Raw genomic sequence first — 72,089 nt, forward strand, 5'->3', positions numbered from 1 at the left:
AATTCGAGGGCGCAGTCATGCACGTGAAGACTGTGTCGGAACATCATTATTAACTGCAAACATACCTGAAATTTGCAAGTTTCACGAATCTTCGAAAATTAACTTGGTGGATTGCTGGGTTGTCAATGTTTTCGTGAAGCGTTTCTATGTTCCGCTTCGCTAGTTACCGCATCTTGCCTTATCGACCTTCAAATGCTAACGACGCAATGCCCTTTCGAAGTATTCAACTTCACTTGAAGCAGCTGAGTGCAACATCGGCAACGGGGATCTCTGCGAGTTCGCACTGACCTATGTATATTTTTCGTCACGCCAAGCAAGCACGATTGCAAAGCATTTTCGTTCCTAATGGTTGTTTTAAGGGCAAACACTGATATCTAACAACGTGGAGTGGAGGTAAGTGTTATAGTCGCCAGAAATACCGCACTGTCTTGCCTAGAGTTCTCGCATACCCATCCCAACAAGGTGTTTGCTTCGCAAGTCTCATACTTATGCATATACGACACGCAGTGCAACTTATGAGATTGTATCGACAGTTGTATCCCTGGTGACGAGGGGAACACGAAATATTTCTTTTGAAATGACACCAAGGGGATGCGTCTCTTCTCCAGCTCTGACAAAGTTCCTTAGCTTTTCGATGTCTTGGCAGTCTTATACGATACAATCTTTTCACAAACGTTGCTATGCGGCAAGATGAACTTCTTAGGTTGAATATCTGCGCAAACAGCGGGTAAAAATATTGGGATTGGGTAAGAAACGCTCTGTAAGCGTGGTTAAAAAGCTTTAGCTCGGCCTAGACGTGTTCTGTATCTGTCTTGCAGCGCATAAGCAGACAGAAAGAAGCCCGGCACGGCATTTTTCTTCCTTTAGGACTACCTTGGCGGCATACCACCAGCTCATACCGAACCACGATGACTGAGGGTGGCTTGGGAAACCTTGTCCTCAGAGTTGTCAAGGGCCCAGTAAGTATCTTGAAAAGTAATCGGGGCTGTGAATTTTACGTTTAAAAATTAGGAAATGGTTGGGGTAAATGCCGTAGTGGTGGGCTCTGGAAATTTAGGCCACCTGGGGATCCTCGACGCGCACCGAAAACTTGGCACACGGACCGTTCGCATTTTCCTTCGATGTCAGTTCGCACACTACAGCCGGAACAAGAATTTCGCGACCTTTGGGTCAACGATTGAGCACTAAGTATCCTAGGTGGCCAGCACCTGTAGCTACAAAACAAGCTTCCAAGCTCACCAGTGTCTGGTCGATATCAAATTGTATTTAGGTTACTTCAGCATTTTGGTTGTTTGGCCTCGAATATAAATAATTATCTTTAGGAAAGTCGGGCTTTGGAAAAATACCAATAGTAATCGAGCTAGTTCTCATGTATTATTAAAACACTACGCGTTTACGCACTAGCGTAAACTGGCTCATATGGAAAATTAGTGCCTCTACGAAGCATTCACCGACGCCTCTACGAGCAGCATAAACGGGGGCTATTGAGCCAGCTCACGCTCATACGTCTTGCGTAGGTTACGTTCTAGCTGCATTCTCAGTGATGTTTGGCACTTGAGAATAGTAGTGAGTTGGCGGCGATTATTCAGCACTTTACCAAAAACTTTTCATCATAAGTTACGTTCCAGTGTTTTTCTGCACTTTTTCTAAGTGCTGTTTTACTCAACCTTTTCTAAGTGCTGTTTTACTGCACTCAGAACAAAAATGACTCGTGTAAATCACGGCCCAGTACTGCCGCAGACATGAATGAATGCCTTGCCCACATGCCGCACCGTTTGGCTGCGTTTGTGTGAACTGTCAAACCTCTATTTCGACGCACGAAAAATAAGGTAGAACAGGCTACCCTAAAAGAAACCGCAAGAAAAACTGAAAATGGCTCACTATAGTGCTTGCAACAAGAAATGGCTCAATGCATTGCCTAGAAAAATATTGCATACATTGTGTCCAGATATTCAGAAAGTCAATATGCCTTCATCTTTCATAAATTTGCACCTGGAACGACTTGCCATCTTGCCCGTTGGTGTAGCCTGCTAAATGAAAAAAAAATGATCATGTGTTCAACTCAAATTCAAGGGCATATTTAAAAGTTTCCAAGCAAGTATGCTAGAAAACTATTTGCCATATTATTTATGTTTGTATGCAAGAAGTTTAGTTATTCAATATCAAACCATAAGACCCAAGCAACGTAGAATAAGATTCCTTTATCTTGTGTATTAAGCTCACTTAACAAGTAGTTTCAGGGACAGATAAGTGCGTTTTCATTATCCTAAAGACATTTCTCTTCACATATTCTTCAACACTGCCAAATACCACTCCGTTTATCCAGCGTGAAAAAAAAATTTAAAACCACGTATATTACGCAACGCGCAATCGTACGTGTGTGTCATGGTCCTGCGTTATACACCTTGAAAATATTACGTAAGGACTTCAGCTTTACTCTTTCAGTTTGACTATTTCCCCTACACGATGACAACAGTACGAGATGGAAGGAGACAAGTATATGGGCTTACGGGCTCACTCTTCGGGAATATCACGGCATCCCTGAACATCAGGTAAGTTTTCCATTCTGAAGTGAGCTGTCTCAGTTAATCTTTTGGGATATATGACCACTGAACAACATTCTTTTTTTCTCTCCCAAGCACTCCTGATTATGTGCTCGCTTCTGACTTTTCAACTATCCAGAAAACTTCTCTTTAAATAAAAATTTACTAGAATACCAAAACTTCCTCCTGACAATTACATGAAGGACTCACTATTGATTTATTGTTCTTTTATGGAAATCAGGTACAACACGCAAGTGAGCGTGTCTTCTCAAAATTAGGTACTTGTGTATTTTAGTTTATATGCCATTCTAGTTAAGAACAAATTTTGACCTAATTTTTGCTGTCCTCCACTATAGTGAAACATATATAAAGACATTACTTTGATGAACTAGTGCATCTCAGAGTAAGTGTACCATGATTGAGATATTTAGGCAATGCTTTCACATTTTTGTGTTCATTATACTGCAGCTATGATCTTTTAGACAGCGTGGACGAGTACTGGGGAAACCTTCTTGACGATGGTAATTTCACCGGCCCACTCGGAATGCTGCAAAGAAACGTACGTACCCATTGTGTTTGTAAACAAAATTCACATCAAGCAGCTTTCTTCTTGTCCTTTCTAACAGTTTTTTTTATGTGGTGATGATAGCCCTGCACCGATACTGAAAGCGGAGAAACACAGGGGCTGCGCAGGATTGATGTTCACAGAAGCTACAAACCGATGATCACCACCACGACCAGCCATGGTCGTTCGCATACAAGTGCAGAATCCAAGAATCTACAAAAACCATCAAAAAATCAGGTGTACACAAAGCTGTACAGTGCCTGAATTCCTAGCTCATGTTAACGAATGGGGCTTAATCAAAAGAATAAACGCACACTCAGCCAAAATGTAGTCATACAGGCCAAAGTCAGAGTATTGCTACTACGTTTCCAGCCATATATACTACTATAGATTTTGTCGGGCCTTAGAAAACAATGAAACCGATATCTAGACGCATTGCATTGTCATCGTTATGCAAGATTTTATTGAAAGGGTTACGAATTCACGCTGTGGTACATAAGTTAGTAAGTCAACACGCGTGAATATTTCAACTACTAAAATTCGGCAAAAAACTGCCGGGCCAAACGCCCCACTATTTATTGCCTTCTTTTATGAGAGGCTCAGCCGTAGAAAACATCTCTAATACTGTGAATTCGACCACCGCCGTCACCTCCATCAATGCCTTATAACGTGTTTGAATATTGCAAACATCGGGAATAGTTTCCCCCGCCATATCCGCCAGGGAGCAGGTGGCAGCATAGGGAGCAAATATTGCGACCGTGCCTGTTATTAATGAATTGATTAAGAGACTGCCCACGGTGCATTGCTCGTGTGTGTGTTGGCCGCTATGAAGAATTGTATTCAGCCGTCACCCGACCTTCAATATAGACATGTTACTGCTTTCGTTGCGTCTGTGTTCATTGTAAGGAATCCAACAGACAGCTGGTCCTAATCCTGCAATCTCAACAACGTATCAATGTACGTAAGACATCCCACTTTTTTTTTTCTTCCTCTCTGAGAAGAATTGAACCTTCATTGATCTTGTGAGTAAATGGAGATTCATTGCGAGGCATTGCACCTACTGTTGCGTCTGGCAACAATTAGGAAAATTCGTTCACCCCGGCAACCATGACATGTGAAAACGTGAAAATGACAAGTTACTTCAATAAAGTATCAAATTGCTGTATACGAAAACGCTGATGACCGATATGCCCACTATTTAGAGAGCATAATTATTAACGAATACCGCACATGCGACACTTGGGGCAGGCTCAACTTCGTGGGCTCCACATTTGTTGACTAGCTGGCCCCTGTTTTTCGCAAGTGGTGCCGCTGTCATTGCCACGTCAACTACAACTCGTTACAGGCGTCGCTTGTAAAAAACAGTGATGTCCTACAGAATTCATCGCCTCTCGCAGGAAGCGGACGTAGCTGTGGGACCATTCTCCCTTAAAGTGGACTACCTGCGCTACGTGCATGTGGCCGAGGCGCACATCTACGAAGACGTGCCAATGCTGAGTGGAGTGAAGAGACCCTACTTGCCTGGCGCATTTTCTTCCACCGACTCCTTCCCGCCAAAGGTCACATTTCTACCACGTGTGCCTCGAGAAGCTTGTGTTCAGCAGTGCAATATTTAGCAATCGCACTGCAAATCCACACAGGGTTACAATGCTACGTTATGCTAATGCAATTCCTATAGATGTGTGTCCAGTCACGGCATCAGGTGGGAGGCACACTCCTTAGAAAGAAGGAATATGTCCGTGCATGCTGAAACAATGAAGAGCTTAATGCTGAATTCATCAGGCAAGTCAGTTTAACAAGTGTATTCACATCTATAAAAAGTGTAATACAACTTCAACATTTTCTTCACTTGTAAAGCAGTATAACTAGCCGCATGTTTTTATCCAGGAAAAATGATTTTGAAGGTAATGTATTCCACTGTGTGAACACGTCACAATGTTGTAGAACAAGTCACGTACAATGTGGAAGTGCATATTATTTTGCATACTTTCCCTGCAACAAGGTCCAAATCCACTGTAGTGAATTTTCGGATACCTACACTTGAACTAAACGTTCATGGTCAAGGCGAAATGCAAGTATATCAAGCAGCGTAAAAGACTGTGCCGGTTAGTTTAGCTTCACTGGGTAAAATTCAGTGCTTAAGGACGACAAAAAAGAGAAGGGGGTGACAGGACAAGCGGTGAACTAGAAGCTGGCGTCTTTATTCCAATGAGCAGAATAAATACAGTCATCTGTGTTCGCTGTATTTTACACCACGAAACTCACCAAGTATGATATGAAGTATAATTATTATAATTTAAAAAGCTGTCAAATTAAAGCTTGACACACATAAACACATACATGAAAAGGGCACCCAGAAGCACAAATCATATCAGTATCTAATTAGTCAATTTATTCCTAGATACTCGCACTAATTGACACCAGTTCCGAGATTGTCAACGTGCGCATCAGCGTCTGTTGACCACCTGTATTTGTGATTATGAGCGGAAAGCTAACATGTTAGAGATGTCACTATAACTAATCATGTTCATTGTAATCTAGCAAAAGGGCTGTAGGAGCTAGAAACAGAACACCGCCAGATATACAAAGCGAGGGATGTTAGAGGAGCTTACACAAAGGTGCACGAGGCATTTCTTGGCGAGACCGTTGCTGTAGAAAGGCTTATTAACGAGCTGGCGCATGATGTGTACGTAGAAAGCAGCGTTGTCGAGCACGTTCCCCAACCGCCACTGCACAGTGTTGTTGGCCACGTTGATCAGCACATTAACCACCTGCCCCTTTACGACATACTGGCCGCTGCCATGAGTCAAATGCCAAACACTCATAAATGGCACACGTGGAGCCATCAGGCGTTCTTGAACGTGATTGAGAGTAGTAGGTGAGGGGGCATTGGAGGATATTGGTACCCGTGCCTAACCCACATCGTAGGAACTTGTCACTTGATGCCGTGCTTACTAAGCGACGCCCAAGAACGAAGTGGACGTAGTGGCAAGGAGTCGAGCGCGGGGGTAATCAAAAACCGACGAATGGCTGGATGCAAGGATGTATCCGGCTGTACCCTTTAGATCGGGTGGTAGCTTGTCCCACCTAGCCACAAAGTTATGTATTATCACTATGTATTCAAGGAGATGGCACGCCACTATGGAAGGCGTGCCATCTCCTTAAACACATAGTGATAGCACTTAGCTAGTGAGCATGGTTGGAATCACCAGAGAGGCAACCGGTGCGGCGACCGGAAAAGTGTACATGGCAACACCGGCGTGCACGCCGACGGTTACCGAACAGGGTGCATGCTTAAGGAGCAAACTCCTGAAATTGATCAACAGGTAGGCTATTTATAGCGAACTTTGAGCTTCCTTTCATCAGGGTCGGCTTATAGGTATTCTTTCTTCCGATATATCGAACGTTCAAAACAGAGGCATCTTGGCCAAGTCACGTGGTATTCACCATTAGGCTCACCAAAGATAACCTAACATCTTAATTATACTGCATGACGAATTGAAGTGATGACAACTGAGATGCTATGGTGGCATTACGAATTATGTAAGAAAAATTCATATGAATGTATACAATATATCATCCCATTTTGTGGGATGGCTCACGTTAAAAAACCAAGTGAATCAACATGATGAAACCAATCTCAGTGCTCACTTTCCTGACTTTGTGTCGACTTCACATTACTATGAGTGCTAATCTCTAAACTAATACGCACCAGTCTGTACACAGATTTCATCGCATTTTTTTAGCCCGAAACATTCCTACCCTTGTAGTTGATGTCAGGAAGGTACAGGTCACTTTAGCAGCTATAATAAATCAGTTAAGAAATTACCGATAATCGTATTTTGTGCCTCTAGAATTCTATTTTCCTTATAATAAGTTCCTTGGTGCAACGCAATCGTCACAAATTTTTTGCTTGGGCTTTGACAATCTGCACAGACTCTGCTGCTACTGTTCGCCACTATGGCCGTTCTTGTGGTCATCTCCGCCGTGTCACTGCATACTGCCAGAAGGAACTGGATGACCACACTTCAGTGGGTGTTCTGGGTCTACGCCGAATCACTGCTGCTCAAGTGTTAGTGGTGTTTAAATATGACATTGCAATTATTCGCTACAAAAATAATCACTGTGGGCAAAAATAATCAAATACCCGGAAAAATATTCACTGTGGGCAAGTGCGGCTTTATCAGTGGCGAAGTAGCCATTTTTATTAGTATAAATGAATGAGCAATATTCCATTCTTGAAAACAAAGACGGAGACCTTTCTGTAACAAACATATCTATGCTCATACAACTTTTCAGAAAATTAGATTGTCCATTTATGATTTTTTTTTCTTTTTGCCCAAAGCACGCGGCTGACAATTCGCTATAATGTGCCACTGTATCAATAAGTGTCACGAAGGTTGTCTTGAGAATAGATGCAAGCTAACCCTATTTTCAGTGATTATAAGAGTAAACACAAATAAGTGGCAAACATATAAGACAGTGTCAAGTATCTTGAATGCTGGCACTCTAGAGTCATTGAGAGTTCGTCATCTTCATAAGCGATCTGCAACAATGATTGCCTTTCATAAATTGCAGCAGTGTTGTTGTGGATTATACTGTGCTGTTAGTGAGACATGTGTACTAAGACTTCGCTCTAAAAAATATTTCTGTGATTTCCTAGGAGGGTGGATGTGAAGCCCTTGATTTCAAAATAATTTGGTCACGTATAGGGCTTCCACAACATGTTGTCGCTCCGAAACAGTGGATCATGTTGATGCTGTTGCGATTTTCAACAAGGGTGCTGGTTAAGGCCGCCTTTGGTGAGGGACAGACAATGACGATCTTCGCGAACCAGCAATCGCTCTTTTCATCTTTTACTTCGTTGTCGCTGCCTTCTTCATCTTCAGCTGCGCTCGCAATACGCGAGCACAGACCAAACCGGCAAAAGATGCATTAACTCTGCGGAGTGAGGTAACGACTACAGAGAGGGAAAAGTAGAGCAAAAAAAGTGCTTGTATATTTTTTACAGTAGGCTATTACTGAGACAGCTTCGTATATAGAGCTGGCATTCAAACGGTGGTTTTGTTTTTATACCCTGGTTTTTTAGCAAAAGCATGTAACAAACGTTACGAAGATCACAATCGGTCTGAATGGATGAGCTAAAATAATGCTCCATTAAGTACATTTACATCCTCTTATTGTTTATAGCAGTGTTTCAGTTTTTTATTTTCCTGGTTGCGCTATTGAAACACTCGTTCATTCCTCCATACTACATGTACGTGTCTCATAGTAATTCCAAATTGTAATCGTAGTCAATTTCTAATACGGATTGCGATGTTTTTCTTTCAACTTGAACGAATAAAAACGCACTCAGCGACAAGCACAAATCGCCTGCGTTCGACGGCTTCTCGGATTCTCCTAGGATCGTGGATGATCGGCACGTTCGTCATCGGCCAGTATATAATGGGTCAGGTAAGAGCGCAACACTGATTACCAAAGGCGCGCTTCGTGCTGTGTATTTCTACCGCAAATCATCATATGTAAATATTTTATCGCAGCTTAAAAATCCCTAGAAACATTCCCGTTTCCTTTCGCTCAATTAACACCACACATCATTTACGGTGTGTGTGTTTCTTGAGTGGGGGTAAGTCTGAGTGGGTGCGTGTTTCTGCGGATTTCTAAGGTGCGGCTATGTACTCACAATATGACGAGCTACCAGCTAACCGAACAACAAGTTCTAAAGTCGCGGATCACTTCGGAGAAATACAGTGTGTGTCCTTGTGGGTCGAGTTGTTGACTAATTCACTCCCACGACGTGAATGGCTAACTACTCCATTAGCTCAGTGAGTATACAGTGAGCGACCACCCCAAAAAATCGCTACTGCCGGTTGATGTCACCGGAGCAGGAATTCTAAGTGCAGAGCACTTCAGAGTCCTAGGCTGTCGTGCGGTGTCGTATTCTTCTTACGTTATCGTATGCTGTCGTACGCATCGTATTCATCAGAGGCTATACAGTAGACAGGCTTAGGCTGTCGTAGGCTGTCGTATATTGTCCTCGTTTCTTTGCGTAACGCTGGAAAAATGAAGTATATATGGCATAGCCATTTGTAGCATCACGCGCTTGTCTCAAGGACCGAGAAGTCTTCTTCCTGTTTTCCTTCAAGCGTCTTGATCAGGTTAGGTGCGCAGCACCTTAGGCTACCAAAAAAAGGTGACCAAAGTGATAGAGTAGTCGAAATTCGATTGGTTAACTGGTTAATTATTGTTTCAGGCAACCAGGTGTCACTAAGTTTTTTCATCGCCTGTTTTCATGATATTATCTTTCTGTTGCTTTGATGTGTGCCATATATGAGGTGTAGCGTTCGATGCAATAAATATGCTGCTAGTTGAGTGCTGTAAGTTTACGTTTCTTCTTAAGTGTTTGGTGTTTTTTTTTTTTGCGCTGGTAACTCATACATCAACCAACATATCCAAGTACCAGTTTCAGTGCAAGTTGAGGTTGTTTTTTGACCGTGGTAAGGCTACCCAGCTAAGTCAGTCGCAAACGCCAGTGCTGCGAACATTCTTAGGAAGCCCGCGACGCAGCTGTTGTACTTAACATCAATCCACCTCGTAACACTTGCCTCAAAGCCAAGAAAAGTTGAACGCAGACAATTACTCGCCGGCTGCATACCATGACACCGATTTCCGCGAGGAATAAGATTCAGATATTTTTTTTACAATATCCTCCTCTTCTCCACGAGTAATGTTACAAAAACAGCGTGTACTCAGGTGATTTTCTCTAGAAACCCTGTCGCTAAACGAATTTAACATCACCATCTTTTTATATATTGAAAACAGGTCAAGGCGGCGATGCTGATCCGCTCTCCAGTTCCCCATATTGACACACTCGAAGAAATGCTATCACGGCGACCACCCATACGTCCAGTGACGCTGAAAGCAACTCCACTCATGAACATGCTTCAGGTGAGACAGAATTGTTTAATAGAATCGCTTCCAACGAACAATGTTTGCCATGCTCAGCATATTGACTACAACACGTTTTGACGAATGGGTCTTAACGCTATAACAGTTCATAGGAGAAAAAAATTCTAACCAATCGTGATGCTGATCCTCTCATTAGCAATGATGTCCAAAAGTGAAAAACGCTGTTTGCAAAACGAGAACTTTGTCTAATCTGTCGACCCCAAAAAATAACGTGGTTAACAAGGCTTGTTTGCTGAGGCTCTTGACTATTCACGAAGCGTGCCACAGAGACAAGCTCATGCATAAAAATGTACTACAAAGACTTGCACAATGCGAAACAGAGACAGAGAACAGATAGGCAAGTCGGCTGACACGGAAAGGCAAGTGTTCTTTCTTTATGTCACGTGAACAATCATTTTTCGTGAAAAAATGGCTGCGAATTCTAAACAGAGTACTGGCGCATAACTACAAACAATGAAACAAACATAGCTATAAGTAGGCAAGACATTACAACTAAAATTTCTTTTTTCTGTGGTCAAGATACTATTCGCAAGTTTCAGGAAGTTTAGTACACACTGGCTATCTACGATTGTGGTTGCTTAGGAACGGTCAACGTCTCAAATTGATTAAGCTATAAGGGACACCAAATCAAATGGCCCCTGATACTTTTGACTAACTAAACGTTCTTCAAGACAGAATAAAATCGTACAGTACACGTGCATCTAGCATTTCGCCTGCCCAACACGTTTAAGGATGGGGATGGACTAACAGGTTTATCATGCACAGCTTTATTTTTGTCTAGAGCACATTTTGCACAAACAAGGGCCAGTGCCATCGCCTCTCTCAAGAAAAGCGTGAGATAAACATGCAAATGGCGGGATCTGTGGTTTAAACCAAGCCCTTGAAGTTTTTTACACTGCCCAACATAGAGTAAGAGGCTAGCTTCTCTTGTTTTTGTTACCACTGGATCAGAGGCAGCACGTTGATCCAACAATCCGCTTCTCTCCTCGTAGTCCGCACTTCGCCCTTCGCTGTTTTTTTTCTTTTTTCCATTAATTTAAATGTGGTCTCTTCTGAGACCACTTTCAGGTACTTACCCACCGACGATACATCTTCAATGATGTACCGTGTTCTATACTCGCCGATAACGTACTCTACTCCGAACCCTTTCAACCTCAGTGGTGCTCTTACCATGCAGCATGCTGGATATAAGATAAATATCCATTATATGCACACCGTCATGGTACAACTCGAAGAGGCTGAAGCGACACCAACATGTTCATTTTCTACACCCAGTCACCTATCTCGCGTCTCGCCTGAGACAAGATGCCTCTGCCTCTCTAAACTCATGTTAAAGCACGTTGCAGCGAACTTCCTCATTACATGGGTGCGCTAAACTCAGTGACGACGAACCTCAGTTACAGTTTTTATTATTGTGAAATTGAATATCACGAGACTTGCTTCATGCGAAAAGTTACCCTTAGTTTGGGTCGTAAAGCAAGTCACATGACACTCAGTTTCGCAATGAAAATATAAAAGCTGAGGTTTGTCGTAACCGAGGTTAGCGTGCCCGTGCACCAAGTGTATAACTCTGCCAGGAGCGCCGTGTCGAACGCGATGAATAACAGCGTTACCAACGCGACGCTATTAGTCTGTTTCCCGGGAGACTGCTTACACCACGCATGTGATTCGTCAGCCAAACGAGCAGGAGATGAAAAGTCATGGGTGAATGTGGCAGCAAATGCTTAATGGCTTGTCTGAGCTGCCACAATCTATATATTTGTCTCCTTTCTGTCGGCCGCCATTTGGTGAGCAGCCACCGTTGACTTGTACCGACCAATTCGCGTGAGCAGACAACTGCTACTGAGTATACCACAACGACTACGCTGCTGCGGCGATGATTGCGGCTCTCTAATGCGCAATGAAGCACTTTGAAGATGTGGCGCAAAGTTGGAAATTGTTTTGTTTTTCTTGCTTCCATTCTTTCTTTCTTTTTCAAGATATTAGATTATAACTTTCTCAGATACTGCGGCATGCTGACATACCTTGTCTCTTCTTTCCTGCATGTGCAGTAAGTGAAGCAGTTTTGCACATGTACTGCAATCGACTGTATATTGCGAACGCTTCACTAAAGTGCTTAGTTGTCAGTTGGTGTTCTTTCTCTCCCATCTTCGTTATTCCTGTTTCTAACGTTTTCTTCTATTTCAAATAACAATGCAGCAACTGCCCTAACATAGTCGACTGTTATTTGATAAAGGAAATTTCTTTTCAGAGTCATAATGCGGCCACAAGTATTTGCGACCGTGCATAGCATTTTCCCCCCAAATACGCCCACTGTGAGGCCATTTGTAAGCTTCTGTGAACTGTATAAGTGTCGTCCATTGTTTGACGACGCCGACAGGAAAACCACGATTTAGAATCGTGAGGCATATGCCTTCCAACACAATTTTATTTCACGCGATAATTATTTCGCATTCTAAATCTTGATTTTAAAAAATTGCTATTTGCAATCATCCATATTGGCTCACCTTCATCTGGACGTAGCCCATTCTTGTTACACGGGCACGCTAGGCTAAGTTACGACAAACCTTAAGTAACGTTTATCTTTTTAAGCACGAAGCTGAGTATCACGTGACTTGTTTCACGCGAAACGTTATCCTTATTTTTGGCTGTGAAGCAAGTTACATTACACTGAGTGTCGCGATTAAAAATACAACGTTATCTAAGGTTCGACGCAACTTAGGTTAGCGTGCCAGTGTAAAAATCGCAATAGCCGACATCAGAAATAACCGTCCCACTTACATTGTTTTTTTCTCCTATATACACCTGGATATACGCCTTAGTATAGAGGCGTCGATTCTCGGCTGCGGCGGCTGCATTTTCGATGGAGGCGGAAAAGTTGTAGGCCCGTGTGCTTAGATTTGGGCGCACGTTAAAGAACCCCAGGTGGTCGAAATTTCCGGAGCCCTCCGCTCCGGCGTCTCTCATAATCATATGGTGGTTTTGGGACGTTAAACCCCACAAATCAATCAATTAGTATAGAGGCGTCAAGTGACGTCACTGTATTGCGAACATGAATCAAAGGTAACGAGCAAATCACGACATGCATGCCATGTACAGCATGATTTACATTTCACACTTATGGTGCGCTTGCGGCCAGTTTGCAAGCTCGATATGCAACATATCCTCCGTATCCCCCATACGCGACATTGTTGACGCAGCTATCAGGCCTTGACAGCTACCGGGCACTGCACGGACGCATCAAGCGCATGAACGGCGAGCTGCAGCAGAGCGAGGTGTACTCAATGCGGACACTGCGCCAGGTAGTAGCGGGCGAGACGGTCATCATCATGGACGCAACGGGCAACCGTGTATTCATCGCACCCCACTGCGATAAGTTGCAACCGGCTTTCTTCCACGTGTCGCAGCAGCGCATCGAGACAGCAGACTTCCGGTGGTACATGAACAAGCGCTTGGATGCACGACTGGTCGCTGCAATGGACCGCAGGTAGGAGAGGCTATATGCTGCATTGCACGTGCACCGAATATCTCACCAAATTGATCTTTTTTTTTAATTTCGATGTTATTTACTTATTTATTTTTGAAAAAGCTGGCTTTACGTTTCAGAACCACTATCGGAGATTATACCAAGCACTGTAATGAAGGGCTTCGAAAACATTGACCACCTCAGGTTCTCTAGCGTGCACCTAACTATAAACACAAATTTCTCTTGCAATTCGCCACTGCATAAGTCAGGTCACCGCGGCCGTGTATCCATTCAGCAACCTACGGTGTGGTAGTCACGCAACACAACCAACAAACTGTCACGGCTTGTGTCGGTGAAAAGATTGCATGCGTGACTATCGGTGTGAGTGGCGCAGTCGGAAATTTTAACTATACCCGCGGCGGGGAAACATGTGCTCTTCACAACGTTTAGAGATGTAACGTCCGTTTAAACTTAGAATTGATGGCAGATTTAGCAGCAGTATCGGAAATTTATCTCGCCAAAACCAAACATGAGTGAAGCCATTTATTGATTGCTTCAAAATAGTACTTGCACCTGTCAGCGAACGCACATATTAAAGAGACATATATAAAAAGATACAGCGAGTTAATGTGGCTGACATAGAAGCGCGGCTAGAACCACTATGAAGCCGGTTGGTGTACAAAAGTAATAAATAGAGGTGGAATCGGTGATTGAAAACTTCAAGTAATAATGCTATCTCAAGTTCATGAAAACTTCAAGTATTAATAATACCGGGGGTTCATGATTCCAAAACCATGTTACGCTTGTGAGATACGACATAGTGGAGCGTCTCGAAGCTTGTGACAATCTTGTGATCTTTGTGTGCACGTACGTCGCTGAGTACACTGGCCTTTTCCAGCTTACTTCCATTGAAACGTAACTGCCCCGGCTGAAATCGCACCCGTAACCTTTGAGTCAGCAGCCGAGCGTCATAATCACTGCTCAATCATGCCTGACATCTTTGTGAAATTTGAACACACAAGGAAGGCACATGGAACAAGCGCACGTCCTTTCAGACGCACGTTTACAGAAAAGTTACAACATTAAGTTTATGAAATGGAGGTTCCGACGAAAGCCTGGCTCATCAAGTCTTTGTATTCCGCTAAAAGAATAGTGAACTATCACTTAGATGGGTAAACGAAAATCCCACTAAAACCCAATCTTGGTTTCTACAACTAACATAACTTTATCGCTTCCTTCTGGATTTGACTGGTGTCCCTGATTTAACAGCTGTAGCCATGAAGTGAAAATAAACCTGTTCGAAGTAATCGACAATAAATACACACGCACACATGCTAATGTTTGCAGAATCCGTTGGCTGTTGGAAGGAGCCGTGCCTTTCATGCACCACCATGAAATATTCCGCAAACCAGCGACTTGCTTCCTCAACCGTAACGACGGAAGTGGAAGCGACGCTGCTGCTGGACAGTACGAAGTGCTGCACTTGGAGGACGTACAAGCTAGCTTCATTATTCTACTGTGGATGCTCGCCTTCGCCACTTTAGTGCTTCTTCTCGAATGCATTTTCCACAAGAGTTGTGTCATTGGGAGGCAGTGAAGAAGTGTGTCAGTGCACCAACTATTTCACTATCACTGTTTACACAACACGGTTAGATACGTCCTTGTTTATTTGGTCAGCGATAGCGTGCATTAGCTGAAATATTAAAAATATTATACTAATATAAAGCGAGATTTGTATATATTCATTCCTTCGTTTTATGCTGGGTCTTTCACGTTAGCAAAATTTCAACACAAAAGTGTCTTATGCTTCTCTACACCGATAATAGAGCCGCGTCCTCTACGTCATGCCGTAAACGAGAATGATGCTTGTTCATGAATCAGGGGAAAGCTCTTATTCACATATGATTTCTAATCATGTAGAATTCAGACAAACGCATCTTGGAGCGATTTTCACTCATGCAGGGACACTAAGCTTTTCCCGGCGTTATCGACAAGCTGGAAGCACCAGCACCAGGGACATATGTAAAAGGACCACAGGACTTTTATTTGTTGCCGTTGTATCATAATTATGAATACCTTGAAACATAATAGGGGTAATAATTTCGTTTCCTGAAGGGCATAAAAAGCAACCCACTCATGTCATCTTTAGACACTCTTAAATGCCTCGTAGTTATCATATTTAACATTTAATAATTGAATAGTTATATTACGTACATGATCAATCGTGTGAATCACACTCGTTGTTATTTGCATCGCAACATTGCTTCCACTCCTTTTAGCTTGACAATCTTTCTTTATTAGACATTATTTAGGTCTCAATTTGAGTACCCACTTTCCACCTGAGAACCTAACTTTTGCACGCTCACAAACACTATAATGCCTCTAATATTGTTCAGCTTTTTCTTGTCACTGTTTCTGGGAATATCCGTATCAGTCGACTAAAACTTTTAAACCTCCCTAGCCTTCCTTTTAAACCTCCCTAGCCTTCCCACCCCTGTACCTTTCCCTCTTGGGATAAATAAAGTTTTTCTCCTCCTCCTCCCATCTTGTTAGATGTCATGCCGCATCGAATCACAACTTCATCTATCGTCCATGTACCTTTCTGCCAAACCAACATGCAATTCCTCTTCTATATGGGAGCTAAAAAATCATACAAGGAAAAATATTAGGAACCTTTATTATCAGTGATTCAAGAATGCCACGTTGAATTGTTAGCATCACTGCTCGCCGTAGTGCCACAAGTGGCACTCATGGTGTTTGAATAGATAAATACATTCGTAAACAAACAAATAAATAAATGCAGTAACAGGCTCAGAAACAGAATCATCAGACACTTGAAATAAGACCAATACGTGAGCTAAGTTTGAAGTATTTACGGCTACCAATAAAGTCGCAAGAAATGGTGATATTGATGCTGCTTTGAAATATTAAAAAGAAAGAAATAATGAATCTTCACTTGACGATAGTCTGTATTTTGGATAACCTTGTTTTTTGTTTTGGTAAGCTTAGAGTATGTTCTATGTATTACACGTAAGGCCCTCTGATTTTTGTGTTTCTATTGTTATGTTTTGTTTCGTGTGTTTATAAGAAAGTAAGTTATAATCTGTCAAATTTTTTATCTTATCTCTTTCTCTCTTCTATCCAGCTTTTCTTCACATGCCTAAAGTTCATTTCAAGAACGCATACTGGACCAACAACGAATTTTTTGAACTTCTTATCGAGAATAATAACTGCAATGTCATATTGATTGAATATTTCCAAACGCTATGCGGCACATTTTTCAGTCCCGCAAACGTTTTTTTTTTCAGAGCGTATCTTAAGCATACTTAAGCTATTTTTTAAACGACACACAGAGTGTCGTGGGGTGTTTTGTTTTTTGTCACCTGTGTTCCTCCGGCTAGGAAAATACCAAATGCAGGGCTTGTACTTGGCTGCTTTTTAATTCCATTTTGTGTGTGCCTTGGTCTGTTACAAAATGACGCATTACAGGTCTGTTACGATGGTATTTTACTAACACCATAACCGTCATCCTGTTTGAGACACTGAAACAGGTTTTTTCATGCACCGTGCTCGCGGATTGAAAATCTAGGGCTAAAAAACGCGCGCACTCTGACTGTTCAATGACAAAAAGGGGCAGCGACCCCAAATTTTCGATCATATTCTAGGTTATGTGCATTATTTCCTGAGCATTCAAAAATAAGCTGGTGAAATGTTAGGGCATTCGATCGAGCTGCTAATATGATATTAAACATTTTTTTACAAACACGGGAGCAAACAGAGAGTCAGGTAATGCTGGCGCACACGTGAACCATGACGTAACAAGCACCTGTTTGTGCGCGCGTCAGCATTCCGGCGAACGATATGGCTCCGTCGTCAGCTGCGCGTGAAATGGTCCACTTAGAGCTGAAATCGAACAATTTGCAGGGGCTCGAACCATCGTAGGCGACGATGGCACAACTCCTTCCGTGACGTCACAGCTGACATGGCAAAAGGGCGTTCGCCAGCGGTAGGCGGGATTCAGAGCCGGCAGCATGTGTCTGCCGTAGGCATGGCGAAGCACCGAGACAAAAAAAGATGTATCATGTTATCGTAATCAGCCCGTAGAGGCAAAATATATTAGCACGACAGTCGATCACGTGTTCTACTCGGCGCTGCTGACCTGGGCTGTCGAACACATCATCTGTTCACTCGTCTTTGAAAGCGGTGTCGATTTAGCCGAGCTCCGCTTACTCTAGCTACTGAGGGGAAAACCTTTGTCGTCTTGGAACTTTCGTCGGCCCTTCGATAGATATCGGCTGCCGTCACAGGACTGCAACGTGTGTGTCGTTGCTGTTCTTTGTCTGGTCGGCCTTGTTCGTGCATGAAAGCCGAGGCGTGTCGCCGTATGAGAAGCGTGTGCCTTGCGCCATCGTCGTGATGGAAAGCGGCGCACTCCGTCTTCCCCGCTTGTACGACCTTCGCTGCTAATAAGTGAGTTTCCTCGCAAGTCCACCTTCTCAATAACGCTGCAAGGGGCATCTAACCGTAGAAATGTGCTCAGCTTCATTCGGAAGCAATCATGTCCCTATACTAAAAGTGCCACCATCGCCGAGAGAATAGGTTGCGCCTACCGTTTGGTTATTGCGTTAGGCGTAGCGCTACCCGGTCACGGTGTTTTGATGGGGGCGAAATGCAAAGAGCCCTGCTCGAAACTTCAATGGCAGCGCAGTTGGGTACAAATTTGTACGATATTTCCCAACTCGGCGTGCATCGTGACCTTAACACTGTTATCGCTCGCAAACGCCTATAACCATTCTAACTACCAGACAAAAGAGAAAATGGTGAAATCACACTTAAGCGCAAATAGTGACACCCCCTTAACTGCTGGAATTAAATTACTGTGTTGCGATTTCTGTTTTGTTCACCTCTGGATGTTCATAACATTGGTAAAACAACGCTTGTTCTTCATTTCAAGATGCTCTAAAAGAGCGAGTATAGCAACGAACAAGAAAGCTAAAACGAAGATAGCGAAGAGCTTCATTTCAACTGCATGAACTCGCATTCGATTGGTCAGATGCGGCGTCTTCGTAAACTCATAATTCACGAAGCACAAGTGAACCTCATTGATTGAATGTCTAATCTGCTGACAGTCAGAATTAGTTCTTCAAATTCACCCTATTTATCAATTTTCTCACTTTGAGTGACACCATACACCAATTATAGCAGCTTTAAATATTACATTTCTTTTCAGTGACATCACTTAACGCGAACAATACTTTTTTAACGTGTCATGGCGCTAATGTGACCGTCATCATTATTGAAGTCTTTCGTGCTTTGTGAACTGGACAAAAATATTTCGACGCATTCCAGGCAAGGGTGCGCCGTCTAGGTGGGTTGATTTCCCGTCAGCAAAACGTGAAAAAGGGGTTCCATGACTGGTTCACGCAAAGACAACGCAGGAACAACTGGGCCTTTTTCGAGGTCACTGTGGATCTGGAGAAACCGGAAGCAGCGTGGTGTTTGGGCTGAAAGCTAAAACCCAAACCAGTTAGAGCTGCACCTGGCGAGGAGAAGCAAAGCCCTGAATTTTGCAGGGTTGCTGTAACTTCTAGCAAATGACGAAGGATTGAATGTGTGGGCGAAGGAAAAGAAAAGGCACTTCTGCAGCCCTTGCGGGAGCACGCTTCAGCTTCTCGACGAGGAGGGATTAGTCGACACTCTAGGCGGACATGTTGTAGGCCCGTGTGCTCAGATTTGGGTGCACGGTAAAGAACCCCAGGTGGTCTAAATTTCCGGAGCCTCCACTACGGCGTCTCTCATAATCATATAGTGGTTTTTGGGACGTTAAACCCCACATATCAATCAATCAATTAGTCGACATTCCTTTCTCCTTTCCCCATAGGATCGGCTGAATGGAGCGGCTTGTTTTGACGATAAGCGGGTGGACCACTACATTTGTTTCTACCCGAACGCAGCCAGGCAAGTTTGGAACGTGTACCGGGAGCTGCTTTTTCGAACCTCACCCAACTGCCAGAAGAGTTCTTGGAAACCAAGGTCATCTAAGGTCATCAGACGTGCGCGAAATCTTGGTGACGTGTGCGAAACGTCGGTGCAGTGCGTTTTTGACCATATTTGGGCATCGTGTAGACTGCCCTTTTCACGTGCACTCTGTGATGTCTTTCCCCGCCTTTGTGGGTGGGGCACCTAGAGCATGAAGCGCGCCGTATTGGCTGAAGCCGGGGACAATGCGCTCAGGGTTGGCAACGTGGCGCAATACAAGCGGAAGACCTTTTGCATATTTAGAGTTCTCCTGTACAGTTCCACTTCTTGAGTTCTATTTGATCACCTCCAAATTCTTGGTTACTGTGTGAAGAAACTGTTGTTTTTACGAGCACCTCATCTGACTTGTTTGACGGTGGGTCCGAGGACGGAGGCCTGCAACCGGAATGGAACCCGCGGGACCCGGAGTCGCAACAGCACCCTATTGCCTAGCGGGCAGCGCTGTCCGTGGTCTCACAACCTACTGACAAGTGCGTAGCTCCGTGCTCGAAGGGAACTTATTCGGACTGTGTGATGCCCTGATACCTTTTCATCGATTCGGGGTCAAATATTACGTGCGAAGGGGTGAAAGTGTCCCAAGGGGTCGATATAATATGCCCTCGGCAGGGCCGTAGCCAGGAGGTGCCCTACCAGGTCCGTTCCCCCCCCCCCCCCCCCTCGTTCGGCTCCCCGTAGGCTCGTCAGTGAGGCGGTGTTCTTCGACATCACGACGTTCTTCGAGCTTCTGTTTGGCTGTCTTGGTCGTATGGGTGCATCCTCCCGGGGTATGCGGTCATTGCGGACGGTGCTGACTTCAGCACAGCTGACTGATGTCGGTCGCATCTCCTGGCCAGGCAAACTCTGCCTCGTCGGCATCCCTCACTAATAATAATTTACCCATTGATCATTTCTTGCGCAGCGGTCTCAGCAGCGTTCCGGTGGCTCTGGTCCCAACTAATTGGGCTTCTATTCACATGAAAACCAAACGCTTCCAAATCATCACCGAGGTGTGATAGTTTGGTCATGGAGGTATTCTGTGCTGTTCCCTAGATCAGGCCTGCATCTCAGATCTGCTAAAGTGAGCATCGTTTGCCTCTCTCCCGGTGATCTCTTTTGTTCCTCCTTACTAGGCCTTTATTAAAGGCTTAGTTCGAGGGGTGGACTTGAGCCTATCTCCACCCGAAATTCTACAGATGTTTTCTGTAGTAGGCGCGGTGGCAGTCTTTCACTTTTCACGTAGCGCTCACAGAAAAAAGATCCCGACAGAGTCGGTGATAGTTATTTTTGCTGGTACTATTAGACCAACAGAGATCAAAGCGTGGCCACTGATATGTCGAAGTGCTATCTTCTCGTTCACTGCAGTGCCATAATTGCTAGCATTTATTTGGGAATAGCATAAAAGAATTACCGATCAATAGAGTAGTGTCAAATGTGTGCAGGACAACACAACTCTAAAAACGCACGGCTCTGGAAAGGTCTTGCTGTCTTGGCGGTGTTTACCATCATTCATGTGATGATTGCACGTGCCCTGCGAGAGCTCAAGAGATTCAGCATATGTAAATATTTGACCAAAAACGGCCTTCAAAACGCGAAGCTTGAATTGCCATCACAGAGAACTCTCGTGGGTACGCTCTTGCTGCGATCCGTAATAACCATGCCATGGACGGGTCATACTCACAAGTGATAGCCTGGATCATTGAGAAAACAATGACAAAGCTATTAGAGAACCTTTTTGTGACGCTGACGAAGTCGTTTGCTCAAATAGTAAATGCACAAATCACTCAAATTCTCATGAATGTTAATCATGCCTCAATGCTTTCTTCTGCTAAAGAGGTGAATACGGGATCTCTACAAGCAGGGCCTGCTAAACACAGCCACACAATAACACCTGCTGAAGATTTTCATTCATCAAGACCTGGTCCTTCGGACTGCGGCCGTAAAATAATCCCTATTGAACATTTGGATTGTAGCTTTGATTCAGGTTTGCAGAACTCACAAATGTAAATCGACTAAAAAATTTATATGGTGGGCATCATTACAAAAACATAGATCTCCATTGAGTCCTAAAGGGAAAAGTAAAAAGTAACCGAAAAAAATAGCATCAAAACAGCATTTTTTTTTTTAAGATAGTTCAGTGCAGAAGTCAGTGAATGCTGCCAGTGTATCCACAAATTAGGTGGATTAACATTTTTGCAGTGAAAGTGCTGGTCAATTTTTTTCCGCAACTACTGATTTATTTTGCCTTTGTAATCAGCATTGCGAAGATGCTATAGCGTTGGAAAAAACTTCGCTCTTTGAAGAATAAAATCTTTCATCTTAAAAACTACAGAACATTTTGCTTGGACCACCCCTCTCGAGGTGGTGGTTTAGCAGTGTTTATCTCTTCAAAACAAGCACATCAGGTAAGAGTTACATGTCAAATAATAAATTGAGAAAGTGAAATTTTAACATTACATATCTCTCTTCTGGGAGACCTTCTCTTTTCGTTAGTAAACGCTTATTTTGCGTCGGGTGTTCAAAATTTTGGTGTTTCAGATACCGTAATTTCATGTTGCAGAAAATACATAATAACGATGGGAGACTTCAATTCCCATCACACTTTGTGGTGATTCAGAGCAGATCTTAGTGAAAAGCGTTAGTAGAATTTTGTTGCTAAAATTTTTTTATCGTGCATTAACCAGCGAACCCCCACGTTTGTGTGCATTCAGTATGATTCTGTCGTTGATCTTACTTTCTTTAGTCTTATCCTCTGTATTTCTACACGTTCTACTTTGAACTCGGGTACAAATATCAAACATTTTCCTATACTGTTTGAGCTTGTACGCTCCATGACTTCAGTAACCAGACAGCCCACTTTTCACATCATTTTCAATACGTTTGAACAGACACTACCTGTGGTTTGTCGAAACGAACCACGGAAAATGAAGAACAGAATGTTGTCAACTTCAATGATTTTATAAAACAATCTTTAAACAACGCTGAATTCACAGTTCGGGTCTCTAAACAACGTCCTTTGACTTACAGGCGAAGAAAAAGTGGCATGGCGAAAACTGCTCTATAATCAGTGTCCCAGAAACTAGAGCAATTTTAAATACGCAACTGCAATTTTTAAGCGAACAGTTGCCGCTGCGAAAAATAACTATGATAGCCAACGTGCTGAGTTTCTTTCAAAGCCGCGCCACAAGAAATCACTTTTCAACTTGAAGCCAAAAAAAAAAAAGTAATTCCACCACCAACAAACCTCGAATCGATAGTTTCCTCGTATGTGTTTCCTACTTTTCCAGAATATAATGCTTAAGGATTGGAAAGCCGCTTTACGGCTGTTTACTTTTACCACTGGCCGTGCCTTGTCAAAAGCGATGACTTCGAAGAAGTTGTATACCATAGAAAATGGCACAAGTGGTGAAAATATCGCTCAATTCTGCTCTGGGTTGTTCTGTTACGCACCGCTAATCAGCCAGCAGCGAAGTCTGGCTCATCTGCTCCGGACGATAATCTGTTACCACGCATGTGCCTGGATGTGCATTCTCACTCAATTCGTTCGCGGCGTGCCTTTATAATCGACTACGCACAACGCCGTGCGTCATTCTTTGGTACACCTTCTTACGGCAAGTATGCCGCAATAAAACTTACGCTCTTCCTTTTAACGGCCTCTTCCTCTCCCGGCTTGGGGCCTGTCTCGGCCAAACGTAACAAGGGCCCATTGGAATAAGTGCATCGGTAATAAGAATAATCCATGAAGTATCACCTCAGGATTTACTTCCACTAGTTAACCACTACATTAGACATTCGTGGATTCTGCCGGAGTGGAGAATCGCGAAAATTATTCCTTTATTAAAGAAAAATGGAGCTGGGTTTACTTTGGATAACATTAGGCCTATTGCACTGTTATCTAATCTTTTAAAACTAATCGAAAGAATTCTACACATTAGGATAGACAACTGGTTGGACGAAAACACAATTTTAAGCCCACGCCAGATTGGATTCAGGCGTGGCCGCTCCATTTGGTGTGCCCAAGTTGATTGGGAAAGCAGGATACAACTAGCTCGTTCTAAGAAATAGGTTGCCGCCTTAGTAACTTTAGATATTGCAAATGCTTGTGACAATGTGGAACACAAGAAACTAGTAAATTCGCTAACACACGTCGGTTTACCAAATTACTTTGTTGCGTGTACTTACTGTCTTGAAGATGCGGAATTCTGTTGCTCTCAATCTGGCGTGTCACATTCAAAGTATCTAGAGGTCTCCGCAAAGGTTCGGTACTGTCACCATTGTTATTTAATATTTCATTATGCACAAAACAGTACAAAATGATGTACAGGTGTATGTATACGCTGACGACACAGCATTTTTTGCTACAGCTGCAGATATACATACACAATATGAGATGCTACAGTTTTATATGAGCACTCTGCACACATGGTTAGACGACATTAATCCATCATTAAACATCGGGAAAAGTGCAATCGTAGTTTTTCCCATAAGTGTACCAGTGCAGATTTCCGTAGTTTACAGGCAGGACTTTATCCCGCAGGTGAAATCGATTAAATACTCAGAAGTGACTTATACCGAAAACCTAAATTGGAGTCCGCATATAGCAAATATGACAGCTAAAGGAGCACGGGCGCCTGGGATGCTTCGTAGACTCGGCAATAAATGTTCTGGTTTACGTCTTGATGTGCTGGTTATGATTGTCTGTATAATCGCCGAATATTGTACTTTTGCTGTGTCTTGTTTTCTGGAGCATTCGTCAACAAATTTAGTCCACTGTTACTACCAGAACGCGAAGCATTACGTTTATGTCCTGGGCTCCTTAAATTTGTCGCAAATAATATTTTATATAAGGAAGGCGCCTGTGTTCTCTTCGTGCTAGGTTCTAAATACTAGCAGTTCGTACCATCCTAAAAATCTATGCATCCTGACAGAGGAGGTCGCAAGATTTTTTTCATTTTCGAGCCCACGTACTTTTCTATCCAGCAATGATTGGGATTAAAGTGTCCACAAGTCATCATCGTACACAAGTACACAAGCTCTTGGAAGCACTACAAGTTAACCTTCCTAAGGTACTGGTACTAAGAACACCAATTCAAACAATGAAAACAGAATTTGACAATATATTTCCTATTAATTGCAAAAATCTTCCATGTAAATACCTAAATGCTATTTTAAAAACCGCCTGGCAAGATTAGAAATAAAGACTGTACTAGCAACTGATGATTCAGTTTGCAACTGATGATTCAGTCGGAATTGCATCTTCAGCGTTGGATTTTTTCAATCCGTTTTTTTTGGAACATCGTTTATTTGATTTTCTACCTATTTATCAAGCGGAATTACTTGCGATTCTTTGAGCATTACGAAAATTGCCTCAACCAGTAACAGATGTTATCATTCTCTCAGACTGCCTATATGTGTAGTTCATTACCTGCGCCTCATATGTCCAATGCTTTAAAATTATTTTACGCCCTTGCCCGTGACATTTACGACTCATTCGCTTGGTGTGGTTGCTAGGGCGTAAAGTCTTAACCCTCACTGAATATGCAGACGCACTCGCAGTGGCCGCGCATAATTATCCCATAATTTCTATAATGCCAACACTAGCATTCATCGCTTTCTTATGGAGGCGGAAATGCTTTAGGTACTTGTGCTCAGCTTTAGGTGCGTGTAAAGAACCCTAGGTGGTCAAAATTTCCGGAACCCTCCACTAAGGCATCTCTCATAATCATATGGTGGTTTCGGTACGTTAAACCCTACATACCGATCAAACTAGTAATTATCACCGTGGCACGCTTTGAAAAGTTTGTGATATCAGAAAAGTTAGAAAAATGTAGCTTGGCAACATCTGATTTTTCTCAGCATAAGTACCCCTGAAAAAATCGATGGTGCTCTTCTAGAATGGCGCAGATATCACTTACGAGACTACGATGCCGAGTTCCCCGAGGTCTGGTCTGGCACAGTCTCCCCTATGCCTCCACTGCAACGAGAGTGAATCCCTTCATCATTTCCTCTTAACATGCATCGATATGTGGGGTTTTACGTCCCAAAACCACTATATGATTATGACAGACGCCGTAGTGGAGGGCTCCGGAAATTTAGACCACCGGGGGTTCTTTACCGTGACCCAAATCTGAGCACACGGGCCTACAACATTTCCGCCTCCATCGGAAATGCAGCCGCCGCAGCCGGGATACGAACCCTCTTAACATGCAGGTTATATACAAATCAAAGGAAGAGACTGTTAGAACCTCTCCGTAGGTTGGCTTTAAATTTATCTCTTCCGGTGGTCCTTTCCTTTAAAGTACTGAAAAAAGATTTAGCCACAGGAACGTTTGCGAGGCGGTATGCGATTTTTTAAAGGGAACAAAGCGAATAGAATTATAAACAGAGGCATAAAGTTACTTTTTTTCAAGCCATACTAGCTTGCTCCTTTTTTATTACCTGTATTTATTTTATTTCTAATGCATCGTTTACCAATTCGTTCTTTGTTTAAACACCCCTGTCTAAATAACCCGGCTAGTAAAGCAATTTGATCTCGCAAATGAGGCACCGTCCGTTTCGTGGCCGATCCTCTGTGGTGAGTTACGCCAAGATTCTGAGGAACAACCAACCAACCAACCATTATGAGAGCCAAAATGACCATTCCAAAGGTGTGCACCGTCCGAGATCAACTTGCCCCCCTACCCCGAAAAATATTTCTGGCGACGCCAATGGCTATCCGCACTCTTTCTCTGAGAAAGAAAAAAAAAACTTGTGAATATATAGACTCATTCTAGCAGAGCCAACAAGTGCTGGTCACCTTATAGGCACAGTAAATATTTTACTTAAACGAATGATTCAGTTTTCACTCGCGAGTTTTTATGCTGTCGCAGCGACTACTGTTCATACAGTCGGCCACAATTGTTTGAGCACTACGCGAGCACGTCTGCTGTCGCGTGCAGGGATCCGCAGGGAACTGCTCTTGTCATTCACTCGCCTTTCAATTTTCTACTGCCGCTTAGCGCGTTCCTATGTTTTCACGTGATGCCGTTATCTGCAGTATTACAGTTGAAATTCTACTTGCATGGCAGGATCAAGGCTGTTTTGCGGCGTTCTTCGAACGACTACTCGTTGGCTAGAATTCACTTTGTGATATAGAATGTGACTGATAAGCTGTGCAACTGCCCTTGAGTTAGCAGCGCGCAGACGCAGATGCCAAAAATTGTCGCTGTAAAGAAGGGAAAGGACAAAATCAGTTGTACCAGTCGGCAAAAACACGGGCCTTAAATGAAGGCGGGAGTGGTGCTGTCAATCACCGCTGATGTCGCGGAAGTGTCACGAAGAGGCTCTAGACCACGCGTTCGCGTGGTCCGTTTACTTTTGTGGTCGACTGTACAGCCAACCGCGCCTCTAACTCGAACGCTCCGACGCGTGGCCTCGCCTCGCTTGTACTGAGGTCAGCGCTGCGATTGATATACTTGCTGCAGTTAACAATAGATGGAGCGCGTGTCGGCTTTGCTAGTTAATTTGTTTAGTCTGCCGGACCGGCGGGTTCAATGCATTCTCTTCGCGTCCAGCTTTTGCCATGTTTTGCCCATGGCTATGTTACAACGCGCGCCGATGGCGTTCATCATCGTACAGTTATTTCGGCAACGGACCATAGCGTCTTACATTCCTCTCAACCTAACAACTTGGCCTGTCGGCTCAGGTTCTAACGTAATTTTCTGCACTTTTTTAAGCAATTATTTTGCCTATGACTGATAATGCCACAAAAAGTTCCATTGCCATCGTATGTATCGTAAAAGTTATGTCTGAGAAGAGCAAGTTAATGACAAAATACAGCTTACTTTGCGAATTTTCCGCAAAAGCTTCAACAGCTTTACGGGCACTAGTCACTTCAAGATAGGTAATTAGTTGAAAGGAGGTTGGTTAGGTGAAATGAAGCGGAGACTGCACTTCTCTGCTTTAGTTCTTTTTTTTTCTTTCCAGACGACGATTACAACAAGAACACGTGCCACCACCAGGAAATGACGTCACTGCTAACGCCCTTAATTCCAACACACCAATGATGACAAGCCGCCTTTGACAAAATTAGGCTCTCCTATAGAAACGTCGGCAAGCCTGTCTGAGGCACTTCTACTGCTCACCCTGAATATCCCAATCCATTCAAGTAAGTAGCTTTCTGTTACTTAACCACCATTATAATATCTGACATCTGTGGAACTTTTTTGACACTGCCACATTTTCATTGTGTTTGCAGAAGCGCCTGTCCACCAGATGCTGAAAGCAGTTGTCCCGAATGCTCGCCTTCTGAGGTCCAAACGCCACCTCTAAAGTCTCTTCAGGCACCCCTGATGCGCTTGGAACCAAGTCGTTGGCATACACGTCACGAACCATAATGGCCAAATAAAGTGTGTTTAACTGTTAGGTGTAGTCTTGTCCACAGTATGTTACGTTTTTCCCTCGCTATTGTTCAATTAAAGAAGAGAACTTCGTATATAGCACTACAATGAGATAACAAAGGGAGAGCGAGCAGCTGATGAGAGGAACCCCCTTTTCAAGCGAAAACTTCTTACATAGAAGGGTCTTGAATTGCCCTCACTCTAAATGTAAGGGTACCTGGTGGCTAGTAATAAAGCGTTTCATGGAACTCGCTTTTCGGGCACTGATGCGATTAGAATAATTTCAAATCTCGCACTCATCGTGTCTTAATTTCCTCTCAACATAATAATAAAGCCTTTTGGCTCAGGTTTTAACGTAAGTTTCAACACCTTTGAACCGATACTTTTGCCTACGACTAATTATGCCATAAAAGTTCTATTGCCATCATATGCACCATAACAACTCTTTGCGAGAAAGAAAAGTGGATATCAAAGTCAAACGTCATTTGCAAATTTTCCGCGAAAGCTTTTACAGCTTTACGGTCACTTGTTGTCGCATATAATTGTGTTTTATTTACATAAAGGTAACGTTCGTTGTACATAATTATTGAAAGAATCTAGTGTCTAGTTCCTGAGTCTTCCAGAACTCGCCAGTAAAACTTCTCTAGTGAAGATTAGTGCGTACCATTCAGCAAATGTAGTGTACAACATGTCATGTTTGGTTGGCTCGGCGCACTGATAATGGTGTATTGAGCAGCATTTTATTGTTGCGCGTTATCTAACGACGTGTCTTCTTATCGGAGTAGCTGCACTGTTTCAGCCATATTAGGGAGGCCTCAAACACTGCATCCAAAGATTCTTTTCTCGTTAGTCAAATATTTTCCGCATTTTTCCTCAATAAAGAGAGAAACGTTCGTCACAAATCAATAGCTGCTCCTTTAAAACCATTTCTCACTGTACTCTAAACAGATCAGAGGAGAAAGCATACACGCGAGTTGACCGAAATTTCGGTCTACTGAAGTCATCCTTGGCCTGGCTCTATTAGTTTTCTGTATATTGAAAGCAGAGATAACTGTTTGGCATACAATACATAAGCCTGCTTCGATGTGCGTCTGAACCACCCTAAAATGATTGTTTATTTCAGACTGTGCCCAAGGCTTCTTTGAGGAGGCGCCGGACGGATGTAAGAAACGAAGCAACTTCTAAATGAGAAGCTGCCAGTCCTCACCAAGGTTGCCACCGATATGTCAACATGGTATTTGCACTCCAGCATCAAGCGGTGCAAGGCGATCATGTCCACTAAGCGGAATTCCTTGGGTGCATTGTGTGCTTTGATCATCGGTGTACGAGAGCTCTGGCATGAACTTCCTAGCAGGTAACCACTTCCTCTCTCTTCCAACAGTTGTGTGCCAGAGGTTACCGCTTGTTTTTTTCTGATAATGTGCCAAAATGTATGAGTACTCGCTTAGTGTTCGGTCATCCTCGTTTTCCAGCTGTTCGCAAGAAGATATTTGCCCATCAGCCCCCAGAATCGGGGGTTTTCTCACCCGAGGCAAGTATTGTTTGCAGTCACCGCCTGAGCACTTGTCCTGGCTAAGGGCCTTCTCGGAGGCAAAAAGACGTATGAGTTCGAATCGAAATGAGCGCACGCCTGAAAAACTGCAGAAGCGATAGGCATTTGCACAGTAATGACGGAGAGTAGTACGCGCAGGCACTGCTACCATGGGCCCGTGAAGAGGTCGTCGTGCCAGTAGACGCGCCACCGAGACGAGACCGGCAGGACCCGGACTCAGGAGACCAGATAATGTGGCCGATTTGATTCGCATCTCCAAGAAGGTCGTCTCGCCTGCCACACATCGGTTACGGAAGCGGAGAATCTGTCCTCTTAAGGCTGTCTCGAGAACGTCCTGAACTTGGGCTGAAGACCAGCACTGGTAGGAATGAGGCTTCTTGAGCTTCGGCAACCACGCACAGACGTCACCGATGTTCCTGTGACAAGCCCCCTTCGAAGCAAGCTGCCGAAGACACTCCCCAACCGCCACGTCGGCTCATAGCACTGGGTATCGTCGAACCCGTAAGGCCTAATCTTTAGCAACTCTGCAATGTTGGTGACCACGTAGGGCAAAGACAACGAGAACTGGACTTCCTCAGGGACGGCAACCTTATTGAATCATGTCAAAAAAGGAAAACGTGATGCAGCAAGATTGGTCCTGGAGTTCTCGTTGCTTGAAGTATGGCTAAGTTTTGGGATTGCAAGGTCAGGTTTATTGTACCAAGTTTAGACACTAGTAATGGGCAAGGAATAAATGAGTTGCATTTTAAAATGTTTAAATACGTAGCTTTAGTACATTTCTATTGGTTTTTCAGCCTTATTTTTACGTTCTGTCTGATTCTTGATTGCAGTGCCTTTTTTCGAAATTGTCGTCTTTTTAAGCGTGTCTTGTCTCACTCCTTTACTTTCAACACCCGAGGAAGACAATGGCACAGATTGATTCATGGCAGGCTCGCCTATTCTCGAGGATTCGGATGGCTGCGGCTGAAGGACTTAGACAATACACGTCTAACGGCACAACATATTTCATAAAGAAAAAACACGTGGCACTCAAGAACGGAACGGGAAATATAACTAAGCTTGAGAAGAATAAACAGAAAAGTACTAACCCTATACGTGTCGAAATAAAACGGCCTCATGCAATCCTTGCGTATTACAGATGCGTACGCTCCGTTTATTAAGCCTGCCCATTTAGCCCCCTAAACATCCAGTCTTACCAAAAGAAGCAAGGAAAAGGGCAGGATGCGTCCCGCTGTGTCACTTTGATTGATCTGGACGTGTTCGAAGAACGTCGCCGTTCCCGAGGCAGTCTAATAGTCGCCACTGTTGGTTATCGCCCGACGTGGTCACTGACATTTGAAAGGTCTTGGTCTTGGGTGGATATCCGATAACCTTCACACTTCGTCACACTGTGTTCTCGACCTGCTTGCCCGGCATCGCCCTCTGTGCCGCTGCCGAGTAGGCGTACACTGGTGTCGTCGCGGGGCGTGATCATTGACGAGCCGGAGACCTTAGGCATTGGGCCTGGTGGCGTAAGACTATACCGGTTGTTAAAGGGGATGTGGCTGTTAAAGGCGATGTGGCGACGAGGCTGTCTTCGACAGCTTGCCTCGAAATGGGCTTGCCCCATCGGTGAAAGCTGTGCGTGGTTGCTGCTCCTACTGCAGTCATTGGAAGTGGTCGAGCTCACCGGCTGCTTTTGTGGATGTCCCCGTTGCAGTCGTCAGTCCAAGTTATTGGGTGCCGTCGACAGACGTGTGTGCTGGCGAGACAATGTTCTTAGACAACCCATGTGTAAGGAAAGGACTTGAAGACGCCGAGGAGCATCAAACCAGAACTGAAGAAGACGAGCGGAGAGCAGGTGGCACGAAGGCGACAACAAGAAATGAAGAAGAGAAGAAGAAGGCACGTGCGATTACGAGCCAACTGTGCGCCAATCAGCTCATGACCAGTGGTGGCCCATAGAGGTGGCGTGCCACGATTGGGCCACGGGCGACCATCACGTGGCAGTGGGCTTTGTGGCTGGGGACGAGCCGAAGCAGCGGCAGACGGGAGACAGCGGGCCGAAGCGTCGGACGCAGGTGATCCAGGTTCCGGCCAGGGAACGCGGCCGTCCAACTACCAGCTGGGGCGGCGTTGCCGGCACGAGTACTGCATCTCTGGGCGCGGCCTGGCCTGCTGTTCTCTTCCTTGCCGAGGGCATCGCGGATCTCGGCGAGGCGTCTCCACGGTCAGCCGTTCGACACAGCGATGAACGTGGCCTGGCTAATGGTCACGGATGCGTCGAGCATCGCGTCTCGGCGCACGCTCTTCGCTGGACGGGCTGGCCATGCCCCGCATGGAGCATCGCGTCTCCGATGCGGGTTGACTGCTCCGTGGCCGCACCCATGCCATCAAGCGCCGGTGTCACGAGAGCGTCGCACTTCGGCAAGGGACGAGCGAGATGTTCTGCCGGGCGAGACGCGGGAGTGCGCACAGAGGAGCACGGAGCCGGGTGAGGATTCAGGGTGGCTGAGGATTCAGATGCCAGGGGAGAGACTGGCTGAATCTAGGATCGCCGAGCGGTGCCGAGCGACGGGCCAGACTCGGACGTGGGCCACGAGCTCATGAGCTGCAGGGTGCACCCGAGGGTACCTGGCGGTGCCCTGGCCAAGAAGGAACGTGCGGAAAAGAGAGCTCGAGGGTGGAGGCCACGAAGGCAGACGAAGCAGTGCGCCGCTCGAGAGGCCGAGTTCCTGGGAGCGTTCCTGAGCTGGACGTGGGACCCGTACGTGTCGGCCAGGTTGAGCTCCGGCGTGTTTGTTCGGGGTCGAGTCCGCCGGCCGGTACAAGGTGCAAGGACGGGGCCTGCTGAACGGCTCCTGCCTGGGTGCAGTGGCCGGGAGCAGGTTCGTGGCGAGGCCTACCGGGCGTGGTCCTCGTGAGCCGGGGCCTGACCCTGAACCTCAGGAGTTGCGACCCTGACTGCTGGGTTGGCCGCGACGTCCGACTCAACGGCGCTGCACACGGTAGCGTATCCGTGCGTCGTCAGCCGTTCCACCCATGCCATGAAATAAAAAGTTCATGTTAATGCTTTCTCGTCCGCTATCAACAAACATAGTGACGAACGTCCGTTAACCATCACACCATGCCAATAAGACCTGCACATCAATGTTTTACTTTTGTTCACGGTTCGGTTCACGCGCCTCCCACTTCTGTAATCATCTAAATGTGCGCCCTTGATGATTCACTCTTCTACGTCATTTTCTTGCCGTCAAGAAACGTTACTCATGACAAGTGCTCAGATGATGGCTGTAAGCCGTACTTCTGAAAAAAAATTGTAAAACAAAAAGGTATCTTTTCGTCCCACAACAGTAATTATCCCACTTACTTGCGCTGCGCGGTCTTCTTGAAAACGTGAAGCCGGCCACTTTTCTATCAAGAAAGCTGCGTCACACCAATTACGCGCAAGTCGTTCGCGATGGTGCAAAGAAAGGAATGCGAAATGACTATTATTGTACTGAGACAAAATGACGCCCTTTTTTCTCGATCTTTTTGAGGCATTGCTATATGTACTGAGGAAGCCACTTACGTTACGGCGGAAGTGCAGAAAGCGTCGTTGCAACAACAATACCAGAATGGCCGCATCTTAAACGAGTATGCATACTGTTTGGCACTATATACAAAATAGAGGAAGCGGTAACCCTGGCAACTTCAATTTTAAGTGTGAGAGGGAGTGGTTACTCGCAGGAAAGTTCACGCTGGAGTTCACGTGCACCGGACATTTATGTACGCAATGTATTAAAGAACCTATGCGCAGAGCCACGACAGCACTCTTGTGCTTCTTAAGGGCCACTGGACTTCACGGGCGCTTGTGAAAGAATAGCGTGAGACCATGCTGTGTAGTCTGGAGCTGAATATTCATCTATCTTTCTTTTTGCTCTTCTTTTCTATCTTTCTTTTCTATCATTCACCCTTGCCCTACTCTAAGTGTAGGGTAGCCTACCGAGCCAAGCTTTGTCCACCCCTCTGCCTTTTCTCTCTATTTCTGTCGCTATCTCTCTCTCTCACTCCTCTCTCTGCGCCCCAAAGAAATGAACAGCGCTTTCCACCACATCAGGTAGAGTGCAAGAAGTGTTTCATGGACGTACAAAGCAATAGGACGAGGCAATATCTTCCTGTTGCCGGGCCATATTAGCATATGTTCGATGGACTGTCGTCCCTCGGACTGATGCTTTTCCCGCCACGGTGGTCTAGTGGCTAAGGTACTCGGCTGCTGACCCGCCGGTCGCGGGATCAAATTCCGGCTGTGGCGGCTGCATTTCCGATGGAGGCGGAAATGTAGGCCCGTGTACTCAGATTTGGGTGCACGTTAAAGAACCCCAGGTGGTCAAAATTTCCGGAGCCCTCCACTACGGCGTCTCTCATAATCAAATAGTGGTTTTGGGACGTTAAACCCCAAAAATCAATCATCAATCAATCTGATGCTTTTCGTTAGATTGTTACCAGAGAAGGCTGATCAACGGTGCAGCTGTTCCGATCATCTTGTAGTTCACTAGCTACGATGAAGAAGAACGAAAGAAGGCGGAAAAAAGATGTTGGGGGTTTGGTCATTGGGTGCGCCCAGATAATGCTCAAGTGCAAAAAAAAAATTCTGACGTCTTACCGCTATCGCTCTCCCCCCACACACATACACACTCTAGCCTAGACAAGAGAAGACTTAGAGTTAAAAGACCAGTGGTATGCTCTGGTGATTCCACTAGACCCCGAAAACAGTGCTCAGTCAATCGCCATAACTTGCTGCCGGTGCCTGAGTGTTTTCACGCAAGGTCCAAAGTGCGGAAAGCCTGGTCAAAAACAAAGTTCATTTCTTTTCCATGCTAGATTTTATATGTTTCTGAATAAATTAACGAAAGATGGGCTTGTGGTGTAATTTTTTTTCGTGTGTTGCAAAGTGTGGTTAGGCAAGTGTCCTTACTTATCAACAAACTGAGCGTTGTGGCACGCGAAATCAGTGTTTAAATAAAAATCACACATTCAGCCCACATTGCCGTTCATTGTTCGTTAACTTCGGGTTGTGCGTTGGTGGCGCGGAAGTTTTGTTTTTTTCAATGCGAAGCACTAATAGGCGCACTGAACGCACTTTGCGAGTTTTTTTTTCTACGTATGTATATGGAAAACAGCAGGAGTGGTATGCTGATATGAAGCGCTGGTGCTCGCGAGTATGGTAGCCATGGACATGATGCATAAGCCAACATCAGCAGATGGTGCACACCTACAATTCGTGTAGTTAAGCGCCATATTTTTTTATCGTGGCAGTACATATGTCTAGTTCATAAGATTGGTTAACCGGCCCTGAAACCGCGATTGTCGTTTCTAACATTCGAGTATATTGGAAAAGTAATTCAAAGACCTGGCGGGGCTCGCAGAATGATGGGGTTTGATTTATGTCACGGTAATGACATTGTTTGCATTCCTCGGGTTAACACTGCCGGGGTCGGCTTTCTGAACGCTCTCACACTAAAAGTAAGAATGTCTGTTTTCACCGTGCATGCACCCGCGGGTAGGACACTTGTCTGGTGGAAAGAGTTTTAAAGTGTAATTTATTTATTTAGAATACTGCTACTCTTTTTCGAGAGTGTGGCAGTTAGGAAGTACAATTATTATTCACAACAAATTGACTAAAATAAGCATAGTTAAAAGCAAGCACTTACAAGAACAGCAAGAGAATGTGAATATCGTCAATACAATCAAAGAATGCAGGAGTTAATAATACTTGACATATAAAATGACCACAAATTATACTGCAAGTTCTAAATATTGTGCAATGCTCACATTAAACTGAACGCGAAAAAGAGGAAAAGATATGACGCTAAGTAAAGACTGGATGGATGTAATTACGATAACTTTAGGATCGGGACTTAAAACGTAATAAAACTTTAACTGTAGACGCTGAGAACTTATTTTAATATGTCTAAATTGTCCTTGAGTGCAGATGTGTACAAATAAAAAGAAGCAAACCTGCATCGCTGCCATGGCCCCATCATACCTAGCTCCTGTTACGCGTGCACAGTTTTTTTTCTATTTGTGACTTAAATTCTGATAATGATTCTGTCTTTTATTCACCTCAGTGGAGATTACCTTTTGTTTCAATATTGCCTGATTCATGGCCTCCTCTCCTGTTAGACATGGGTGGAAAGGGGCGCATACTCGTCGGACAAAGCGCTGGTGGGCAAATGGGTACTTCGCAATAGTAGGTTGCAATTGTGTCACTTTAGTTCTTCTGCGCGATAGCCCTATCCCGCCGAGTAAAAACCCAAGAAAAACCCAAGCAAACTTTTAGGCTCATCTATGTAAATGCTGGCGAAAGATCTCCAGTGAAAAATTAGAGCGCATCGTCCAAAAAGATGATGAGTGAGTCAAGGTGAGTTTTTTGTGCAGCCACCTCAACGTTGGCAAGGAAATGCATGAAGACCCTTCAAAGAAACTATACTATTGCCTGCAATGTTTGACATGACCAGACTGCAGTAGCCACTGCTGCAAGGCTATTCTATAGTTTCTGAAAAGTGCTGTACTAGACAGTAAAAATTGAGAAAACATCTGTGTTACGTGCTAATTGTAGATACTCATCACCTCTTCGCGTCCACATCATCACCGTCATAAATCGTTTTCCCCTTTGGGTCTTACCTTAGATGAGTAACAAGCTCTGGTCGACCTATCTGCCTTCTTCAAATAAATTCATTCGCTCTCTTTCTCTCTCTCAACTGATGTGGCGTCTGTATTGTCTTGTAGCCCAGTGAACTTGCATCCTCGCCACGCCGTATAGTCGAAGCTTGCAGATTTTTTTGTCATCGGTGCCTACACTAAAGCATACCAGAAATTTAATCACTAGCGCAAAGGGATCAGATTCACAATTGCCATTTGAAGTGACGAAATGGCGCCTCTTTTTCGGGAACAGAATACAGGTAAGAGAGCAGTATAAGGGGGAAAAGGAGGAAAATTAATATGTAACTAAAGAAAATGACGAAGCCTCAGAAAAAAACCATGCATGATCTATGCTAGTTGAGGAACCCTTAGAAGACCACTCCTAGTGTGTACTTTGTGTTGTGGTTTGCTTCTTCTTCTGGTCCTCCACACAAGCACATGCCCAATGGAGAGGATTGGCTGAGTAGAAACTGAATTGTTTTCCCATAAGTACAGTCTGTTATTCTTAGGGCCGCTAAGTACTTATGGTTGCTAGTTCCTGATTTGAAGTACCAATTGTTATGAGCACCTAAATCATCAAGAGATTCTTTTAGTGGCAGTGTATAGCCCTGAACGACCCAGAGAAAATAGCTGTGACTGTACCCCAGGGCAGTGGCCCCAAACGAAAATGGAACATGTTCCGATAGTTCCAAGCCTAATTTTCGGACAGGTGGTACTAATATACTCTTCAATACAATGAACCGGTGACAAGATATGAAAAAAAAGGTTTAATTGTTTCGCCCTGCTTACAGAAAAAAAAACGCAAAGGGAAATGCAGTGAGCCCGATCGTTGAAAATAAAAATTCAGGTACGTAGCGCGGAAGTGGAATTTTGTGATGGCACACATACTCTGAAATGCGCCCAGCACGGTCAAGCATGGAGAGGTGACTTAAGCGAAGCGTGCCTCTTTTAATTTGGCTTTATCATTAGTAATGTCTTTAACCATTGTTATCCGGTTACATTGCACTTACGTGAACAGCCATTACCAGTATGCAATAAATTTTCCCGTTTCATTTGCCATTTGGCGCTGTGGTATGATACAATATATCGTGGAACACAGCTCTCAGTAAACACACGTCAGCCACGGCATAAAAATTTCCGCGAATACATCAAGCGAATGATGACATGGTAGTCCAAGGCCGGTGAGGATGCTTACTGCCGTTGCGGAATAATTCTTTAGGTACCGCTTCCTCACTCCTTAGAATATATCAAAATGTACTCATTGCGCTTTCATTCGGGGCTTTGTCCCTAAGTCACAGTCACGAGAAGGTTGCGATGCCTTAGCGGAGTTTAGGGGCCACCACCGTGTCGTCTTCGCAGGGCGTTGGCAACACTTGCCATTTCATGCAAGCGTTGCTTGGTTAGCGCAGCGTGATAAACGCTACGGCACTTAGAATTACTTATGTGTGCATTTTTTAGTAAAAGACACAGATACAGAATATATACGTGCTCATTTGGAAATCGCACTAGTATGAACACTGAACGTGAGCAACATTGGTGGGCACTGCGGATGGGGTCGGCCATTTGGGGATTCGGCTGGTGCCGTTTAGACAACAAAAGTTGTTAAGGGTGGGCAAACCGACAATGGTACACACAGACAGACCAAACTTTTTGCGTCTAAGGTCCCCAAGAAAGATTATCGTCTTGAAAAAGTGTTGCCGAGATGTTTTTCGCAGGAAACAACTACGCGAACGCGTAAGCGCCGTTTTAAAGCACAGAAAATCAGCGTCCTTCTGAACACGGTGCACCACTCGCGACAGATTTTGTCTCTTCACGAAACTTCGGCCAGTTCTTTTATGACCAAAGAAACATTATAAGGGGTGCTGCTATAGGTTAAAATTAATGCCAGGAAACGTTGAGGTATGCCTACTTCTGCTGAATGCCTTTCAGGCAGACTATCAGTACTTAATTATAGATTAATAAATAATAAATGAAAAAAAAATAGGAAGATTCCCTGGACTTTGCAAAGGCAGGATGGACCACCGAGGGACAGAGTTTACCAGCAGCCTGTGCAGAATCTGCATCGGTATCCTCTTTGGTGCGGTGCCATTCGATGTCCTCGAGAGTAGCCTGTATACTTCCAGAGTAAAGCCATTGGTGGTCTCAACCTTGTGCACTTCTACGTCGTTTTCGAAGTAATTCATCACGCCAGTTTAGTTAGGATGACCCGTCCTATTATGTACCCTAATTAAAAGCATTCAAGTGTTTCGTGATTCCAGGGTGCTTAAACTTGATTTCCAAATTTTTCTTTCTCACCCTATAATCTATCATTGATTGTATTGATTATATTGATGCGACTAGGTGTAGCTTCTACCGAAGTCACTGAACAATTATAAAAAAAACAGCAGTTTTGTTATAGTCTTGAGTAAGACCAATCCGTTTGTCAAAACGTCTGCTCGGCAACAACTCTGTGGATTTTGTCATCGGAAGCCAATCGCAATCGCAGGACTATAGCCTTTGAAATTTTTCAATTTATCGAGGTTGCGTCGAATGCTGATACTTCATTTTAGGGCCATTTTGAGACAAAACGGGCAGCCTGTAGCTTTTGGAAAGCTTCTATTTTCCGAATTTTTGACGTTCTGTCGCATTTCCAATATTCAAATTTCATTTCGAGAAAAAATGACCAGACTATAGCCTTTAGAAATTTTCAATTTTTCTAGGTTGCATCGAGTGTTCATAATTAATTTTAAGGCAATTCTGAGACAAACTGGGCAGCCGGTAGCCTTTGGAAAGCTTCTATTGTTTTTATTTTTAGACGTCTTGTGGCATTTTTAATGGCTCAATTTTGACGTCATTTCGAGAAAAAAAATCACAAGTACACTATTTGGAAATTTTTCATTTTTTGAGATTGCGTCAAATGCTCATAATTCATTTTTAGGATAACATTGAGACAAACAGGGCAGCCTGTGGCCTTTGGAAAGCTTCTATTTCTAGATTTTTAGAGGTTTGTGGCATTTTCAATATTTCAATTTTGGCGTCATTATAAGAAAAAAAAATCACGAGACTATAGCTATAGACTCTAGCAAGGCTATAGCTTCGGAGAGCTTCTATCTTACGGTTTTCTGACGTTCTGTCGTGTTTTACTTCAAATGAACTAAAACGCGACATGTTTTGAGAAAAAAATTGTAAGACTTTGGAAATTTTCGATTTTTTGAGGTTGCGTCCAATGCTTATAAATCATTTTTAGGGCCCTTTTAAGACAAAATGACGACTTTATAGCCTTCAGAGAGCTTCTATATTTAGGTTTTTCGACGTTCTGTCACGTTTTATTTATTTATATTCGACATGATTTGAGAAAAAAATGGCAAGGCGGCCTTTGGAATTTAGATAGCCTTCAGAATTTTTCCATTTTTCTAGGTTGCGTCTAGTGCTGATAAATCATTTTTAGGGCCCGTTTGGGACAAAATGACAAGTTTAGTGCCTCTGAGAGCTTTTATTTTTCTGTTTTTTGACGTTCTGTCATGTTTTGAATACCATATATTTTCGGCATCATTTTGAGAAAAAATCGAGAGACTTTGGAAATTTTCAAGTTTTCAAGGTTGTGTCAACTGCTGATAATCATTTTATGAGCCCACTTGAGGCAAAAAGGCGACTTAGTAGATTCCGGAAAACTTCTATTCTCAATTTTTTTTTAAATATGTCGCAATTTGAATTCTTATGCGTTCAACCCCTGCCTTTACGAACGCCAGGAAACATTGTGTGCTCCGAGGCAGGGACAAAAAAACTGTGGCTGTGTAATGTGCAGACTTATTTTTAAACCGTCTCATCGAACCGTGGCAAAAAGCCGAGCGGTAAAGTGTTCGTTTCGCAATCGGGAAGGCAGTGGTTCAAATCCCGCTGTCAACCTCGTTGCTGGAAACTAATCCTTAAGGATTTCGAAATTTTATTTTCTGATGTTTGGTCGCATTGAGGAGGATTGACCAACATTATTAGTGTCTGTAATTTCCACCACAGAGGTAGCATAATGGTTGAGCGTCTGCTTCCAATGTGGGAGGTGCCGGGTTCGATTCCGTCCCGGTGCCGGCCGGAGGCCACCGGATTCAAAGGCAGAGGGGAGTTGTACCCGGAGATTGGCTCACTTCTTAAGTGGTGCACCCCTCGCCCGATACCTCCGGGTTAAAGGTACGAGTGCTCCTCGCAGTTGTGCTACGGCACGGCGAGGCTTATGTCGCTCGGGGGGGACGCTTGAGCTACATGGCGGCTAAGGGGTACCCTTGGGCCTTCGGGTCCAAAGCCGCCGTAGATCGCTCCCCCTTTTTTTGAAAAAAGAAATAATCACCGTGTTAAAATTGAAAGCATTAGATTAATTCAACACTGTACTTTTATGCCTATAGGTTCAACAATATTCGTAGCCCTTTTATTGACTTTTTAGTATGTGACCCTATGTGCATTTCAAGTTGTTTTTTTTTAATGACTTACTGGTGTTCCGGCACTCGCTACTCTGCGATTCGAACCATCGACCTTTAGGTTGCGAACTGAACACCATATGCACTCGGCTATTGCCTCGACACAGTATACTCATTTTAGAACTTCCTCTGCTGAATATACTGTAGGTCAATTATAAAAATAAACAACAGACAAGGGCGTATTAGCGCCCTCAACCACGTGACTTTGTTTTTTTTTCTTTCAACACTACCCGCATGGGGATTCGAACCAGTTACCTTTCGGTTGGCAGCCGAACACCTTACCAACTCGGTTAATCTGCCACAGCTTGATAAGATGGTATAAATGTTGGTGTGTACATTATGCAGCCAATTCTTCAATAATAAATGGCGACTTTTTGCGTTTGTACTTTGGCGTACGCAGTTTGAATAATCATCGCAAGCCCATAGTCGTTGAAAAATTTTCAATTTTTCGAAGTTGCGTCAAATGCTGTTAATTCATCTCTGGGGCCACTTTGAGACAAGATGACGACATTATAGCCTTCAAAGAGTTTGTATTTCTGGATTTTTTGACGTTATGTCATGTTATAAATAATATATATTTGGCATCATTTTGAGAAAAAATGACGAGACTATAGCCTTTGGAATTTTTTTTTATTTTTCCAGGTTGCATCGAATGCTTACAAATCATTTTCAGGGCCCTTTTGAGACAAACTGAGGACTTTATTTCTCCTTGAGCTTTTATTTTTCTGTTTTTTGACGTTCTGTTGCGTTTTAGTTCATTTATATTCTACAAGATTTGAGAAAAAAATGGCAAGACTATAACCTTTGAAAATTTCGGGTTATGCGATTGGATTAAGCGATCGGATTATCTGTCGAAATATTTCATGGAACGACCCAACGTGGTACGCACTTGCACCATAGTAATGCAACAGCAGTTTTTTTTTTTTTCAACCTACGAGCAAAACATTGGCATTCACTTGTTCCTTTTCTTCGGAGCTTAACATGAGTGTTGACATTTCATTGGTTACCAAAATTTGCAAACAATAAATGATGCTTCACTTCTGCGGGTAATCTTCATCTGTCGTTCCTTTTTCACGCATTCATATTCCTGTACGTGCATTTCCGCCGTTGTAGACGCCTGATGGTGTCTTTTTACCACCGAGTGCATTTGCTGCAAGGGTGGATGATGTGCCTGCAGAAGCCAAGAAATAAAAAGTAGTGCATTTATAAAAAAAGTGAACTTTGCCATGTTAGATAACATGTGACACTTGCGTGAGAAAGGACAATAATTAATATGACGTGCGTCACTGCCTCATGTAGTCGCACGACCAAGCCACCTACATGCACTTTAACGTCACTGCTCTACTCAGCGCACCGAAATCGAAAATTGTTCACTTAAGTGCACAAGCAGGTCCGCGTAAAAAGAAAGGTAGAAAAATAATGTAAACCGAGTGCGACACCTTTCGTAAGATAAGAGAGGACGATGCTACAGAGACCATCGAAGATATACAGAAGTGGACAGACACACTCCAGCGTAGCGTGCAGAAAGCCACCAAACATGTTCCCGAAGAGGCAGGAATGAAAGAAATGGACAGCAAGCTCTTACACATGTGGGAGGCAAAACGCAGCCTGCAAGAGCGCTGGAAAGGTCAAAAGCACAACCGGCGTTTAAGAAAGAGAATCGTCGCGCTCGACAGAGACATAGAAGACTACGCAAATAGGCTGTCCCAGCAGCAGTGGGCAGGCATGTGCACTTTAATGAACAGGCAGTTCGGAATGTCCAAAACTTGGAACATTCTCCGAGGCCTCCTTGATCCAGAAGGCACGAAAACAACACAAAGACAAAACCTGCAACGGATACTACACAGCTACGCAGGTACAGAAGCAGAGCTCTTACGCGAGCTACGCCAGACATACGTAGGAGATGCCACAAAGGCGCGACTCCCAGAGTACGAAGGGAAGGATAACGTCGACCTCGACGCCTCCATAACAGAGGCAGAGATTCGATACGAACTCGGACGACTCAATCCCAAGTCCGCCCCGGGTCCCGACGGTATAACAAATAAACCACTTCGCAACTTAGATGACGAATCCGTCCCTGCTCTCACAAAGTACATAAACGAATGCTGGGAGAAGGGCGCCATACCCCAGCAATGGAAAACCGCCAAAATCATATTAATACCCAAGCCGGGCAAAAAGCCGCTCATCGGAAATCTCAGGCCCATTTCATTGACGTCCTGCATTAGAAAGCTCATGGAAAAAGTAATTTTAACGCGTCTCGTCAGATACATGGACGACACGAGCTATACCCACACACCATGATCGGCTTTCGACCAAGACTCTCGACGCAAGACGTCATGTTGCAGCTAAAGAATCAAATCATAGACGCCGAAACGCACACCCTGGATACAAAAGCCATTCTGGGCCTTGACCTGCAGAAGGCATTTGATAACGTCACCCACGAGTCCATATTGCGCAACTTGCAAAACCTACACGTAGGTCGGAGAGTGTACGATTACATAAAAGATTTTCTCACCAACCGTAAAGCTACAATCACGGCCGGGGAAGCGGAATCCGAAGAATTCGTTCTAGGCAACAAGGGAACACCACAAGGTTCGGTGCTTTCCCCTTTCCTATTCAACGTGGCGATGCTTGGTTTACCCTCAGAGCTGGAACGCGTCGAAGGGCTTCAGCACAGTGTCTATGCGGATGACATCACCCTATGGGTGACGGGCGGGAGCGACGGTCACATAGAAGAGATTTTACAACAAGCAGTAAATACGGTAGAGCGATACGTGGAGAACAATGGCCTAAAATGCTCTCCTCAAAAATCGGAGTTATTACTCTACAGACCTACAAGCAGAGGTCGCAAGCGCATTCACGAACGACACAACATCACAATCTTAGCAGGAGGTTACCCAATACCTCAGGTACAACACATAAGAGTTCTGGGACTCCGAATATCCGAGAACGGACATAACGGGGAAGCAATAAAGTTACTGGATAACAACACCCAACAAACCATTCGAATGATTCGAAGAATCGCCAACAAAAACTACGGCGTGAAAGAACACAACTTAGTGCAGCTCATCCAAGCCTTCGTCGTCAGCCGCATAGTGTATGTGACCCCATACCTCAAGTTGCAAGTGGCGGAAAAACAAAAGATAGAATGCATAATTAAAAAAGCATATAAGCAAGCCCTCGGATTACCGATCACCACGTCTAACGAAAAGTTCGAAGCGTTAGGAATGCATAACACGCTAGACGAACTTATTGAGGCTCATATGATAGCGCAATATGAACGACTCGCGCAAAGCAACACGGAAAGACACATCCTGCACAAACTTGCAATAACGTACGCTGGCCAAAGCGGCAATAAATACGATATCCCAAAAGAAACCAGAGAGCGCATCATAATACCTCCGTTACCCAGAAACATGCACCCCGAACATCACCGGGAGCGGAGGAATGCAAGAGCGAGAGCACTGCACAAGAAGTTTCAACATGACGCGGACGTGGTATATGTAGATGCAGCCGAATATACAGACGGTCGACACATGGCAATAGTCGCTTCAAATCAAGCGGGCCACCTGCTTGCTAGCGGCACCATTAAAACAGGAAATTCGGAAATCGCTGAAGAAACGGCCATAGCGCTGACGCTTGCGTCCACAAGGGCCAGCGTCGTAATCAGTGATTCTAAAACCGCGATTCATAACTTCGCTAACGGAAGGGTCTCGAAAGAGGCGTTAAGAATCTTAAATAACTTTCGCGGAGAGCGCGACGTTTATGTTATATGGACGCCCGCCCACTCCTCCCTCCCGGGCAATGAAACCGCACACACCCTAGCTCGAGAGTTAGCGAGCCGAGCAGGGGCAGGAATGACGCGGAGCCCGCGTGCGGAGAGAGACCGCATGTTCAGTTACAACGAATTTACCAAGCACTACAGATTAGGGAGGCAGCACTACCCGCCACCACACTCCTCATTAAATAAGCAGCACGCGACAGCGTGGCGCCTATTACAAACAAACACGTTCCCAAACCCAATCGCTTATAATCATTGTTACCCGGACCTCTACTCAGACAGATGTAAACACTGCAATCAGCGGGCGGACCTCAAACACATTATCTGGGCTTGCCCCAACATCGTGAAGGGGCCAAACACATACATGAATACGGAGCAGTGGGAGACCGCGCTGCTAAGCTCAAGCATCGAGGACCAACTACAGGTCATCAGGCAAGCCGAAGATGCCGCTAGGGCCCAAGGACTCCTAGCTGCCATCTAAGGGAGGGGAGTCAACTCCTCTAACACTTGCCGTTTATATAAAAGTTGTTTCTCTCTCTCTCTTCACTTAAGTGGAAGTGATATTTTATTATTAGGTGAAAATAAGTGAACGTTAGTGCGCGTATCATGCTTCCTGGAGCTATATAAAAACGCTTGCAGCAAAGAACGCACAAGCCACAAATATGGTGGCACCACCCATTTGAGACCAAATGTTCCATGAAGATTATTTGTGGCACTTGCTTGAATGAAACATTCAGATTTATGGCAGTTAGCTCGTGGGCTGAGTTCCATTGGGAGGAGCATAAACCTTGCACAAAAGCCAGCCACCCAAGGACAACCAAAATGCCTCCAGTGACTTATAGTGCTAATACTATATGACAAAACTGGACACTGTTGCTTATGTCGAAGGCAGTTTTGTACACTTTTCTTATTATTTTATCCACCAATAATCGCTGGATTGTAAAAAAAACACCCGCAGATATAATGAATTAACGGTCATCGGGAAAACAAAAAAAAAAATGGTAGAAAATGTATTACACAAAATGTCCTTTATTGAAAGCAAAGTTATCAAAGTTGCTTTCTCCTTCGGAATGCCGTAGTTCGGGCTTGTTAATATGCATAATTTAATGTAAACAACGTCAGGGTACGTACACTTTGTTTCGCATTTAGGGTAAATGATGGATCGCAAGAATTTCGATGCGGCCAGCGCTGCACTGCTTTCGCGCGCCGGCAGACACTAGAAGGCCTGTAGTATTAAAGTGTGTCATCTGCAACGGCGGCACACGAGTGCAGCTCTGGCCGCACGACGTACCGTACACTCCGAGATTTCCTCCAAGTGCAAACAGACTTTACATCAAACTTCAACAATCTTCAGTATCGTTGAAAGTTGGGTGAATTAGTGAAAGTTTGTGTTAACTTATGAAGCAGTGCACAGAGACAATTGCATAAGGAACGATGCATCGGTGACCCTTCAGTTAATTTCGTGCTTGTCTCCGTCCGCTGCTTGATAAGTATTCAAAAATCTTCGCCACAGTTGTCACTTCAAAAAATGACAGTTTCTTATTTGACATTTTAACCAATATCACCAACATTACGCACACACTATGCATATTCATGTTATAAAGCATGCACTTGAGGGTTCGCGTGAAGAGGCGTGTTTAGTCATCCAATACCAGCGTTGGTTGTAACGCGCTACAAGTAACTGCATTACCGGCAATGTGTTACCTTTTTGCGGTAATTTGGTACGTACTCGTCACAATTTCTATAAACTGTAAGGGGTAACGTCCTTTCGACAACGTATGGTGTTCGTTACTGGTTAGTTTTTAATTTGTAGGCAAGAGGGTAGCCACAATTGTTTTTCGGATGAAGAAGGTGGGGTGCCTCAATGAAATGGTCATGTTTCAGTGTCTATGTCATGGCTAAAAGATTTGGTAAAATCTGGGGAGAGGGCACGGGCTCGGTATGCCACCCTCGGACTACGCATCTGTTTGTAGGTGCCAGTTTCCTAGAGCTCCTTCCGATGAATTATTTTGTCGCAGCGTTGGACTGCCGTCTGCTTGTTGCTGGGCATGGACAGGAAAAGCACGAGCAAAATCTTTTTTGTATCTGTGTGGAAATAGCAAGTACATTTTTTTTGGACGCGCCGACTCCCTGTAGGCAGAGTCAAGTTATAGCCAGACAACGCTTGGAGAAAGTCTCGCATTGTGGCTCTATAGCCACACCTAATGACATTCTCTAGGCATTCGGGGAAGTTCCCCCTCTCTCAATTTCCTAGCTACTCCCTCGCCAGAGGGATGGGAGGCAGTTCTCACATCCACCACTCTCTATGGCCGTTCAGCTCAAGGTCGTACAAAGAGCAGAGGAGGTGGCCACCAGATTAAGTCTGGGGGATCACCTACCTCCTTAAGTGTGACGACAATAAAGTTGTGCTCTCTCTCCCTCCCTGAAATCCGCATGACAAATAGTGCAGACATCCTTTTGTGCAACTGTGCTGTAGCAAGTGTGCTGCTGGCACCAGTGCTTTTCTGTTCCACAAAAACAGGCTGTCCGAGAAAAAGCTCATAATCCGGCTTACTCCTTAGGACATGATGATTGTGATTGTTCGCTTCGCAGGGGCAGGAAGTTTCAGTGGAAAAGGAATACGCTCGCTGAGCACAGCTTCACAAACAACGACCATGGCATCGTATTTTGACAATTCCTGCGTGGTTGCCAAAGAGGCCAGTTACTATCAGCAGCTTTTCGTAGAATACGCGCCCATCTGGGAGACAGCCGGAAAACCTAACCGGTCTGCAATAGCGCTGCGGATCGAGAGTCTGCCTTAGCGTGATTTCGCACCGTGGAAAACAGGCATAAAACCACAGCAGGAAGAAAAGCAGTAAATGCAAGAGGCATAGCGTCGAAAGTTTTCTTGTAGCGCGAAAAAAAAGAACCCCTTTTTTACTCGGTATTTTCATTGGTATCCCTCTGTTTTAGCTACCGCCAAATTATACCGTTGTCACACGAACATGACGGATGACTGTGGTTACAAGCAGCTAGCTACAGGGCAGACTTACTCGCAGTTTGTCTCCTAACAGTAGTTATCATAAACCGCTGATTTTACGAGAGATTGACATAGACTAAAAGAAAAAGCTAATTTAGATATTGATTGAGTACTTTATATATTATGTACATTTCAGCGAGCGGCACGGAAAGAAATTTCGTTATCTCTCTGAGTCCTTAAATTACAAGGGAAAAGTATCAAAAAGCTTCAGATCGGTGGGATCAATTTCAATAGTCGTTCATGCCTTTCATGAAGATGTAACGCACGAATCTTATCGTTACAAGGAAAACACTAAGTGTATGAAATGTATGGGCAACAAAGAGTAAAACGACATCGCCTGAAACTTGTAAAGTGAATGAAAGTAGTTTTGAAAAATGTCTATATACGACACATTTTATAATAGTTGCTACATATACTAGTTTCTATTGAACTCATTGAACTTATCAACTCTGTTTTTAAAACAAATGTTGCCTGTTCCTCTGTGCAATCGCATGTGCATTTTAGGTTATTTAATTCCTCATGAAGGTGAAAAATTCATTTGTGCGAGTACCTAAATGTAAAACAATATCTTCAAAAATTTCAAGTTGAGAGTTGAGCGCGGATTTCAAGCTTTTGAGCTAGCGAGGCTGCTTAAGGCACTTCTTTACTGCTTGATTGATATGTGGGGTTGATGATTGATATGTGGGGTTTAACGTCCCAAAACCACTACATGATTATGAGAGACGCCGTAGTGGAGGGCTCCGGAAATTTAGACCACCTGGGGTTCTTTAACGTGCATCCAAATTTGAGCACACGGGCCTACAACATTTCCGCCTCCATCGGAAACGCAGCCGCCGCAGCCGGGATTCGAACCCGCGCCCTGCGGGTCTTGATATGTGGGGTTTAACGTCTCAAAACCACTATATGATTATGAGAGACGCCGTAGTGGAGGGCTCCGGAAATTTAGACCACTTCTTTACTGCTACAAAACATGTGCACTACATTTTTAGTAGAAGCACGCTGTTAAAATAAGCGTTTATCTCGTGCACAGTCTGCCCCTATTTTTCTGGCCAAAACGCGACAACAGGTGCGAACCAAGGAACATCTGGTGTCACAGATAGGCAAGTTTCTACCCCCTTTCCCCCCAAAGAAAAATAGCTAGAATGCGGGCCGCCGCGACTGCATACTGACGCGCAGCGGGCCATATCGGCGGCCAAGAACCACCAGCTCCGATTTCGACGAGCTCCACAGAAGGTCTCGTTCAGATCGGGACAAGGCGGTCACTGTAAATAGAACTAAGTGACTTTTTAGGGTGTAGCCTACATGATGTAATCTCAATAGGCATATGATGTCCCTATACAAAAATGGCTTCATCCTGTACTATAGTCAGAACCCGTCACATCTAACTCCACAGGCATCGTTAACAAATATTTCTCATTAAATGAGATTAATCCCTGCATAGGTTAGCAGTTTTGTGTGAAAATATGAAAAAAAAATGTTTATTGTGGGTCCCTGCACCAATGACCTATTGATTAAAAATTATGATTGGGGAGTAGTGGCAGAGGTAACGTCCGCTATTTTTTTCCGGTAACCGCGGTTACCGGAAAAAAATTCTCGTTCCCTCGAGAAAAGGTAACGCGTTACCTTTTCTCGAGAGAACGTAGGTCACTGAAGCGTTCCTTATTTGTTAGAGTAACGAGTGACGTATTTAGTTACTGATTCGAGGTAACGTTTCCAACACATATAGAAAACAAAAAAATGTAAGCTGATTTTAATGATACATGCATATCGGCCAGCCAATCCGGCTCGCCGAAGGCACGTGTTGTTCTCCATCAGGAGTTTCTGAAGTTCACACCAGACACGTATCGAAAATGACAGACAAGATTCCGCAATGGGGATGTGTTGTGAATGATCAAACCTACACAAACTCAAGCAAACATAGACACGTGCACAGACAAGCGCGTACTAACGCACGCACGTGCATAAACATAACGATGGCCACCCCTTCTTCCCGCAGCAATCCTCAAAGCAAAGCTCCGTGCCCCCAGGACACCTTTTTTCTCCCATGCTCTCCTGCCTCTCCAAGTGCCCCTCTGAGCCTGATAGCCTAACGACGAATTCCATAGGGAAAGCAGGAGCACTCAAAGCGCGCATTTGAGTGCTCCTGTTCAGAGCAGGCGTGCCTCAGTGTTCGAACAGGCGTAGGAGCATTGTCACCCACATGTAGAACGAGAGTGCTTTTGCTGCGCCGAGAGCAGCCAGGTGCAGTTTGCCGTGCTCTCGCCTGAAGAGCGGAGTAGGCGCAGTACGATAAGTCACGTGGTCCTTGAACGTCACAGCCTCCGCATTTTTCTTCAGCCGGCATCCGTGGCGGCAATGGTAGCAACCATGTGTAGTTTGACACCGCGATTTTGTACGGATGCCTACGATGAGAACTGGACGTTTGCCGAATGAGTCATTTCACAAGCATACTAGGTATTATGATAACGAAGAATATGTGGCTGACAAATTTCACGCGCATTTTGCTTCTGTCCTACAAAGAATAAGCCGAGGCTTGGAATGTTTCAGTCACATGATCTCCTTACTCATCACCTTCTCACCTGCCCTCCGGGAGCGTGGCGCATAACTTGACCACAGGTCATCAACTGGTCCCGGCCTTGTTCCGATAAGCCCTCTTTTGTGCTCAGTGACCAACTCTTCAGTTAAGCTTTGCCGAGCGACCTTTAAGCTTACCGTTCCTTCGTGTTTAGAACGCAATGACGTCTCTTTATCATTTCCTCCTCCCCTACAACACTGTGCCGCGACCCTTCATTTAGTTAAAGAAGCATTGTTCATGAAAAACTTGTTTTTCCTACCTGGACTTTCATCTTGTCAGTCAATGTCAGTGCAGGGAAGAACACCACAGTCCTTCGACCTCCCGTTCCTCCCTCTCCGCCCCTTTTTTTTGTTGCGCTCCCTATGCTTTCTTTAGCTTACTATTCGCACCAAGGGGGAGTACAAAGGAAACGCAAGAGTGCACCGGCACTAATCAGGCGACACGTGAACAGCGTCGAGACTCGAGGAGTGAAAGGTGTTTTGCTGGCAAAACTTCTGCATAGCTTCCGCAGCGCTGCACCTTCTGTGTGAAACAGAATATCCGACAAGAGCTCAGCTTGGACACCCCTCTATACGCTTTTCTTCGTTCAGGTTCGTAAGCCAATGACACCTACATGAGTCACACATCCGGGTTAGGAAAAAAAAAAAGCATGAGTGGGCCGCTGATTCTCCGGGGCTATATATGGCCACGTGCTATGACAATGGATTTGTAGGCGGCCCAAGGCGTATAAAATTGGCTGGTCTCGGGCAAAATTTTTCAAAACGAACCTCGTATCACTGCTGTGGTTTTTGGGTCTGTAAGGAGATACGAGTTCTCTATCACTCCCAAAGGTAGGTACAAAAATGATTTACTTTTCCGGCTTGAAGTGAACACACTTTGCTTTTCTAGTGTGTATTTTGGTACTGGGATAGTAACGTATATTATCGCTTGGACAACAAATAGTGATTCATATTTATTAAATATTGTCGCGGTTCAACGTAAGCAGTGCACCGAGACGTTGAGTCCGAGAACCGACGGCGCGTGTTTTTATGCAGGAGCCAAGAGCAGGCGAGCAAAAACAAAAGCCCCTCGTCTTCTTCAGTCCCCCTTTTCACGAGACTGTTGGCGCGCACATCGTCTTCGTTCTTTGTTTCTTTGTTGCCGCGCACGAAACAAAGCACGAAGACGATGTGCGCGCCAACAGTCTCGTGAAAAGGGGGACTGAAGAAGACGAGGTGCTTTTGTTTTTGCTCGCCTGCTCTTGGCTCCTGCATAAAAACACGCGCCAACGGTTCTCGGACTCAACGTCTCGGTGCACTGCTTACGTTGAACCGCGACAATATATTGTTACGACTCGCACTGCTGTCGACACTGTTGCGTAGTGCACCGAGGTCACAGGCCGCAAAAAAAAAAAGCACGACGTCTTCTTCAGTCCCCCTTTTCACGAGACTGTTGGCGCGCACATCGTCTTCGTTCTTTGTTTCGTGCGCGGCAATATGTACAAATTACTTGGAAAACAATGCGTTAGGCCTTGTAGGTACTTATTCATAACTTTTCTAAACGCGGAAGACGCTACGTAAGAGGAATGAAATATACAGGTCAAGTGCGTGTACTTGATTCCTATGTTAGTTAGTACGAATTATGAGTTTTTTGAGCTTGCAGTAGTTATATCATACAATGCTTCGTTGTGTGCTATAAAGGCAAGATAGGAAGAAAAGTCATGCTGTAGTCATACCCTTGATCTCCTAATGTTTTCTGATGTGCACCAATATTTTGTCATGTAGAACGTTATGCAATCATGACCTTAAAACTTGCCTCAACCTTCTTGCTTAGCAACTGCATCCAAAGATTACAATGGCACCACGCTCTTCATTCTGTCCAGCTTTTTATTTTTGGGCTCGTTCTTACAACCCTCATTCTAGAGCTCCCGTTCTGTGCCTACAGTTTCTCGAGGTTTCGGGGATAAAAGCGGCGCATACTACGAGAGAAACACAAAAAAATTGGTACACATGTAATTTTCGAACGAGCAATCAACCGTCACAGATGCTCCAATAATTCTTGCTAGGTGCAATTCGAAATTGTTTGGTGAAAATAAGGCTGTTTTTTTTATGGTGTTTGCATATCCAACCTAAATGCTATTGTCTGTGTCGACCTGCTTTTCTAGTTACAGCAGTAATTGTTTAGGTGTTTCCAGGAGAGATATTTTAGAACTTTAGCATGCGACACAAAATTTATGACATTTTTTCACACTCATGTTAATAATGCTGCTCTTATGAGGAATTTGTCGCGAAGGTCCCACCGTAGAGGCAAAAATATGCTTATCTCGGAAACGTGCGCATTTGCTGTTGCTAGCCGGAACATATTACATCGGTAGTGAACGGCTCTTGTCAGTGACACGGAGGGTCATTGTAGTCTTGGGGCAAATGTCTGAGCACGACCATTTACTTTTATTGCGATCAAATATACGAAAAATATCGGATAGGTCTTTAGCCGCGAGTGTTAGGTTCATTATAACGCGCTAATTTATAGCACATCTTCCCGAGCATCGCTGTTGTGGTCGTTACAGTCACACGAAGGGCGCGTGCCATGGCAACCGCCTGCGAGGACTCCGTCGATTAATTCTCACGAAGAAAGGAAATTCCCTGCTGGTCTCATCAGCAGCAACTCTTTGGATGCTCGCGACGCTTTAATAGTTCAATGTTCGTACCGCCAATAACAGAACTTTTTTTTTTCCTTATTACGGAGAGAAGTAATTGAAAATATTTCGTGCCTTACAAAGAAAAACGCCTTTGAACATCCTTTATTATATGTGGCTGGATAGGTTAGTTTCCACGTGATGTCTGATACAGGGTCCCTGTGTATCCATCACAGAGATGTCACGGTGGTAGCCAGCCTTGAGTTTCAGTTTCATGACCCCTTGACAGTGCAGAACCGCTCGGTCTTTGATTTTGTCCCCCCCCCCCCCCCCCTCATGACTTTCTTTTTCATGCCAGCCACTGCGAGGGGGAGCACAAAGAAGCGCGAGGGTGCACTCGCACTAATCAGAGGTCATGGAAGTGACCACTAGGCGTGCGGCTGGTAGGGATTAGGTAATGTTACTGTATATGCTACCTTTAAGTAGCATATACAGTAACTTTAGGATTAGGTAGAAAATGAAAAACATGCATTTTTGCAAGCATCTTCACGGGAATGGGGGAAAGGTGGTAAAGAGTAGAAAAGTAGAAGGTAAAGATAGGGTGATGGTGGTGGTTAGAAGGGAGGAAAATGGCAGCATACCCACGGGATGAACGATGGAGAGTAAGGCGAAGCATCCATCCATTTATTCTTGCTTCCGTCCGCCCATGCGTCCGTTTGTGTGACCATCCGTGCGTGCATCCGCCCGTCCGTGCGTCTGTTCGTGCGTCCGCACGTCAATTCTTGCGTCCGTCCCTGCGTTCGTCCATACATCCACCCCTGCATCCGTCAATGCGTTCATCCGTCCATGCAGCCATTCGTGCGTCCGTTTATGCATCTGTATGTGTGCCGGTTCGTCAATCTATTCAACTCTCCAAGTACCACCATCTCGCATCTTTTCATTATATATTCCCCGTATAGAAGCACTGCCATCCAGCGGACATTCCAAGGACTAAAGGAGAGCTGGCACACGCACACTTTCTTACGGTTTGCGCTTCGTGTCTACTTGCCACCTTTAACCACCTCGAGTTCATGGTATATACTAGTTCCCTGTATTCATGGCACTGCGACCCAACGCTCGCTAAACCTTTCTATAACCAAGAAGGTTACGTCAAGCGAGTATAACGTAGCAACCCTTTCTTGTCAGATAGTGCTCAAAGTACATGGCTACTAATGGGGAATGAGAGACAGGAGAATCCGGCTTTTAGTTAAAGTGCACGCTGCGAATTTTTTGTTGTTCAACAACGCACAGGAGAAATCTCCCACCGGCACCACCTTGCAGGTCAAATCGTATACATTACGTACTACGACGAGCTACCAACGGGTGCTGCTTTAGGAGCTCCGCCCCTAAAAGGCACCTAATTACTGCAGCCGGGAGCATGGCGCAGTGCCTGGTAAAGATAAAAACAGTGAGAAGGTCACTAATCGCCACACAGGGACGAAGGGGCAACTGCCACAGTAGCAAAGAGCGCGCAGCTATGCGAAGCTGCGCACTCACTCTCTCTATATGGGAGAGGGCTCGGCGCCGCTTCAACAGGACACGCGCTGATGCGTAGCAACGGCTACGTGCTTTCAGTCTGATGGCAAGGCCTCGCATTAGGACTACACACATAACTCAACAGTTCAGTCAAATTACACACGTGCTTCACCCATCCTGAATCGCAGGAAAGGCTTGGGCCTTAAAGACTGACCCGACGTACCCGTTGCAGCGCGGGGCTGGCTGACGTGGCGCCATGCCCTCTCCCTATAAAGATAGAGGGCGCGTGGATACACGAGGCTGCGCGCCCACTCTCTCTGTAGGAAGAGGGTGCCGCGTCGAATCTCCGCATGCTGCAACGGGTGCGCGCGGTCAGTCCTACAGTGCCCAGATTTTTCACTGTTTTTTGAAGCCCCATCAGCGAATCCCATTGGCTAACGCTCGTTTTTGGCGGCCATGCTCTGCCTAACGCGTCGCCAGTTCCCGGTGAAACCAGACCCCCCCCCCCCCCCCCCTCAGTATCGACGAGGCACATACCGGTAGGAAAATTGTTCGTCCCGTCCTCTGAAGTATGCGTAGCTTAGACATACGTAGCTTTGTCAATCTTCCAACTACGTTGCGGAACGTACGTTGCGGCTGCGTGGGAAGCGCGTAAAACGGCCCTAAAGGCCATAGCCTTTAGGGCCGTTCTGCGCGCTTCCCGCGCAGCCGCAACGTACGTGCCGGGACCCCTGCCGCACGCAAGTGGGAGAGCCGGCGGCAGGAGAGAGAGGGCCGGGAAAGGACGCACGTGTCCGTCCAGCTAAAAGGAAAGAAATTTAGGGACATAAGCCAAACTACTTTCATAGCTTTCACGGTGTTTCACCTAATATGGGAAACCTAGATTTCGCGTTTCATCACTCGCATTACATCTGGCTAGTTTCGAACAGATGAAGGAAATGAGGAAAAAATGTAAAAGTGGGGGCAGACACAAAAGATTGCGGGGGCCGCACGACTAAGTGGTGCGAACTTCTGCACCGAGACTGCCTCTCTCATAATCATATGGTGGTTTTGGGACGTTAAAACCCACATACCGATCAATAAATTCCCCGTCCCTTATGCAGTTGCGATGATGTCATGTTGCACTGCTAAAAATGGCAATAGTTTCAACCACCAACAATTAACGCAATGCGTAAAATGTTAAACCACTCGTGAACCAAGCCTACATACGAATTTGTTTCTGAATAGCTTCTTCTGCTGACACTCCTTTGCTCTGTGTAGGAGGGTCAAACGATCGCACGACACTTGGCCCATATGTGTGTGTTCCATTGTAACAGTGTAATCATTGTCCATAACTTGTACATCATGTGGCAACGGCACTCTTTTTGTTTTAATTCAGAGTCCATATTTGAAGCATTGATGGCTAGACCAAGATCGAGGAAGAGCTGGAGGCGATCGAGTGCTGCTAGGCTTACCTCAGACGAATCTACGCCCTCCAGGCATCAGTCGAGGAGCATTTCAGCAGCGCCCACGTCCACAGTATGCAGCACCAGTTCCAGTCCTCGTTTTGAGACATCCACCACCCCAAGGCTGCAGAAAACTGCACAAAATCGTAAAGCCGGCCCTGAAGTATGCAAGGGAACCAATTACGTTGCCCCTCCAAAACGCTTCGCACTAACCCGTGCTATGACTGGAGCTCCTAAGCCAGGCAGCCTGCCGATGCCACCTGCTGCCTGGTTGTGGAAGCCGGAGATAGCACAACGAAGACGCACGCAGTCGCTCTCTTGATCTATCAGAATTTGTTGACTCTGTCCGACCATTTTGTATATATTCTACTTATCTTGATGAATATAAGCACACAGTGTTCTTTACCCCTACTTTTTAAGCATTCATCATCCTATTCATCTACCAAATGGCGTTGAAATTTATAGCTGGTTAGAAGTTATTTACCTCCTACCACCGCATAGATTGCGGAGACACCCCTTGTAAGTGCCGCCCATGCCATTTTGATTATAGAATCCTATACTTGGTTTAATTGACCACTAAGTATTGCACACTATGCTTTATTGGGAGCTGATTATACTTGCGTTGAATATACCTCATCTTTGTCACACTATATAAATCTCAACAGTCGCTCGACTAGATACGCGTGACTAGAATAACGCAATTGTTCACGCTTGGACGCTATGGTTGTTGACAAAAGTTCACATCAACTTCGTTAAGCCTTATTCAAAACAGTATGCAAACGATACGTACACAAAAAAATGGCCGCCACGGTCTTATGTATTCCAATTGTGTTTTTCTCAATTTATTTACTTCGTTGCATCTATCCACCGTAACACCAACAATGGTGTGACGCGGCTGAGCAGCAGAGCATGAGTCCGATTTTAGGACAATAATTGCGATTGCACTCCGAGTGAGGCGATGCGCAAACAACCTAGTGAGCTGCGAAATCGCACTATATTCACCATGTACGCTTTAAATTGTTTTGGTGTCACCACATAATACGGTATGACTCATAAGCATATCCCGCACTTTGAACGTAAAGTCACGCTTTGTTGTGAAGAAGTGAGTCGCCTGCTAGTGAATTGTACAGCACCTGAAGTTACTTCTCGTGCGCTTTTCTGTGAACCCTTAAATGAAGACGAAAACCGCTAATGGTTTAGCAACAATTTTTAAGTTCGATATGTGCGGTCCCCAACGCACATCGTTCAGACCTTCTGACAATAAGAACAACTCCTATTAACCTCAGAGGCCCCGCCGCGGCGGTCTAGTGGCTAAGGTACTCGGCTGCTGACCCGAAGGTCGCGGGATCAAATCCCGGCTGCGGCGGCTGCATTTCCGATGGAGGTGGAAATGTTGTAGGCCCGTGTGCTCAAATTTGGGCGCACGTTAAGGAACCCCAGGTGGTAAAAATTTCGGGAGTCATCCACTATGGCATCTCTCATAATCATTAGGTGGTTTTGCGACGTTAAACCCCACATATCAATCAATCAATTATTAACCTCAGAGTCGAATTTCGGAATGATAGAGTTGTCAAAATCCCACATATTTTTCAAAAAAACATTAGCCTGTTTCTGTTTTATAAAGTTGCGTTATTTCAAAGAATTGATGGCTAATATAGAAAATGTTTTATAACAAGGCACCGCTCGTTCCATGGCCCATCTTTCATGATTTGTCACAGCAGATCAATAAGGATCCACCAATTGATAACACCAGTTTCGGCCAGTCGATGCGTTCACAACACAAAGTAGTTCCATGTTCTTACCACCAGAAATGCAATTTTTGTCTTGGTATTGGGGTGAAAATAATTGAATATATTATGTGCCTTACAAACAAAAACGCCATTGAACGTCTGTTATTATGTGGCTGTATAACTTAGTTTCCCCGTTACGTCACATACAGGCTCCCTTCTTTGGGTACGTCACGATGGCGCACACCTGAACTTTCAGTGTCAGTGCTGGATAGGACACAATGGGTGATTTGGTACACGCGTTTTTTTTTTGCTCATCCCCCCCCCCCACCTACTTCTGTTCGCAAGTCACGATAAACGGGAGAACAAAAAAAAACGCGAGGGTGCACCGAGACTAGTCGCATGTCACGCGAGCGATCACGAAACGCGTGGAGTTGTACGTTTTGCGGGCCGAACTTCTTGCATAGCTTCCACAGTCCTGCACCTGATGTATGAAACGGAGTATACTTTTTGTTGAGAACGCATCGACTGAAAGAAGTCTCGCTAGCTTCCGCAGCGTTACTCCTGATGTATGAAACGGAGCAGAGCCCATTCTCTGTGCAGCAGATTCTGAGACCTTGGGTGTGTGCCTCAATAGCACAGAAGGCGACTAAACCGCTGCTGCAGCACTTGAACTCAACAAACCTGAGCCACCACCTGCAGACTGCGTGTGCTCCCCCGAGTGTGCTCGTGACTGTGAATATCATTATTCCCTCTCTCCTCTCTCTTTTTTCTACTCCGCCCCTTCTCCCAGTGCAGGGTAGCAAACTATACGTGCGTCTAGTTAACCTCCCTGCCTTTCCTTGAATCCTTATTTTCCCCTCTCTATCTTTGTCTTCAACTCTCTAAACTCACATGTTGATGAAAGTTTGCACTCGTTTATAAATGTGCCCAGCATGGGCTTCGCGCAAGGGTGTAAAAAATTAAACATTTCATTTGTACAGTGTCAATTTTTTTTAAAAGGGAACGCGTGGCCCGAGTGCTTCAGCGGCTGCTTGCAGCGCGTTCAAGCGGGAGCGATAGAAACTGCACTCTCTATTCCCGTCATCTAGGGACGAGCACAACAGCCAGTCAGTGGTAATATGTAACTGGCGGCAAGATTGCAGCCCCGTCCTCTTTCAAGGCAATAACGCCCGGCCTCACGCAACTGCCTTGAAGGGGAGGTGGTTGCTATATATTGCCGCTGGTTCCATACCACGAACTACTGGTTGTTGTGCTCGCCACTAGGTGACGCGAATAGAGGCTGTGGTTGCTATCGCTCTCGCTTGAAGGTGCTACAAGCATCCGCCGGAGCGCTCGCGCCACGCGCTCGCGTGTTCCCTTTCATAAAAAATTGACAATGTATAGTTGCAGGTGCGTTATGACACGTTCAGTGCGAACAGTCAACAAGCAAGTCAACAAGCCGAGTCGCGTTCTTTTGTTCGGTCGAGCATCGGACGATCTGCAGCGGGCGATCAACTCGCACGTCAACGTCCACGCACAGGGAATCCACATGTGCACGTTCGACGTCACGCACAAGTCGATCGCCACGTACAGACACATTACAAATGCAGCATGAACCGTCGACAGAGAAAATCGAAATCCATGAGAGCGTCTGAAATTTTTGCTTTGTTAGTTTGATCATTAGTGCATTTTTGTGGCACATGGGCACGTTTGATGAAACGGCGCCGTATCTTCTTACGATGCTCTTCCAACGGTTGGCCTAAATGCTTTAGTATCATGCACGTTATTCACGCATTCTAGGGAGGGTCCTTGCTTGCGGCAAGTTATCTTTTCTTTCAGTTCAATTTCGTCCCACTTACGAAGTAGTTACTTGAAAAAAAAACCTATATTTTTCTTAGCTTGATTAGCCCTTCATTCAAAATAACGGCATGTCTATCGAAGAAAACGCAAACTACTAAAGAAGTGTCCTTTAGGTTTTTTCTCTCTGTAGTAATTGTTTCACTAATCGAAAAAGGACTTCGCCTTCCGGCTTCTCTCCCTGTATGTATAAGCACTAACGTCAAATTTATGACTCTTTTTATGCATACAAGGCAACAGACAATACTTGAGACGAACGGCTTACAGGCCTACCACTGTCGTAATCCAAAGGCAGTCACAAATTAAAAGAAACAAGAAGTTACCCGGGCAGCGTACGCTGATTTACAATGCCTAAAAAGTTTGTCTACCGCTAGGAAGAATTTTTCTGATAGTGGCACAACTAAAAAGATTGTTCATCCCATCGGCGGCAACAACCATGCTTTTTTTTTTATTGAAAGGAATTCATTTTCATATGAAGTGTAAAGTAGATAAAAAATTACCCCTACAGCTTCACCCAACATCGATGTGGTCTACCTAATGGTATGACAAGAAATCCCGCCAGGTTGACTCTTTTTCTTGTAAGAACAAACATGTGTAACTTGAAATTGTATTTCACGCACTTGTATGACCGCTTTAGGTTGCGCGAGATACTATTGCCATTGTGATAGTAATATAGTTCCTAATTGTAATCTATTGCTATAGCAATAGTAATCTAATCGTAATGTTATCTGATATTGCAGATACTTTTGCTTTTTTTTTCTCATGCTTTCAAAGAGGTGCCCAGTGGCGCTGCCGGCAGTATGCTCGCTTGCCTGCATGCCTGCCTGTAAAATGTGGAAAGACGTGAGCACGGCGTCTATAGCCGCTCATTTGAGCAACAAAAAGCAACAAAACAACCACTAAGTTATTTGTTTTTAGGATAATAAAAACTTGATGAACCTTGCGAAAACCGCATGAAATTATAGTTTTCGACCTCTACCCGCAGTGTAAATTGTCAGCGTCTCTACCGACAAGCGTTCTGTGAATTCGTCCCACAAATCAATTATTATCATATTCTAGTTCACTATAATGCAGACTAAACGCAGATCAATAGATTTTTCTTTAAATTTAGACACACTTTCTAGAGAAATACCTGCAAGTTTAGACACTTCATATGGTACTGTTTTTATTGCGACACAAAACTGAGGCAATCCAGGTACAAAAAATGGAGCAAAAGCCAGGAAATTCACATATTAAAATGGCGTTTTTTTTCCTATAGTACGTAAACAGAATATTTCATGGCAAAAACTGCAAAAATACCAGGAAAAATTAGTCTGATCATTGCTTTCGATTCAAGCACTTCCTCACATTTTCTATCAAACAGCAGTGATGGCACCGATCTGTATGTCTCGAAGGTTACAACTATGTATATTCAAGAAAAAAAAAACTGCAGCAATCCAAGCTCATACAAGAAATCAACGATATTCGCGAAACAACGATTCTCGCATTGCGTTATATGCAAGCTTTTATAAACAATAGTGATACTCGTTCTTTTTTAATTCGGTGCTATTTTGGTACATAATGCATTTCATGAACAAACCTTAGGGCTCTTCTGGGACCCTACCGCTCCGAAAAGTCTGTAAAAATAGAAGACTCACGCAGTGCATGAAACACAGTGCATGAAGTATGTTAAATGACATGTGTGAACACGTTAAGATCAACTCGAAAATTTTCAAACTACATGCTAACAAGCTACGGAGGCTATCGCTTTATCAGTGCAATGTTTGCGGTGCAATCCTAAAGACGTGGTCTTTTGAACGAGGCAAGCGCACAGCAGCGCCACAAATAGCAAAATTGCGTAATAACGGCTGCAGTTGCGCAATGTTTATAGAACACGACTATTTTAGCCGTCGCTTTTCGGCCATACAAAATAACCTCACACTATCGAAAAACAAAATCTTCTTTGTTTCGGTTGAAAACATTTCAAATGCGCCAAACGTACCAGACATATGGGCATCTTTGGTCGTTTTCAGCAGCGGTATTTTGACAATGGCGCTGCGCTTTTAGAGCAGAATGTCATGGCAGCATCTAAGCACAGTCACAGCGTCGCGCCCTTCGATACGATGCGCAAGCATGGCACATGTCAGCGCGCCATAACAAGATAAAGCCTGGAAGCGTGGTCGTGCACAAATTCCCTTTGAAGAAAAGGGGTACGGGGGCGAAGGTTGGTCACGGCACCCCTCTGCCCATCTTATCAATGTGACAGGCTGTCCTTGCAGCCCCCATTGCGCTCTTGCCTGCTTTCCTATTATATGTATGGGACATCGCGGAAACTTGTGGCACAAGAAAAAGACACAGACATAAGGAAGACGCCGGGACGACACCTTGTGCGTCCACGCATGGTCCCGTCGTATTATGTTGGTGTCTCTTTGTGAGCCACAAGTTTTACTTTGTTTCACCGAAATAAAGAGCATTCTTACAGTCTTTCAATGTATGGGTCTTGCTGAGCTCCCCCCTTCCCTCCCGTGCGCACGCGTATCGCAACCAATAGGCACGCCTAAATATCTAGAGGGTCAATGTCAACGCTGTTGTGCTACACTACTTCGTTTTATAGCGCTGACGGCAATAACGTGGCTTTGCGCTTAGGGTTGATATAATCAAATCTTATTACATTACACTCGCCTATTTGTAACCTTCAAGTGAAACATGTGAACTTGCCTCTTTGGTTTTCCTTGTAGACGGCCCGTGTCGCGTTGGTTCTCTGACAGTAGATGGCGATCCACTCGTTTGCGTCGCCGTCCACGCACAGGTCGATGCGGAGGCACGTCACGTTGACAGCCGCCACTCCACGTTGCTCATAGGAACCATCACTCTATCGGACTTGAACAGCCCTTCAGCGTGCACATCTCCAGTGCGGTGAGGGGTGACGCTACTTCCGTAGGATGGAAACACTAAAAGGGCCGAGTAGGGGCTTGTTGGTTGTATGTACAGTACACGACAAAAGTTTGTGGAATACTGAAGCGCGTGTTAAACTGCCTGTCCGCGCCACCCAGTGGTGTGCCATCTACTGTCAACCCCACTGCTTGACCGGAAACTGCTTTTAATAATCACTGGGCTATCACTTTTCTACTGGCACGTAACGCATAGTTAGTTCACAGTTTTCACGTAAAGCTCGTATCCACAATGTGACTGTCACCTTCTATTTCCATAAGCAGGATCAACGCTATCACGGCGTGTCTCGAACGGTGTTCTGTTGATTAGGTATCACTTTGCTATATAGACTGCAACTGGTACAAGTTACGCTCATAAACTTCTCTCAACGCAGAAGCGCGTAGATGAAAGTGGAAGTGAAAATTATTTCTACCCCGTCAGACAACAAACTGGCATACATTAAGGGAGTGGCGAGTCTCGGGCGCCGAGGAGCTGTCGATCGCCGCTGAAATAGAATCAGGTCTCGCGAAGGCCACGTGCTCGCATGGTCCGTAAACTTTTGTGGTCGACTGTACATAACCGATACTTGCGACGCGCTATCTGACCAAGAAGACACACACACACGCGCGCGCACGCACACACGCGCACGCACACAAACGAAATACAAAACATGAGTGCTAATAACCAATGACAGGGTAAAAGAAGGAAAGTAAGCGGTAACACCCGGAAGACTGGCGACTGAAAAACAACCATCTACGTCACGTTTTCAATTCACGACTCCATGTGAGCGCTCGCCACCCAGTGGCCGCGCCTGAAAATGGTGCTAACCAGGGTCAACCTTAAAAGGTTGATCCTGTTATACCATGTGGCATACGTTAAGAAGCGGCCACATAGTTAATACATTTTTTGCATGCCGCACGCGCGAGCCCAAAAAAGACGAAAGCGATGTCCAACAAGCATTGCAGTGTGACGCAGTGTGAGGCATCGAACTGGAAAGATGACTATTAGCGTATCCTTCAATCACTTTCTGAAGGATGCAGACAACGCGCGACGGAGAATGGCGCAAATAATAAACTTGCTCAATGGAAAGAAGGTCATAGACACTACGGTAGTTTGTTCCAATCAATTCACTCGCGATGACTTCATTCTTCTCTGTGAGTACACCTTAACTTGGACGGTGTGTTCAATATCAGTATTCGGGCTTTCCTAAGAGCGGAGTATAGTTTCGTTTATATAAGCCAGTGCTTTAGGAAATTTCATGCGTTACCTGTGTCACTGTATTTTTCGCATGTGCTTGTATTTTTTTTATCTGCGCAAGTAGTCGTTGTGCTACCCATTCTGAAAAGAAGCTGCTGTGATCAATTCTTCCAGACATTTTTCATTTTTGCATGTGTTTATATACACGCACACACACGCACGCGAAAACGGTCCCGTGTGTGTAGATCGCGTGCATAAATCCGTGTTGAATATCGACTACTCCTAACACAAACACGCGTTTGTTTGGAAGCATAAGAATTTATTTATTAGAACACTAATAACATTAGTCAGCGACCAAAAAGAGCTTAGCACTTCTATTGCAATCGAAACTACGAGTTTCTTTAAAGGAACACTAATGGAAACCATTAAATCGACGTTGATATTTGAAATAGTGGTCCAGAAACCTCGTAGTGTTTCTTTGTTTGCCAAGGAAAGGCCTATATTGGAATAAAATCACGTTTTAGTGGTCTGCATCAGGTTAGCGCATTTCAAATTGCCCGCCTCAAAAAGCGGATCAACCGGACTGACCCACGTCACTGTTGCCGAGCACAACGTTGCCCGGCTTTACTGCACTAGTAGCAGCAGACCGAAAGCAGCGAGCGTCACAGCAGCAGCAACGCTTATTGATCAATTTCCCTCTATTGGCTTCAAGATTGCAGACGTTTTTTTGTTTCAACTGCGCCCCGCTAGATGGCACCACCTGTCCAATGTAACCACTCAAAAACTGAATTTTTGAACTACTCGTGCCATTCCCCATAGTAACGTCCAGTGGTTCTTTTTTCCATGTATCAAACACAAACGAACAAGCAGCATTTTATTGCGTCTCTTGATGCACAGGAGGTTCTTTATTTAGTGCAGTTAGGTCGATTACTAGTGAATATTTGTAGGCGGTCCGTCTGATGTCATCAAGATAATTCTGAGAAATATCCTACAGCGGCTCCTGTGTTGTTGTGCATTTACCTTAATTTCTTAGTAAGTAGGGCACTGCTGTTGATACTATTGTTGTTTTAATGTTGTCATATATTGAGCTTTCACTGTGACATAAATTGTTATTTGACTTTAGTGTCCCTTTAGCTCAAGATACGCTGACCCGGACATAGCTCCGTTATGTAATCAAGTGAACTGGTTTCATGAGCAGCTTTTGTGCGACAATAGAACTCAATGAGATACATGCAATCGGCAGCAAGAGTCACAGCGCAGTTACGTCGAAAACTGTGGATGCCTGGCCTGAAGCCGTGTTTCGACGTTTGCGCGCACAGCAGAACTATTTGCGCTGATTTGCCAGTGAAATTGTTAAAGACAATCAGAATGAGGCGGCGCGCAGCCAGCACCCTATTGCCTTCTACAAAGCAATGCAATTCGACGCCACAATTAAGAAACATTAGCACAGCGCCAAGCGAAAGTGCCACGTTGACCCCGTTAGGTGCAACATGTTTGTTTTTTCGCCCAGTGTTGCCACCACACAATGCGTTTTCTGAAGTTGCGAGTACTACCGGTCCAATACACAAATTTCAAGGTAAAAAATAGACATCACCCTTCAGATGTATTAATGGCGCGCTAACAAACAAATATTCGCCAGGGTTGCGCACTTGAAGTTTTCAATGATGTCTCTTGCACCGCGATCTATAGGTGTACGAGAAAGAGAGACATCTTTGAAGCCTTCACGATGGGCAACCTTGGTGAAGATATGCATTCTAGTTCGCAATCGATACATCTCGCCAATGATGAAGTTCCTTTTTACGTATAAATTTAGAGACAAGTCATGTACAGAACTGACAACGCGAGGGTGGGTAACGTGCTATGCCACTTCCTTCCTTTCTCTAATCCTGTCTATATCTATCATGTTTGAATAAAGAAACAGTTTGTGCTCGTGTTGTGTACTACGCGTTTGCTTGAGCGTCTTTCTTCGTGTTCATAGAGCACGTCAAAAGTGTAAACAAATAATTACACCATATCTCACAAAAGGCAACCACGAGTAGCATGTGAACAGATGAAGTTTCGTTAATCAAGGGCATTTTGCCCGATGTTAACAAATCCTTACAACTGGAGCACACCATGAATTGACGGCAGAGACACGTCGAGCGTTCATACCATTCCCATCAAAACAAAACAAATTGTGCAAAATAGAATGCAGGTACACCGTCACTGCTTGATACGCAATCGATTTCCCCGATGTGAGGCTTCTGCTGGAATTTTCGTAACTGAATGATTGTTAGATTTGTTGATTGACTTCATACGTAGAGCTCTCCTTTGGTTGAACATGCCTCTTTGAGCTGCGAAGCGGTATGGTTGCTAAGACACTCAGCTCATGACACGCGTGTCGCGGGATCGAATCCCGGCTGCGGCGGCGGGATTTTATATGGAGGTGAAAATGCTGTAGGCCCGTGTGCTCAGATTTGGGTGCACGTTAAAAAAACCTCAGGAGGTCGAAATTTCTGGAGCTCTCCACTACGACGTCTCTCACAATCATATTGTGGTTATCGGATGTTAAACTCCCCGTATTAATATTATTATGTGCGAAGCAGCTTATGGTGTGGTATGCAAGCGACGTGACCACTCTTACTTCGCATGCACATGCCAAAGGTACGCGGCGATGTTGTGCGGAATGTTCATTTTTTTTTAGATCGGGTTGACTTGTATTCTTGAACTTTAATATGGCTATTTTTAAACCTATGAACTGCTTTATTTGCTCATCCACTTTCTTTAAACATGTGCGCAATGCTTTGATCTGGGTGGCTAACATATCACTGTGGCATTTACATTTTCCCGCCGCTTCTTTTCTGCATTACTCACTCAGTTATCTATGTCTCTAGCGTATTTTTATTTTTCGAAATAACTTCTCTGCTCATTACCGACAACTGACAAAACTGCTCACCGCTTACAGATTACAGCGGCGAGTCTACATCCGTGACTGTGCCGTCTTCGTGTCTGTGCCGCTCTCAGCTGACGATGTCTCGTCAAGCTGCAGTCGGTTCGCACTGGGGCCTCGTCTTCGTCCGTCTTCTGTGGCCGCACTCAAAGAAAAGATCGAGAAGAAAGGGCGTCTTTTTGTCCCGAAACAACATCAATAAGCTATTTTACATTTCTTTCCTTACATTATCACCGCGCGCCCGGTACTTTGCGGTCGCGAATGACATGTGCGTTACCAGCATGACGTAGTGTTGTTGATAGGAAAGTAGCCAGCGCCGAGTTTTCAAAAAAAAAAGATATCGCAAGAAAGTCAGATCACAATTATTGTTTTGGGACAAAAGACACCTTCCTTACTCGATTTTTTCTTAGAGTGCAGTCCTTGGTTTTATCATTCCGTCGTCAGCCGGAAGAGAAGTAGCATACCTGCAGCATGTCGCAGGTATGATATGAGACAACCATAAGAATAACTGCATTCGATGCGAACGAAAAGGAAGATTCTCATTTTTCGTTGTTTTCTTAATACACACGTTTTTGCGTGTTCAGTGCTAGTCCAGTGTCCGGTGTATTTAAATATATATTTTTTCTTGATACATTCATGTTCTTTGATAATATGAGCGTTATGCTTGAACAGCCCCCGAAAAACCCCTAAAAATACGATAAACAAGTGCTTTAACCTTTCCCACCTCCCAGGAGATCGAAATATTTGGAGACCTCCCTTAAGGCGTCTCTCATAATCATATGGTGGTTTTGGGAAGTTAAACCCCACAAATCAATCAGTCATCATCAACATTTTCCACCGTCTCCTGTTTTTAGCGGAGCAAATCATGACGTCAGCTCTTTGTACACGTGATGTCAGGTAGAAACAAGGTCTTGACTGGTCAATGTACGAGAAATATCTGCTGCGAAGTCTCGCCTATACCCGTAATTGCCGTGCAGTCACACACCCGTTCTGCCTTGTATCGCAGGACTGTCATGACCGATAAACTGATTTAGTTTTCTGTATTTCCCACTTAGAAAGCTGAGATAGCAAAGTGCAGTCGAAAAACCCAAAATAATTACTGCCTCAATGCTCAGTCCCGGCATTCGACTTCCTTTCTTAGCCCCGCCACGGTGGTCTAGTGGCTAAAGTACTCGGCTGCTGACCCGCAGGTCGCGGGATCGAATACCGGCTGCGGCGGCTGCATTTGCGATGAAGGCGGAAATGTTGTAGGCTCGTGTGCTCAGATTTGGGTGCACGTTGAAGAACCCCCGGTGGTCGAAATTTCCGGAGCCCTCCACTACGGCGTCTCTCATATTCATGTGGTGGTTTTGGGACTTTAAACCCCACATATCAATCAATAAATCAACTTCATTTTTTTAGAAATCAAGTGGCGAGGAGGGGATAGCGCTGGTGAAAAGAGTAGCGAAAACGAGAAAGAACCTACTCCGTCACCTTGCTGCACACTGCCTCGCCTCTGTACTCGATGTGATTTAAGCGCCCTATAACTTGCAAATTTCCGTGCAGTGAAACATGAATCCCGATATTCTGCTGCGTATAATGAATCTATTAGTGAAGCATCAGTATTCTCGAGATGAAGCGAATACTCTGAGAAATTGTATTCTCGAAGCGGTATTCTTTCATACGTATTCCGAAATACTTTTTCCTTTTGCAAAAGTACTTTGCAAGTATTTCGTTACGTATCTTAGTATCTGTATTTTGGTATTTATTATAGTATCTGTTGTTTACGCTTCCAATGCTTATAGTACTTATACATATGTGTTCCGGAATACTTTTGTCAGTATCGCTGCCCAGCACTGTATGGCTGAGGTTCCATGTTTTTTTTTTGTGTGTGGTAACAAAAATGTATATGACCCAAAAATTGACAATCTAAACCATTCACCACAGGTCCACTTAAAATGAAGGAATAATAAAGAAAAATATTTACTGTTGGTGTTTGTCGTCCAAGAACCGCGATATGATTATGAAAGACGTCGTAGAGGTGGGCTCCGAAAATTTCGACCATCTGGAGTTCTTTAAACGTGCACATATGTTAGCATTCTTGCTACCACTGAAAGTACGACAGCCGCAGCAGGCATCTGATACCGCGAATATTGGGGCAGTTTATAGTAGAGCACCATAAACATGAAATCAGCACAGCAGATGGAATGAGAAGTTGTAAATCCGCGTGAGACAAGCGCCAATTAACATCGTACAAGAAACGCCAAGGGCATTTGGAAAGATATACAAGACAACGCACGTTGCAACAACAACAAAAAAAAGCGTCCTGCCCAAATGATTAAGTATAAAGCAGCATCTTCCAAATTGAAAGTGAGTTTTTCTGAGCTGAGAGAGAAAAATAAACGTTTATTTCGAAACAGTGCTCTGTTTCGAAATAAGGTGGAAAGATTCCCTAGTCTACGAACCCTCTGGCTTCGACTGGCCTCTTGGCCCTGGCGAGGAGTTGTCGCTGGTAATCCAGGTCCTCGAGGACGAGCTTGGCCTCCCACGTTTCGGTCAGGTGGTCGTCGTTGATTCTTGGTACTTGGTCCCACTCCGGTTGCATGTCGTGGTTTACATGGCACTGGCATTCCAGGAGCAAGTGTGCCAGGGGGTCCGGTACGCTGCACAGCGGCCACATGTACCCATGTTTTGTTGGGTAGAAGTGGTGCATTAATATTCCGTGTATGTACGGCACTGGATTGGTTGTCCGTCGACGTTCTGTTTCACATCTGTGACGTGTGCTGAGCGGCTTGGCCGCTCACGGGCCCTGACAGTATGTTATGCTTCACCTTTATTTCACTGTTTCTATTAACAATAAACGACATGCATGCTCGTCATCTTGTTAACTTCTACAAAAATTGTTTCGTCATCTTCGCAAATACATGTTTAATGTCGCTTTCACCAATGCGTTCAACCTTCACTCAATCACTCAATGCTCTGATGTGGTGTCACCATCTGTCTGAATAGCGGCTCAATGACGTATTTATAGTCCCTGTTTTCATGTTGCGAATTTCTTTTTTAAATACAACGAGCTACCTTGTTGTTTGTCTAAAAAAAAAGCCGACCGATAATTACCGGATGAAGCGAGATTGTCACCATATGTAGTGCTTCAAAGCAGAAATGTGAGTCGTCTTTAAATACAAGTGCACAGCAGCGATTGTGCAGTGCACTCGAAGTTGTCTATAACGTTTTAGATACTATGATCACTGACTGCCCCGCCGTAGTACTTTTCTTCCTGTATATGATAAACTGCAGCTCAGGCAAGTTAATCGTCCCGGTAAATTTATTTACTGGTTACGTATACGGGCATGTATATGTCTGACTTTAGGGAAATCACTCGCTCCAGTTTCGGCTTTGCAACCTGCAATAACGTGAACATGGCACTTATTCCTTTCGTGAGTTGTGTAAAATTGCGGCCACCTTCAACTTTGAAAATGGCTTGAACTTTGAATGGCGTGCTGCCATTCGTCACACTTCCCCATTCTGACGAGCTCGTTCACGAGTCGATTACAATTTAAAAGACACTCGTTTTATGGCGTAGATTGGTTTTGTGCCTCGGTGGTTAAGATACCGTACTAGCGTTGAAAGGCAAGCACCCGGTTTTACATCAGCAGCCCTCCCCCCTCCCTCTGATGGGGTGAGGGATATTGCGTGCAGCTCTCCTGCAAAGACTTGCCCCTGTTTCCTTTCCTATCGCTTTTACCATTCGAGCACCAGAACAGACCAAAAAGGCAAATTATTGAAGAGGGTGAGCTGGGCCGTAGCACTCCTGACACGGCTAGGGTTGTATTGCTTGCTAACGTAAAATGCCGTCATACACCTAAAAGACTGTCTTAAATTTTGTTTTTAGTGACTGAGTTCATCAGCTGCTGATGCTACATTTTCGTTCTTTCTATCTGTTTCGTAAGAAAAACTCTGATGCAACCATACCTGCTTTCAGTTAATATTTTATTATAGGTGTACAACAAGTTGCTTTCTTCTATAAATAACTCCAATCAATTGAAAAGTGTGCCCAGCGGGAGAATTTTCGACCATGCGATAAGCTAGACTTTATTTTAAACTGATAGCCATCGCTGAGGTGCCTAAAGAAACTCTAGAGCGAGTATAGACAACTGCTCGTGATTTCTTACAGCAGGTCTTGTGTACCCAAGGCTTCTCGAAAGCAGAGATGGAAGTGAAGACCTTGTGTTGAACATCCGCGAAAATGTTACGCTTTACCTTGAGAAAAGTACAGTATTGGCAGAAAACAGTCATTTGGATCCTTCAACTGCTGCTGGTACGCACCAAACAATTGTAAGTCACATGCATAATTATTACTACATAACGCACTGCACACCTTATGGTACCGCTTATAGGTAAACGTACGCAGGCTTGCAATGGTGAACATTTATCTCCGAAAGAGTTTACTAAAGTCAATGGTTGTTTATACGAAGGAAGTTGTGAATAAAAAGAAATCTTATCCTCCTGATTATTATACGACAAGTTCACATCCGTCATAAAACAGTGCGGGGAAGTGAAAAAAACAATTCAATGTTGTCAAACTGCCGCACGAACAAAATTTTACCTATAAGACAAAAGCTTCAGAAATCGAACGAGTTCTCGCTCTGAAAACCGGCTGTATAGTTCAAGAATCAACGCGAATTACCGCAGAGTGAGAATAAAATGTAACAGGTTTATTTTAACCCATCAACTCCAAGTGTCAGTAGTGCGTTCTACTAGCGCTCAAAGCTTTTTTGATAAGGAACTTTCTGGATAGATAGATCAGGTGCTTTAAAGTCACCAAAGTAAGGCCAGAACATGCCATCAGTACCTGCTGGAAATGGAAAGATGATGACTAATAGTGGCAGACTCAGGCATCGTTATCGCCATGCGAGTAGTTTCTGTTTGTTTATGTATAGCGCTCAGAAGTAAAAAAAAATTGCCGCATATCCACGAAGTAAATAATGGTGAAGGCGCTTGCTCCAGAGGTTAAATCTGGTAAATCGTGAATCCTCTGTACATATCTCTATCATCATCATGTACAGACGTGACAGAGAGGATTTTGTGGTGGGATTGCATACTGGGTATTTCAAGAACTGTTTTCAATATTCTTTGAAAATCACAGAAAGGAGGTATCGGCGTGCTTGCGGCGTTGCTTTTCCTAAGGCGGAAGAAATCTTCTGATACGTACAAACATTATTACGGCAGTAAATATAGAAAATAACACAATCGCATTGTTAGCAAGTGAGGATAATCGGTCCTGTCAAATGGGCGAATTCAAGCCCTTCCTCCATAGCCGCTTTGAAATTTCAGAAAAGCGGCCACAGCATTACATCATATTTTGGCATGGTTCTTCCCGCGTCATCATTAGTGATCGTGGCTGTCAGTTCACCACTGATGTTGTTGAAGCACTTCTCCGTTTCTGCGCCTAAAGGTTTTCACATTCAACGACCTATCACCCTCATACCAATGGCTTCACAGAACGCACGAATAAAACATCTCGTGAACAGGCTGTCCATGCGTGTCAGCTCGGATAACAAGAACTGGAATGAAGTGCTGCCGTTAGTCTCATACGGATAAAGTAGCGGGCAGCATGAGACCACTGGATATAGCCCCTTTGTTCTGCTTTACACCTGTGCTTCCAGGTACACTTTAGACACTATTCCCGCTTTCGGTAACAACGACAGCACTTGCATAGCGGAAACACTCTGCCGGGTGGAGGAGGCTCGCCGCCTACCTCGAGTGTGTACTCTGGCTTGACAAGAGCGCTCTAAATACCAATATCATAGTCGACACCATAACGCCACTTACAGTCCTGGGGACCCTGCCTGGCTATGGATTCTAGAACGTAAACGTGGACTGTGTCAAAAACTGCTCGCTATATATGTTGGGCCGCTTGTGTCGATAGATCGTCTCAGTGAAGTGAATTATAGGATCGCACG

General features: G+C 44.6%; 2 protein-coding genes and 2 long non-coding RNA genes across 6 annotated transcripts; 3 read left to right on the forward strand and 1 right to left on the reverse strand.

The window, feature by feature from the left end:
• Positions 1-830: 830 nt before the first annotated feature.
• Positions 831-15,754, forward strand: LOC119165354 (uncharacterized). Its single transcript, XM_075870453.1, has 9 exons — positions 831-959; positions 2,446-2,552; positions 3,012-3,102; positions 4,506-4,667; positions 7,045-7,180; positions 8,465-8,562; positions 9,931-10,056; positions 13,278-13,564; positions 14,891-15,754. Exons 1-9 carry the CDS (start codon positions 909-911, stop codon positions 15,138-15,140), a joined length of 1,308 nt encoding a protein of 435 aa, XP_075726568.1. The 5' UTR covers positions 831-908; the 3' UTR covers positions 15,141-15,754.
• Positions 15,755-17,724: 1,970 nt separating this feature from the next.
• LOC142768954 (uncharacterized) lies at positions 17,725-33,328 on the forward strand. 2 transcript variants are annotated; one of them, XR_012885582.1, is made up of 5 exons: positions 17,725-18,013; positions 27,524-27,704; positions 27,795-27,945; positions 29,060-29,290; positions 29,409-31,377. XR_012885582.1 is itself a non-coding variant. In XM_075871574.1 (4 exons), the coding sequence occupies exon 4, from the start codon at positions 32,074-32,076 to the stop codon at positions 32,389-32,391; it is 318 nt and encodes a 105-aa protein (XP_075727689.1). In that variant the 5' UTR covers positions 17,725-18,013; positions 27,524-27,704; positions 27,795-27,945; positions 29,060-32,073; the 3' UTR covers positions 32,392-33,328. The 2 variants fall into 2 exon arrangements, 1 of the variants encoding a protein (XP_075727689.1); XM_075871574.1 differs by having other exon boundaries at positions 29,060-33,328.
• Positions 33,329-41,209: 7,881 nt separating this feature from the next.
• LOC142768472 (uncharacterized) lies at positions 41,210-55,905 on the reverse strand. Of its 2 annotated transcripts, XR_012885303.1 has the most exons (3): positions 55,555-55,687; positions 53,227-53,379; positions 41,210-41,767 (listed from the first exon to the last, which is right to left on the reverse strand). It is a non-coding gene; the product is annotated as an uncharacterized LOC142768472 (long non-coding RNA). The 2 variants fall into 2 exon arrangements; XR_012885302.1 differs by lacking the exon at positions 53,227-53,379 and having other exon boundaries at positions 55,555-55,905.
• Positions 50,738-55,956, forward strand: LOC142768473 (uncharacterized). Its single transcript, XR_012885304.1, has 2 exons — positions 50,738-50,801; positions 55,479-55,956. It is a non-coding gene; the product is annotated as an uncharacterized LOC142768473 (long non-coding RNA).
• Positions 55,957-72,089: the final 16,133 nt, after the last annotated feature.

The sequence above is a fragment of the Rhipicephalus microplus genome, chromosome 8, assembly GCF_043290135.1.
Source record: "Rhipicephalus microplus isolate Deutch F79 chromosome 8, USDA_Rmic, whole genome shotgun sequence".
Taxonomy (NCBI): domain Eukaryota; kingdom Metazoa; phylum Arthropoda; class Arachnida; order Ixodida; family Ixodidae; genus Rhipicephalus; species Rhipicephalus microplus.

Bases quoted from the DNA above. Each gene is read 5' to 3' on its own strand.
- LOC119165354 (XM_075870453.1), top strand. From the start codon at position 909: ATGACTGAGGGTGGCTTGGGAAACCTTGTCCTCAGAGTTGTCAAGGGC. The intron at 2,553-3,011 runs GTAAGTTTTCCA...ATTATACTGCAG, and splicing joins ACGGCATCCCTGAACATCAG to CTATGATCTTTTAGACAGCG. The intron at 10,057-13,277 runs GTGAGACAGAAT...TTGTTGACGCAG, and splicing joins CACTCATGAACATGCTTCAG to CTATCAGGCCTTGACAGCTA.
- LOC142768954 (XM_075871574.1), top strand. From the start codon at position 32,074: ATGAGCTGCAGGGTGCACCCGAGGGTACCTGGCGGTGCCCTGGCCAAG.